This window comes from Tetrao urogallus, assembly GCF_951394365.1.
Source record: "Tetrao urogallus genome assembly, chromosome: Z".
In the NCBI taxonomy this organism is placed as follows: Eukaryota; Metazoa; Chordata; class Aves; order Galliformes; family Phasianidae; genus Tetrao; species Tetrao urogallus.
The window spans coordinates 821,495-891,633 of record NC_136816.1 but is presented as its reverse complement, the minus strand read 5'-3'; the positions used below and the strand labels follow the sequence as shown (position 1 = coordinate 891,633).

Genomic DNA, 70,139 nt, shown 5'->3' with positions numbered 1-70,139 from the left:
TGCAGAGCCCAACTACACTTACATCCTTCTCAGCACTTCCAAGGACTTGCTAAAGGCTTGTCCTGTGGACAGGAACTTGCTGCGCTGTCAGCATGGCTCTAAGTGGGCCTCCAGAACAGCTAGCCAGATCCATCTTCCACCACTGATGTGACGATGTCATCAGCTATAACAGTGATAAGCTGCATGGTGCCCATGAAGATAGATCCAGGTCACCGGGGGAATGCATGAATGTAGTTTTGCACACGACTTGTACAGAGAAGAAAAGGACCCAACATGGTGTTTTCAAGAAAGAGCCTCTTCTTCTCTGTCCTTACCAGCTACTGTCCTCTGACAACTGCTGCAGAGTTCTCAGAAAGCAGCTTACGATTCATAAAAGTGAACAGTTCTTCAGCTGTGCCCAATAGCCATTGCAAAAAAGGTTATGTCATCCATGCTAGTGGTGTCATGCCACTGATCTTTGGAAGAGCAGCCGTGTCACTGCCAAGGTAGAAATTGCTGCTGGAGCTAAATGGATGAATGGAAATCTTGTGAGTTTATGTTCCTCCTGGAGCAGCATTTGAGCCACTTCCAAGCATGGCAAATATGGTGTAGGTAGGCTCTGGGGGGTTGTGGTGGATGTTCAGCAGTAAACTACAGGGTAAATGGGTCTGTCACTGGCAGTGACACTTAGCCCTCAACTGGTCTCTCAACCAATAATGTTTTTTAACAAATCCTGAATCACGTTTTTCAACTATTTTCCAAACTTTCCTTCAAAAGCTTACATCTTTTCACAGTGTTTGCCACTAGTGAGAACTCTCATCTCTCCTTCACGCTCAGCCTTCCCCAGACCTATCTGAACATCTGTCCCTCCCTTTTTCATAGAATCGTAGGATCACAAAATGGCCAGAGTTGGAAGGGACTTCAAGGATCATGAATCTCCAACCCCCCTGCCACACGCAGGGCCACCAACCTCCACATTTCACAGCAGCCCAGGCTGCCCAGGGCCCCATCCAACCTGGCCTTGAACACCTCCAGGGATGGATGGGGCATCACAGCCTCTCTGGGCAGCTGTTCCAGCACCTCACCACTCTCTGTGTAAAGAACTTCTTGTTATCCCACCTGAATTTTCTCTCCTTCAACTTAAAACCATTTCCCCTTAAACCATTTTCCTTGTGACTGAAGAGGACAGAACCTCAGGACATTACACAGAAGTCAGTGTCAGACCTCAGTGCTGTGAGGTAGGAACTGCAAGCACTGTGGGATTACTCAGTGGTTTCCTGGGGGTGGCAGAAACAACAGAGCTGAGGACTGGGTCACTGGGAGTCCTCCCTGGAGGAGTTCAAAGCATGCTGACCCCCAGGCATACAGCGGGTGCCTAAAAGAGACATATCTGGAGTGTTGGAACTAGATGATCTTTGAGGTCCCTTCTAACCCAAGCCATTCTGTGATTCCATGGTTCTTTGATAAGAGAAAAAAGGTCTGTAGAGGCACCTTACAACAAACAGTGAATCCTCTCCCAAGGTTTTTTAATGCCAAGTTCTCCTTCCTTTTTCCTTGGAGCAGGATGCTCACAGTACAGCACTGCTGTGTACCAGGTTGTGTTCTGGCTGCTTATCACATATTTGCTGTTACAAAGAGTTCAGTGAAGAGAACGATTTCCAGTTATTTTTCTGATTCGGGATTTTTGCACCCAAGGCAAAGATTAGGGTAGCAATACACCTCAAAGTACTCAATGCATCCACCTGGCTTGTACTTTTACATGTCATCACAAGCACAAGCTGCCTTTTACCTCTCAGTATTTCCCACCCCATAACAGATATGCCCCAGATAAGACAGTGACAAGCTAAATACACTGCATGCATTCAAGGCCTGCCCACCAGCTCATCGTATGAGCTTTCGGGTTTCTCTCCTTTCAAAGCCCACAGAGCTTTGCCAGCACTCCTTATGTAAATGGAAAATTTATGCGCGCACACACCCATGCATGTGCAGTCATCCCTTCTGCTCGCTCTCTAAAAGGCTGTCAGACATTTCAGTTTTTCCAGCTGAGGCCTCTCTTCCCAGTCACAAACCGCTGGACAAGTGCTGAGGATTTCACGTATCTGCCTGTTACAGGCTTACCAGCGCTGTTTGGCCCTGCGCTGTTTCCAAAAGTGTAAGCCCGTGGATTGCAGGAGCTGCATCCCAGACTGCGCCCCATTGCCGTTCACTCACATAATGCCCTCAGGGTGGGAGCACTGCCACTACACTGTGCACCATGACCAGAACCCGCTTTTAAACTGACCCATGTCTCAACAAGAAGGAAACTGGAAGTTGTTTCCATCCCATTGCCCTGCCACATCACCTGGTGTCTCTGCCAGAGTGAAGTCACTCTATTAACAAAATGTGCTTCACGTTTCTTATGATGCACTGTGTGACATTCTACTACTGTGGACTGCAGCCAAGTGAGGCTGTCCCTGCAGCACGCTCTGCAGGGCGGCACACATTCTCTATGTTTTATGGCACCTGGCACGGCTTGCTTTCCTTTCCCCATCCTTTGAAAAGAAACTGCAGAAGCTGCAGATTTCATACTGCAGCAAAGGTGGCCAGCAGATCAGATGTGACGACCTAACATAACAACCTCAGTGAAGCAACAGCTGCCTCAAGAATGCTGAAACACCTCAACCATATAAAGGATTTTCTGTTGGAGGAAGCAGCTTGAAGCTTTCTCCCCTTTCCGCCTGGCTTGCATTTGAAATCTGCAGAGGCCATGCAGGAAGCTGGGGAAATGTGACTCACACTCACTTACACCCGTGAGTGATCCTGCATTCTCACCAATCCTGCCCAAACTGCAGCTGAAGGCGCTGAGCAAACAGGAGGATGGCAATTATAGCCGTCAAATGGCTTTGCCAGCATCTTCAACTTAATCTCATTTAAGTGACTAATTACTATCCCTTGAAGATCTGCGATGTGCTTGTCACATGGATTACAAGGCAAGCTACTGATAAAAAACTCAGCATAAAGTCCTGTTTCTGATGATTCCTGACACAGATCCAGCAAGCATCTGCTCTCAGTCCAGCACTCCAGAGCAAACCAGCCCAAGGCGTTTAGAAGACACTGCTGCTGGTGAAGCGGAGGCATTGGCAGAGTGGCACAGTGTGTCACACCTCTCACATCTAGGAAGCACAAGTGTCAGCAGTACTTGGGTATGGGGGCTCGTGCATGGGCAGGGGGTCTTGGTGGGTTGTGCCAGCAGCTGCCCGCGCTGGGAGAGTCAATCAGAGAACTGCAGAATCATGAAGGTTGGAAAAGACCATTAAGATCCCAGCTCCCCTGTCCCTCAGCGACACATTACTCGGTTCTTGAACACCTCCAGCGATGGTGACTCTCCCAACCTCCCTGTGCAACCCATTCCGGCACCTCACCACTCTTTCAGAGAAGAAATTCTTCCTCATATCCAACCTGAACCTCACGTGGCACAAATTGAGGCCGTTCCCTCTCATCCTATCACTAGTTACGTGGAAGTTACCAACCCCCAACCCACCACAACCTCCCTTCAGGAAGCTGTGGAGTGCAGTGAGGTCTCCCCTGAGCCTCCTCTTCTCCACACTGAACAATCCCAGCTCCCTCAGCCGCTCCTCACACACCAAACGGGTGCTTTGGTGACAATTTCAGTTGTCCTACAGTGTTACCATCACAGTGTTATCACATCTGCGTGTCACCGGGTGAATGGCTGTTTGGTTGCAAAATGCTACAGCTTTTAGCAGGCCCATCTGCTTCCACTGGAGTAGGTTTTGCAAAAAGAAGCACTCTGAATTTTAATGCTGATTAAATAATTAATAATTAAATAATTAAACTGCTGATGAACCAGTAGCCAAGTCATTTATGCCCTGATTCCACTGACTTGGCTTCTGTCTCAGGAATGCAAGAAATCACTAGGCAGACACCACAGAGCTGTCATCAGATTTGGAGGTGCAGAGCTTTGCATGACATCAGGAATTCCTCTGTTGGTGTGCAAAGGCTGCAAAAAGTCACCTCAGCCAAATCTGAGATGGAATTTACCAGGAAAAAAAAGGAAAAAGCAAGGGTCTCAACAGCACTAGCATGGCTGTCTGGGGCTGCAGCTGCCCCCTCCAGTTTGCCAGGCTGCTGGTATCTGTGATCACACACTGCTGCGTCCTTCCAGGGCACCTGCTGGGGACAATGAGTTTTCAATGGCTGCTGCTGGACTTACGTGCCTAACAAATAAGGTAAGTGGGATGGGAGTGACAGTAAGTAGGGAATGTGGAAATGTGGGAAAGAAAAAAGCTCTGTTTCACTGCTAAGTCCGATTCATTTGATGCATTCAGCTCCCACACATGGCGTGTTGAAAATAATTTGTGAGTGATTATTGGTACATTATTACCTCGGAGGCTCACCTGAGCAGAAACACCCCAATCCAGAGCACCAACACAGACAGAAAGGTGGAACAAGCACAGGGCACAAGGAACTGGGGAAAGGGAAAGCAGCACGACAGCACTGCTCACCTGTTAAGTCTGAGTTGCTGTCTGCAGGTTTTTACATGTATTCCCAAAAGGAAAGCTTTAAAAAGGAATCAGGGGAATGATAGCATGTGAACAAAGCACTGAAGGACAGGAGAGGAGTGTGGAGCCAGTGGAACTGAAAGAGATGTGAGAAATGTCTCCTATGGTAAAGCATGTCTACCAACAGGTAACCCCTACTGCAGCTCAGAGCAGTCAGACATTTTAGAGTCTGCAGAAGAAAGTCTGCAGCAGGGAACATGTCTGCAGGAAGTTCCTGCAGGGTTGGCTGCGTTGCTTTTAAGGGTTAGGGCTTTGCTTTTATACTTGGTGAAAATCATGTTGTTGACTGAAGCCAAAATTCACAGATGGGAGAGGAAAAATGACAGCAGCCTGTTCATGAGGAAGGATTATTCTGTCACACAGCATACAATAGAGCCTTCCTCTTTTACCACTTTAACAAGTTTTATTTCATGCTGGAATTCCTGCTTCAGAAAGGCACTGTCATGGGAAACAGATTCTGCCTGCAGACCAAACATTGCTCAGGATATCACTTCTACCTCTGCGTGCTATTCAGCATTAATGCAGCTGTAAGCAAAATCACAAATCCATTGAAATTTCTTTCTTCATCTCCCCCTTTCTTCTTGGTGAGTGTGTAACAAGGATACAATTGTCCGAAAGCTCAGTGGTGGAGAGAACAGAATGAAGCCTTCAGACGTGCCTCAGTGATTTAGATATCATTTAGATAGCCCTAAGTCTTGGAAAAGAGTTCAGTGGAGGTCTTCCATTGTGTCGAGCTCATCCGCGGGTCTGGAGATAGTGCTGCAAAGGCACTGGAATGCCTCTAGCAGCCAGCCCTTCTGCGGGTGTCCCACCTAGGATTGTCCCAACCTCTCGTTAAACCGATGGATCACAAGCCTTTGTTTTTGAGCGTATGCAGTTTATGTTGGCAGCTGCCCATTTGATCAGCAGGAAATTGCTCCTTCATTAAATGACTGAAGCTTCTGAAAGACAAAGATAAAGGTTCTTGTGATGAATCACCACAGGGCTGCATTTGAGGAATATCGATCCTTGTTACCCAGAAGTTACTCGTCAGCCTGCTGCTGGTGGAGCGTGAGCGGAGTGCGGACGTGAGCCGTTGGTGAGTATATACAATCAGAACCCAGTCCAGCCCCACAGAAGAGGCCTTTTTTGCCTCCAGCTGCTAGGTCACCTTGTGCTTTAGCTGCCTACTAGGCTTTGTCTTTCTTGGTGTGGACATCCAAATCCTCTCAAACCATCAGAGCCCCTCTCTTGGTGGCACTTTGCTCTGCTTCCCAAACACAGAACGCTCTTTTCAAGCCCATCACATTTCTCTCCCAGGGGCAATACTCTCTCCCCGGGCTACACACTGCCACAGGAGCAGGAGGGCATGGGGAGGAGACGTCGGAGCCCCTTATGCCGTGGCTCAGTCATTTAAAGACCACTGGGCCAGAAAGGGGGCCCAGGGGCAGCATCACTTCTGCTCCTGCTCAGAGAAGTGTTTGCACATTTTACATGTCAGCAGTTTCACAGAGCAGCACTCCAGAAGTCTTTGGAGTAGGACAGGCGCAATGAACCCTTCCTGGCAGGAACAGCTGCCTGGTCACCCTCTTGAAGCCCTGTACCATTTCAGCTGGAGCAGAGGATCCCCCAGCCCTGGTGCAGTGCACAGCACAGCTCATGGTGGGACAGCCCAGCTCTTGCTCTTCTGGAGTGCATACCTCCACCATTCAGGAAGATGATGCTGACTGATCCAGGACAAGCACTGTTGTACTGCTGCAGCCTTTTAAGAGACGTGGCATTTGCCACCAGTGCCACTGTGGCCAGAGTGCCCAAAGCAGTGCTAACTGCTGTCCCACCCCTGTTCAATGCTTGGAGGTATGTGAGATGTCGGGCTCATCAGTGAGGCATAGAGGGGTGTGTTCCCCAGTTCTTCTGCCAACCAAGTGACCTCCTCTCTGCTGTGGAAAGAGGACATGTGGACCCCAAATGCTACCCTGAGTACTGGGAGCAGGAGTAAATTGCTGTCCTTCTGCACAAGAGCTGCCCTGCATGGCTTGCCCATGAGCTTTAGGTGCCTCCATCACTGGGCCAAGAAAGGTGGCTGGGCAGCAGACTTTGATTCCACATCCTTTTGCACAGAAAATCTTCTGACTCAGAATAGAACCAGAAAGAAACACGTGTCTTACTGTGTGCTGCCTCCCTTTCCAAGCGACCCCACCACATACAGTGAGCCTGAAAGCCCTCCAGGCTTTAAAACAACGCCCCTCGCCCCCCAGACAATAAAAATAAATAAATCAAAGAAGCGGTAGATGGTGAGAACCATAATGTGGAGAAGGACCTCAGGCACCATTCAGGAAAGGTGCAGTCTCTTGCTCTGGCGGAGTGCCACCCATGCTCCATGCCTAGAAGGCTGGGAAAGGTTCTGGGGAGAAAAGACCGCTGTGCGGGAATGTTTTAAGGGCCTGAGTGGCAATGAGTCAGTGCTGAAGTTTGGATTCAGATGTTTCCTACCTCGCACCTGCCAAATGTGCCAGAACTTGAGATGGAAGGACATGGAATACCTTTATCTCTGGTTCACAGACAGGAAATTGGAGCTTAACAGAGGGAATGCATGCTTGAGACAACACCAGGAGAGGAATGAAAGCATACAGGTGTCAGGCTCCCTGAGACACAAAATGTAGGAGCTGGAAATCCACCGTGCCCATCCTGCAGCCATTGCTGTTCCACTGATGACTCCGCAAAGGAAGGCAAGGGTCACAGAACCATGGGCACAGAATCTTTCCTAGTAGTGAAGGAACGAGGGCAGAGCAAAAGAGCAATGCCCTGTCCCTGGGAGATCAGCCTTGGGTCAGTTCACACTCCCCATCAGCCCCGTGCCCCAGTCATTATGGGCTGTGCTTTCCACATCGGTACCGGGCAGCCCTTGTTTCTCTCTGGTGGGGTTTAGCAGCCTTGGGGACACAGGCTGTGGATGGCAATTCAGTTCCAGCCACCGCGGTCACCCAAGGCCACCTGTGAAGGCAGAGTGTTCCAAATTTGGGCAGCTAGTGTTATCCTGTTATATGGGGAAGGCAGAAGGACCATGCTGCTCTTCTTATCAACTCCTGATGGAAATGGCGATCTCAGGGTGTCTTTTCTTCAGCAATATCAGACCTTCCTTCCTTTCTTTCTTCCTTTGTTCTGAACCTCTCTGAAGCCTCATCTGCCCCTCATCAGCAGTGAGCAAATAGTTGAACACAGTCTCTGCTGAATTACAAGACAGATGGGAAGCTTTTCATCTCACAGGGTCGCAGACTGTTATCTGGGGCTCTGCCTTGCCCACCGAGAGGAGTCAAATTGCTGGCACCCATTTGATCTGGCCCCACCAAGCAGGACAAGCAAGCCCTTATCCTACGGCTCCAATACATCTAGTGCCAGAGCAAGTCCTACACCTCTGCTTGAGCTGGGGGGACAAGCTGTGTGCCAAGCAACCACACGCAAACCGGCTTGCTTCCAGAAATGTGCCCAGTGATCTGCTCACATAGGGAGAGGATCCACCCCACACAGAGCACGGCAGTAGGGCCTGGCAGCCTGAACAGGAGCAAACCCTGCAGCAGCAGCTGCTGTCCCAGAAGATGGTGTGTGATACCTCATGCGCTGCTGCAGAGGTTGGGCAATAATCAGTAGCAGTTTGATCAGGAGCTCGATCCTGGTTACCAAATATGTATTGCATCGGGCTGGCATGTGGGTGCAAACCCTTTATGTTCTGTTTGCACTCGTTCTGGTGCTGACTCCACGATGAGCTCACTGGAAAGCTGCTTTGTGCACAGCAGCCCTGCGAGATAGGCTTTCCTCCACACCCAGTGCTGGCCCCAGTGTGGGGGAGGAGGCCCAAGAGACCACAGCCTGCTGATATGCCAGCAGGGATAGGTGGCAGGGCTGGCTGAAAGCCATGCTGTGCCTGGGATAGGGGCTTTGGGCCAGGGACCAGCTGTGGCCCATCCCATGAGAAAATGCTATGGGGAGGGCTTTGGTGTGCAGATCAGCATGCAAGGTTAGGCTGAGCCCTGTGGAGCAAGAAGTTTTGGACTTTTGGACTTTCTAACTCGAATCAATCAGACTTTCAGTGGCGACGTGAGCTGATTCTGTTTTTCTGATCAGAGCAACAATTCTCTTTCTCCAGGGACTGTGTATGAGAGGGAGGAGAACAGCACGCACATCTTGGCTGCATGCTTATATGAACAAGGTTGACTCCTGTGCTACACCAGTTATATTGAGCAGCTCAATCAGTGTATAAGGGAGGCCTCAATCTCCAAAGTGTTGAAATAAAAACCCATTTTCCAGCTTGCTTTGTAGCAGCATTAGGCCTAAAAGCCATAGACAGTGGCAGAAAATAGTAGGAGATGAATGCAAGTGGGCTGGCAGTGCCCTCATCCGGTGCTGGAGCAGCCAGGAAGCATTCCAGACCTTGAAAGACAGGAAGTGACCATCCCTTCAGCCATCTCTTCCAGGGTCTGAGAATCGTAGAATCACAGACTCACAGAATTTCCTGCGTTGGAAGGAACCTTAAACATCATTTGATCCAGCCCTCCTGCCACGGGCTGGTTGCCCCCTACAGATGAGGCCCGGGGCCCCATCCAGCCTGTGCCACCGTCTCAGCATCCTCATCGTGAAGAATTCCAACACAACACTGGGGACTACGACCCATCCAGTTTTTCAGGCTGCAACACATTGTGGGTTTCATGTTGCACTCGAAGGACATTCCTACGGCACTACACTCCCTGCAGGGCTAATCCACAGGGGAATGTGCCTGCAAGGTGGGGCTGCCCTGGGGCTGGCCGGGATGAAGAAAGCACTCGCAGCCTCCCTGCGTGCACATGCCAGCCTCGCCTGGCCTAAGCCCGGACAGATATCGGAGAAGGGTCCACATCAGATCCCGGGTCATCTTACACCTCCCATATGTCGCTGTCTTTTGCAGCTGCCCTGAGAGCAACACGTGCTCCATGAAGTCTGGGTAGCTGGGGACACCACTGCGCTCTGCATGGGGAGCACGGGGAGCTCAGTGCTTCTCCACATGCCAAGCGTGGGCACCAAAAGGTCTACTAGGTCTCAGCTCTCCTTTACAGACCAACAGTGCTCCTCCCCTGGTGGCCTGCAGAACAGGACTGCCTTTGGCAGAAAGGTCACAGCATTGCTGTTAATGTTCTGGCCGCTTCATCAATAAGCTCCCTTAAACATCATAGTGCTTCGTTCTTCCCAGCATTTCAGCAATACTTTTACCACCTCGAGTGAGGACAACCTTTCTGCAAGTGCTGCATCCCTACTATAAGCACCAGAAAAGCCAGCCTGTGAATTCATGGCACCTCTGCATTTTGCCATTACCACACCAACGTTTTTATCTTACAAATAAAGATGTTTTTCAAAACGGTGGGAAAATGACCCTCTCTAATCCACACACTGGAGTCGGCTTCTCTTGAGCCACTGCTCTGCAACTTGCTGAATACACATGCAAAGATTTCAGGTGAGGAAAGCAAGGTGGAGTAGTTAAACAGCGCAGAGAATGATCTCTATGTCCAGCACTGCTTCAGGAAACTCAGCCTCCCTTCTCCCTGCCCACGTATTTAGGCAGGAACTCTGCTTTCACCTCACCTACCATATTGCCCTTGCTGGAGAAATCTGGCTGCAAATAGCCCTAAGTTCTGTCAAAACTCCAGTGCTGCTCTGTCTGAACTTGGCAGGTGTAACCCCTGTTCAAAAATGCAGAAAATATTTCAAAGTCAAACTTTAAAGGGACAGCCATTGTTTTATTTGTGTTTAATTAAAAATAATAATAATTGTTTTCCAGTCCCATGGTAATTAGCAGTCCGATCTACAGCTCCCATGGGAAAGAGCCTGGAACAAGCGAGCTCACAGACTGCCTTGCTTTAGACACTACCAAGGTGTTGAGTAGAGCAATTTGTTGGGAGGGGGTTTCCAACTTGGACTCTGTAGCAGTCAAACTGTCATGCTCCAAACCACAGAGTTTTACTGCGGCCTTCGTTTCCCTTTGTTTTACCTGAACTTCTCATCCCGCTCTGCAAATCCTGTGCCAGAATGAGTCATTCCTGCAGGACCAGCTCTTATTTTTCAGCTCTTCTGTCAGTGTTGCCCAGACTAGTTCAGAAGAGAAAAAAAAAAATTGACACTCCCAATTCAATAAAGCTATGCAACAAGTGACTGAAAGAAATTACCTCCAGTGCTCAGCTATTTACACTGAACCAGCAAGGAACACCCTGTCTGCACAGCCTCCAGCACAAGCCAGGGGCTCACAGTGCTGCTTCCCACCCCAGGGAAGGAGCAGGGACATGGCAAGCTGCCTGGGGGATGTTTGCCACGTTGCAGCATGGCGCTCAGTTTGTGATTTGTGACCAAGGACCTCAATGGCATAGGCAAAATCACCAGAGCCAGCTGGGAGGAACGGGATCGGAGCACCTGGCACGAGGAAAAGACGTTTTGCTTCTGTCCGTGGGTCATTTTCCTAAATGGCTAACAGGATTTGAACTGACTTGACAGGAGCTCTTGGAAATCACGGTTCAGCCTCACAGTGTCTGTCACTGCAGAAATAATGAGGCTGAGACTGTGATATTCACAGGGCTTCACAAGGCAGAAGCATCGAGATCCTGCTGTCCCCTCGTAAGCCGGTCCTCAGGCACAGCTCGCGTGTGACATACGGACTCATAATTGAACAATTAAGGCCAGGCTATCCAAATGAGGCTGCCAGTGCACGGACGCACAGCAGTGTTACAGCACGTGGCTTTAAATGCAGCACAAAACTTAAAAGCCCTTCCCTCGATCCAGATTAGCATGACACACGCTTCTGGAAATACGTACAGCCTCAGGTAAACGCTGGGATTCTCATCCAGTGTAAATCCCCATGGGCTCTGCAGCAGCACTGCTGCTATTCACAGCCTCTGTAGTTCTGCAGAAGCGAAGTTCTGAACCTAGACACGAGCAGTTTCCTCACCTGGGACTATATGCTGTGCTACAGGCTCAGGAAAAGCTCCAGGAAATTTCTGGAGGTGTTTGTGAGCAGGGCACTATTGCCTCAGTGATCACCTTCACAGTGGTGAAGGGTCAGAGACGGGACAGGTACAAAAAGGCCTAGGGAAAAAAACTGAACACAACAAAACAACTTTTTTCCTAGAGGAGCTCCGTATAACAGCATTCCAATTTCATCCACCAGCACAAGTAAGCTGGGCTGTCCTCTTTCACATTTTATTTTGGAAATAAAGGCTCTTCACAGCTGTCACTCATGGAGTTAGAGCAGCAGTCTGTATTGCTGGCTGCTACCACTCCATCCTCAGCACCTAGCACGTCTGGGCTCACTGATGGCAAACAGCACCCGCAGCTCCCCTCGTAGACAGGAACACCTTGCATTCTCTGCTGCTTTACACAGGAACATGCCTGTACTTCAGCACTGACACAGGGGCCATTTTAAGCAGTTGTCTTTGCCAAGTCTAGCACGGTCCTCCCTGCAGAGGCAGCAGATGCCTTGTAGACTGTAGGAGCAGCACTCAGCGGAGCAGAGGTTTGCAGAGGAAGGCCCAGCAGTTTGCACTCCCTCGTGTAGCTGAAAGTGTAGAGATTCACGTGTGAGCGTGGAAAAGTGCTTTGCCAAAGGGGTCAGCACAAATCTCACAGACAGCGAGTTAGAACAGAGTGTTTATCTTCACTTAACTTTGAAGCTATGAGATGATAAATTAAAAGATGCACCAAGAGCAATGCAGAGCAAGGCACTGCAGCTAACACTGCTACACGAGCACAGCGACTGTGATTAAGATACATAGCCAGTGACCCTCGCACTTGCTGTGAATCTCAATGGTTTTGAGATTCATCTAGAGGTGAACTTTGGTTGAAGGCTTGCTGTTCAGGCCTTAGCACTTCTAATAGGCGGCGTGGCACCCCAGAGAGATTTGGCTGGCGTGCAAGCAGGCTAATACAAGAATGCTACCCGTGCCACAGGTGCACGTGGATGATGTCCAGTCTTCAAACCCAGAAGATCAGGTGCAGAGATTCATTCTTACAGGGTTTCCATAATGAAGCATCTCAGATCAGATTTGGGCGTTAGATAGCAATTTCCTTCCTCAGGACAAACTCTCAGCCCATCCACAAAGCTGGTGCCTGGGCTCTGCAGCCAGGCTGACGGGCCATCACAAACAAGAACATGGGAAAGCTTGTAAGTGCACTCATCTGCACTTGTAGCCCTTCCTCTTCCTACTGTTCCTCTTTCACTACCGAAGATCTGGAGCAAAGGAATCTTTCTTTTGTTGATCAGCTTTGATTTACCCCAATAGTGGGCCTACCTTCTGCTTTGAGCAAGCTAGCAAACAAATGGCTTGGAGCCAAAGAGGGGTCTGCAACAAATAGGACAAACAGAAGATGTGGAGGTTACCCAGTATTTTCTCATGATTAACTTTCTGAGATTAGTAATGTTCAGTAATACAGTATCAATCAATGATCTTCCTTGTCCTTAAAATAAAACAACAACAAAAAAAAAAAGAACATGAAGAAACCTAACAGTCATCTCACAGATCCTTAAATATCAGTCCTAAAAATCTGTAACATTACTTCTCATGTTCGTTTGCTCAAACCAAACAGATGCTTACACAGAAGGTCTTTGACTCCAGGCCAGAACTTGGAGGACAGAACGCTCTGGTGGGCGTCATTTATTTCCGTCCATTCTTCAAGATCTTCTCCATGAAAGAGACACCCCAGCCAGTCCTCCAGCAAAGGCTCTCATCTTCTTCCAGCTCCAGCTCCAACCCTTCCATTCCACTGCCTTTCTCCTTCTCCTCCTGCCTCCCATGCTCTCACTCTTGCTCTACCTCTCCCATCTACTTCCTCCTAAGCCTCCATGGCTGTCCCACTGCCTTGTGACCACGAGGAAACTGATGCTCAGCCCCCTGCAAGGGCTGTTACATAGAACGACATGTCAAGGACGGACTGATTAACCTGTTCACTAAATCACAGGACAACTCGACTGCAATTTGTTAAAGACTTAATGGCCGTGTTTGGGTGGAGCAACGAGAACACTGCCACAAAGAACACAGCCAAGTGTTCTCTCCTACCTGTGCTGGGGAATTAATCTCCTATCAGTTTGTCTAAAAATGACCCAACCCCTCTCCATCCCACTGAAGCACTGTTTAGAAAAAGATGATGTCCAGAGTAATGTCATTCCATCTGCAATGAAGAAAAGTAAAGCAAATGTTTCTTTCTGTATAACTTACTGAAATAAAGCAAGGTGTTTGCAAGAAAACTTTGTTCACGTGAAAGCAAGTAATTAAATAATTATTCTTCCAAGGTAAGCAACAAACTTTTATCTCCAAATTGCTGCATCCGTTGCTGTTACTGTCTGTCAGGGGTCAGAATTCACCACTAGCTGCAAAGAGGGATGAAACAGAGCTCCAGCAAGCAAAACCCAGCTTCACACAACACAAGCTTCAGGGTCTTGCAGACCCTCTGGGCCCCACAACAGAGCAGATGGGTCTGTAGGGCATCCATGAAACACTGGTGCTCATCCTGCAGGATGTGAGCCACAGCTGTGTCCTACATGCCTCTCCCTACCCAACCAAAGTTAGTGGCATGCCCATGACTCTGTGTGCCAAAATCTGCACTTTCTGGCCAGTGTCTCTTGCCACTGTCCCCAAGGGTGGACTTGGAGCGGAAGAAAGAGCATTTTTACAGGGAGTGTGAATGCCACAGATCTAAACCACTGTGAGAGGGGATTGAACCTCTCCAAACTGCTGGATGACCGAAACAGGGCATTTGGTAGGCAAAACAAGGGAACTTATTTCCATGCCATCAGCCCGATGGCTATTCAAAGACACCATCTGGAAGATTTTCATGAGCCACTGAAATGCACAGGCTTTAGAAGAGCGAGAGCCATGCAAACCTCACAGCACCTGCAAAAAAAAGCATCATAGCAAGTGGTTTTCTTCTTACAGTAGTGAGCCTGACTCTATTTTGCATGTTCTCAGAAAAAGTCAGCTCCTCCTCTTACAGAATCTGGCAGATCTGCTCAGTTCCCAGTGATTTCTTGGAGGTACAGAGGCAAGAATGGGCAGCTCATTCTCATGCAAACCGGCTCTAAATATTGCTTCAACTGGAAGACAACATTTGGGAAAATACAACTGATGATGAGCAACCAGGCTACTGATGCAGCATGAAACCTGGCTCCCACTGGAGTGGGCATGTAAACATCTCCTGATGCGAATATGCAAAGATCAGTTCCCATTCATCGCTGCTTTCCAGCCTCTCTCCTGCTGCATGGCCACAACTGGCTGGAAACTGCAGCATAGGAAGTTCCGCACAAACATGCGCAAGAACTTCTGTACAGTGAGGTGACGGAGCACTGGAACAGGCTGCCCAGGGAGGTGGTGGAGTCTCCTGCTCTGGAGATGTTCAAGACCTGCCTGGATGCCGACCTGTGCGACCTGCTGTAGGGAACCTGCTTTGGCAGGGGGGTTGGACTCGATGAGCTCTGGAGCTCCCTTCCAACCCCTACAATTCTGTGATTCTGTGATTCTGTGATTCCTTGAGCCAAGCCCCCAGCACACAGCGTTTCCACATATCCATGCAGCCACCACTCTGCTCTCATCCTCCACCGACTCCAGTCAGATGCACGATGTCTTCAGTTCAGTTTCTGGATTATGAGACTCTTCTGTGTGATGCTCTGGAAGTGAACGGGGTGGTGTGCTCATCACCTCTCTTGGTCCAATAGACTCAGCCTGGTGGTCCTGTCCTGGATATTCACCACAGGCTGCAGGTAGGAGTCCTTTATCACAGAGTGCCATCACGTGCCTGGCTTTGGTGCTCCCATCCCTCCAGCAGAGGAGTCCTTGTGCCAAGCAGAACCAACAGAGAACCAAAGCTGCCATCCCATCGGAGCGGCAGCTGTGCTTCGTGTGCAGGCTGTGCCACAGCATATTGCCCTTGTTCCATTTGTGTTCAGCTGATCCAATCTTGCTCCAGTGAAGGCACGACTTGCAGCATGTTAAATACAGCTCCGCATTCCTGGGACATGGAGGCAGAACAAAACCATTCTTCCTTCTGAGAATGAGAGGCATTCTGATGTTGGAACCAAAGCTATGAGTGTGCAGCACCTGAAGGGGCTGTCGGCATGCTTGGTGCCTGCTTCCCTCTGGTTTGGTGGTGGAGAGGCTCTCCAGGGCACGGGGCTCATAGGGAGCAGGGCTTTCCAGCTTACTCCTGAGGTATTGCAGGGGTGTGGTCTGCAGCACAGGCATCAGGAATGAAGGACGCCTGGAGGACTGGATTTTTTCCATGGTTGGAAACTGCCTTTGGAGATCCAAGCAGATGGGATTTTGGCTGGGATAATTCTCTGGCACCTACTGCTACTAACAAACTCCAGCACTGAGAGTCCGTGGCACAATGCTGTTGTGCAAGGCATATCCTGCAGCACCTGGTCTCAGAACCAGTGAGTGCCTGCTGTGTATGAAGGCAGTAGGATCTGACGTGAGAAATTCAGACAGAAATACACTGACAGTGCTGGTCCTGTCCAAAACTTTGTCCCTGGGACCAAGAGAAAGGACAAACCACAGCTTTCGAATGGCTAACACTCCTGTAGATATCATGCATTTTCTATTGCATGATGAATGTTTAGCCAATGCATAAAATTTTCCATGTTTTTTGGTAAACCAGTAGAGGGGAAAAGACTATACAGAAGTATTTGATTCTTTCACTACAAAAACTTTTGTCCTTGCTCTAGCATGGCTGAATCAGAAGTGAAGATGCTCACGAACAGGAAGAGCACCACGCTACCGCTCCGGTGATGGGCAGGACTTTGATTCATAGGAGATGGAGAGCAGCAGCCTGAGACACATTGGGTGAATCCCACAGTCCCATTTCCCATCAGAAGTGGAAATCAAAAGAGGTACCAGATGTACTCCTGCTCCCAGACTGGAGAGCTGGAAGTGCTTTTAAGTAGGCAGATGACAGTGTCAGATTGAGGATAATCAGCAGGGTACCACGTTGCACAAATGCCACTTCACTCACAGAAGCTGGCTTTGCAGCTTGCCACATATGATGGGGGAAAGAGAAAGAACAGGAGCTATAACAATATGCTATTTTGGTATCCAGTTCACTTTGCTTACAGGTTGGGATGTCCCAGAGAAACTGCTTTCTTTGGAAAACCATTTCCATCACCAGCAGGGAGGGCAGAAGCAGTTCCAGCATGCCATCCCACCGCGCACACACCTGTCCTTCCTATCATCTACCAGCGCAGAGTGAAGCACGATCTGACTTTGCCCTCTGGAGGCATAGAATTGGCATGGCACAGAAAGGCACAGCCCCGGAGGGACTGAGCCACTGAGCTGATTCTTAGACAGTCGGATCAGAGAATTCCTGCCCCGCTGCAGATCTCTGTGGGTTGGAGGGCACTGCAAGGGGCAAGCAGGAGCAAGCAGGACAATCTGCTCCTGGGTTTCTCTGGCACAGCACTGCCTCAGGGCTCTGCATACTTCAACAAGAAGGATATTGGTGCAGGAGGATGACTTTTGGCACAAAGGCTGCAGCATGCAACATCAAATCCTGCGACATGTCTGCGTCCAGCTACTGGGCTGCATCTCAAACAGAAAGAGACGCTGCCTAGTTTTTGTTCTGCTAGAAGCTATAGAAATAGGCAGGTGGCGTGAGACTCAAGGACCTCTTATTTAGGTAAGAACCAGGGTTTGGGCTTGTTTGGGGCACGCAGACGGATCCTCATGCACAGAAATTTGCCTCTAAGTGGAGAAATGGCATTGCTGCGCTGCTTTTCACCGGGAGAATCTCCCACCTCCCCTTATTCACCTCAACACCCTTTATGCAGCGGTCTGAGAGGCTCTGGAAGTGCTTTTCCACAGCTCCAGGACATCACACTGACAACATGAGTTTTGGGAGAAGTGATTGTGGGCACCAAGACATGGGCAGCACCAGCTGCACGGCCATGCAGAACATCTGCATGGATCTTTGAGTCCTGCACACCCACGCTCTGCATGTCAGCCAGCCTGCAAACCCTCCCACAGACATCATGCCCTGTGCCCGAGCACACTGCAGATCTCTGTGCTTGCACACACACACGCATCCCAATGCAGACTCATGCACCCCCCAAGCCCAGATCAGTGCCCCTGCACACTTGTGTGCCTGTGTGTGCTGTGCCTGTGTACACACACACCTGTGAGCACACCCGGACACACCGATTCCTTTCATCCCAGCTTAAGAAGTCCCACATCCCACTACTCACTGGTCCTGAGCTCCGCATGCCAGCAGCGGGCAGCTGTGCTATTCCAGTGCTGGTGCAAGGATACCGAACTAAGTAAGCACTTCTTACCAGCCGGCCGTACTGGTGTCACTCAGCCATGGGTCTAGCCCTGAGATCCCAGCAACAGGCAAGAGGGGGCTGGCAGCTCCCAGCAGCAGCCACGGAGCACCCAGGAGAGCTTCTTTCGGTTTCTAAGGGCAACGTCCCGCGGCACCGGGACCAGCGGGCTGTGTGGGGTCACTGCTGGAGACGGCGCTTGCGGTCCGAGCACGTCTGGCTTAGGCAGGCTGCACGTCGCTATCCAAGCCCGCTCACTCACTGCCCCGCTGGATCCGTCAGCGTTCGTTCTGCGGGAGTTTACTTCGGGGGAGAACGGGGGTGAACTCCAGCACCGCGGGGTCCCGTCGTGTGCCCGCGGGGCTCCGACCCGGCAGCGCGGAGTCGGGGAGGGCGGTGGGGGCTGCGGGGCCGGAGGGGCCCGGAGCGGGGCGATGCTCCTGCCCCTGCCCCTGCCCGAGGCGGCGGCGGCGGCGCGGCACGCCCGGCCCTGCCCGCGCCTCCCGGGATGCGGGGCGTTGCAGGGGGAGTGCCGGCCGCCGGGGTGCGGAGCCGCCGGACACCGCCGCATAAAAGCCGCGGCGGCGGTGCCGCGCTGCGCTCCTCGTCCCGGCCCGCGCCGGGGCCGCCCCGACGGCCTCATGACCGCCGAAAGCCGGCTGCCACCGGGTCCCCCGCCGCCGCCGCCGCCGCTGAAGGCGGACGCGGCGCCGCCCGGGGAGGAGGCGGCGGCGGCGGCGGCGGCGGCGGCGGCGGGGGCGCGGGGCGGGAGGCGGCGGCGCAAGCGTCCGGCGGAGCGGGGCAAGCCGCCTTACAGCTACATCGCGCTCATCGCCATGGCCATCGGGCAGGCGCCAGAGCGGCGGCTCACGCTGGGCGGCATCTACCGCTTCATCACCGAGCGCTTCCCCTTCTACCGCGACAGTCCGCGCAAGTGGCAGAACAGCATCCGCCACAACCTCACCCTCAACGACTGCTTCGTCAAAGTGCCGCGGGAGCCCGGCCGCCCCGGCAAGGGCAATTACTGGACGCTCGACCCGCACGCCCGAGACATGTTCGAGAGCGGCAGCTTCCTTCGCCGCAGGAAGCGCTTCAAGCGCAGCGACCTCTCCACCTACCCGGCCTTCCTCGCCGAGCGTCCCGCCGCGCCGTGCCGCCTGTTCCCGCAGCCCGCCGAGCTGGCCCCGACCCCCGCCGCCCCGTCCTGCGCCTTCGCCGCCGCCTGCCCCGCGCAGGGCTGCTCCGGCTCCGCTTTGCCCCACGGCTACGGCCCGCTGCCCGCCGCCCCCGGGCCCTACGCGCCGCCCGGAGCGGGGCCTCTGTACGCGCCTCCGGGGCGCTTCGTGCTGCCCGCCTCGCCGCCCGCTCCCGCCGGGCTGTACGGCCGCCGCTCGCCCGCGCCCTACGCGCCGCTGCCCCACGCCTACGGTGCCGGCGGGCAGGTGGGCGCCGCCGACCCCGGGCTCCGGCACAGCGCCTTCCCCGGCGGCCCCGACAGGTTCGTCCCCGCGCTCTGACCCGCGGACCTGCCCGACGGCGCGCACCGGGCGGAGGCGAAGGACGCCGCGCCCGAAGCCGCGGGGGCCCGGAGGGACCCGCCGTCGCCGGGCTGGGTGAAGGAGCGCCGGGGTGCCGCCCGCTTTCCGGGGACAGGTGCGCAGAGCTCCCCGCTGCCCTCCCCTCTCCCTCCCGGTGTGATGCCTGGGACTTTCGGAAGATGCCGCTGTGAAAAGAACGTCGCTGTTCGTGACTTCGTTCGCCGGGCTCGGGCAGGAGGGAGGAAGGAGGATGCCCTCCCCGGTCTCGTCGAGCCTGAGCCGTGCAAGTGTGCGTGGTGCTGACGGTGGTGCGTCCCTGATGTCACACTGCTGCCGCATCCGTGCTGTGTCCCACACCGGCGACACAGACAGGACTGGCAAAGGTTCGGGGATGCACCCCGTGGCACGCTGTGTGTTGCAGGAAGCGGGGAGGACTCTGGGACCCAAAGGGAGAAGTTCTGCTGTCAGCCCCTGGAAGTGAGAGACAGCTAGTGAGGCTGTGGGGTCTCTGCCCTCAGAGATCTTCCCGACTTGATTGGACAAAGCCCAGGGATTCTCATCTGGCTTTAGAGTGAGATCCAGCACTGAATTTGGACCATGGTGGTTTGGGCCACAGATCTGCAGGGAGGGTTCTCCCATCCTCAATTACTCAAATCCTAGAGTCAGCCCAACTCTGCCCATAGCCTAGAGAGGACAGCATCTCTTTCAGAAGCGAGAGGTAGGGATGATGTCTTCCGATCTTTGGTTGCACATCTTCTGTTTCAAGCTCTCCAAAGCATGGGGAAAAAAAAAAAGTCAGAAGAAAATATGGAAAGGGGCTTTAAATCTATCCGTGAAAGGGAAAAGCTTTACAATAGATCCATGGAGAAACCCATGCAGATCGGTCCAGATAGATCCCAGTGCCTCTGGAAGGGAACTGGGAAGCCCAGAAATGAGCAGGTCTCACTCAGGGGCTGTGAGCAGGGGGAAGGAGACGTAGCTCTGCTACTGCAAGGATCTCATACTGCTTTGTCCTGTGGAGGTGGGAGGCTGTGCGTGTGGGGAGAAGACGACTGGTGTGTGTGGGTACAAATTGGTGGAGTTCTGAGCAGGGAGAGTTCAGTGGCAAGCGTAGCAGGAGCCTCAGCAGGAGGGCTGGAAGAGGAGGGGGTGCACATCAGTCTCAGCATAGATGCAGACCGCAGTGTGACTCAGGCAGAGACTGGAAGGTGGGAAGTTTCTGTTCCAGCCTCATGCTCAAAGCAGTCAGCCAGGAGTGAGACCAGGTTCTCGGGGCTCTCCTGCGAAGCCCAGACAATGTCTGAGACTGGAGACAGAAGAGTGGGCAACATGACTGTGCTCTGGGGGAGTTTCTTCTATACGTTCGGCACCTCTCTAGTCTCGCTTCATGCCTCTTGTCCTGCTGCTGCACACTGCTGCAAAGAGCTCACAACCCCTGAGGACAGCTGAGCCTTCGCTCTGTGAAGGACTTTTCAGGTGAGGTGTGAAATTTGGGTAGAGTTCTTGCCTTCACTGGGACTGGGTGCCAAAGCCCACGTATCCAGGTGGGACATGAGAGGGAGAAAACAGAGTATGAGGGTGGAAGGGTGTCCACAGAGCTCGGTGCAGGCTCTCTGCAACAAGCAGGAAGGAGAAGCTGTGGGGCAGCCCTCCGTGAAGACAGAAGGTAAGCACTGAACTTGGGGCATGCTTCCCTCACAGCGTGAGTGGATGAGCCACCTGTGGTCTGGCCCAGAGCTGCTGTCATGGCCTGGGCGCTCTGTGAGCCTGCTTATGCCCGCCTGCACCTTTGTTCCTGAGGAGCAGCACTGTCTCTTTCCTTCTCAGTCCCAGGGGCTGCCGCAGCTTCCAGTGCTGCTCCCAGCCAACCCCCTCTCAAGTGCAGGAGGAGCCTGTGGGCCACCAAAGGCCGAGTGCTGCTTGGAGGGACGTGGTGCTTGAGCCTGCAGGCTGTCAGCTGGGTCCCCTCACTCACCAGATTGTGTTTCCTGGGCTTTGTTCAAGCAGGGCAGAGCCTTGCTTCCGAGGCTCTTGCTGTGCCTTGGCCCTTGGTGTGCCTGTTCTGCCTGCAGATGGTGGCTGTGCACGCGTGTGCACACGTGTGAGTGCTGAGGTGCGTTGCAGACATGCCTGCGTGCGCTGCTGAGTGCACAACCCACTGTGACTGCATGTCTGCATGCACATGGCTGCGTCTTCTGTACAAAGTGCCTTTCTAGCATCCGTGCTGAGCAGGGTCAGAAGTTTCTGGGCTTGCCAGTCCTCAGCCACCTCACCCTGGCCTAACTGGAGGCACAGGGACATTTTTGTTAGTGTGGGTTTTTTTTCTTCTGTTTTACTTTTGGTGGGAAACTGCCTCCTCAACCTTCCTCTGGCAGCATCTGCCTGCCGTTGCCTTGACTGGCTGCTGCTTTTCCTCTTGCCAGGGGATGAGGACTGTACCTGAGAGCATTTTGCCTTGTGTAAGCTCCTCCTGACCTCAGATAGCATCTAACACAGGTTCAGGAGCAAAACTCGGTGTCTAGAGGACATGCACAATAGGCATTTGTGACTCACGAGGTACAAATTGGGTAGGTTCAGCCGTGCACTGTTGGCTGATAAGATCTACGTGCTTGTTCTTTTTTCTCTCCAAATCATTTCTGCCCATAAACGAGGGAATCCAGACAGCTGAGAAGCATGCTTCCTGCAGTGAATGCGGTTGACAATGCACACACAACCCGGGCAGGATCTGTGCTCAGCAAGGAGCTGCACGGCCCCTGCATGGAACTCTGCACGGGGGCTATGAGCAAATGGGGATATGCCACATGTGTGGGGAAATGGGGATACGTCACATCGGACCGTGGGATGTCAACGCGTGTTTATCTGATGCTTTGCTTGTAATTCTCAGAATTAGGAAACTTTTGATTTCTGGAAGCTCAGCTGTAAATATTGCAGGGCTTTTCTTGCAGCAGAGTTAGGCTAAGATTCAAAGCAGCCTTTGATTTTTGGGAGATGAGTGCAGTAGGTTGCATGGGCACTTGCAGAAGGACAGAGCAGTGCAGCGCCTGCTCCACGTGGGGTCTGGGGCAGGCACACCTCGCCTGGCCTTCAGGAAAGCTGTTGATAAGCATAGGGGAAAGATTTAAGTATGTATTAGAGATATTTGTTTGTATTTACTCTTCTACTTCACTAGTAATGGAAATAAATCTTTGTGCTTTTGTTTGTAACAAAGTGTTTCTGAGCACTTCAAGCCTCTTTTGCATTTCTGGGTCCAGCAGAACTGTGGCACACAGGAAGATATGTGCTGTGTGCTGCTCCTTGCATTCCACTCTCCTTTTTCCTGCTGAAGGCACTGGGAGGAGGGAGGAGAGGTGTCTCCAATTGTTGGTATAACAGCAGCATCTGCTCATTGTCCAAACGGATGCTGAAAAGCAGCAGTAATGCAGCTGAGATGGCCATACACACAAAAAAGCTCAGTGCCTAATCCTGCTTTTTGGCTAAGTACACCCTTTCTGTGCCCTGAAATTGGTGGCTGTGCACTGTGCATGTGTGTGTGGCATGGGAGGAGGGGTGGGGGCTTATAGCAAGTTGCCACCATCCTGGTACCATCAATAGGCAAATGGTAGTGTGCCTGGTGAGGCTTCCTCCGTGTCATCAGCAGGCTCATGGTGTTGATGGTGATGATTTCTTCCTTCTCTGCTTCAAGATCTATTTCTGCATGTTGTCTTAACATGATCTGCCTATATAATGAGAGTTTCAGTGCTTCCCAATTTGTTTTTGTTTCTTTATGGGTTTTGTCTTTTCCTTTCCCTTCCCTGTCCCATTTTCTTTTCCCTTTTCCCTTTTCCCTGTTCCTTTTTCCCTTTCCCATTTCCCTTTCCATTTCTCTTTTCCCTTTTTCCCCTTTTTCCCCTTCCCCTTTCCCCTTTCCCCTTTCCCCTTTCCCCTTTCACCTTTCACCTGTTCCCATCCCCATCCCCTCCCTTCCTATCCCCTTGTCCTTTCCCCTTCCCCTTTCCCTTCCCTGTTTCCATGACCAGCTCAGAGCCTTGCTGCTACCCTGGAGTCACAGATAGCTCAAGCTGCACAGAGTAGGTACTCATTATCAGTATAAATAGAAACAAATGTAGAAATGTAGAAGTTATCTGACCACGGATGGGTGCTGCAGCCCATCTGCATCTAAGACCAGGACCCCTCTGCCACCACAACCAAGAGGCCCCAGTGGACTGAGTGAGGACTGTCTGTCGGGATGTGCATTGAGAGTTTGTTCCTGCTGTGCCTCTGGGTTCTACCTCTCGTTTCTTTCTCTAAGTGGACTTCAGTCAGTGCGCTGACAATGCACTGACAATTGAGTCAGTGGTGCAGGAGGAATTGAATTAAGCACTCGAGCAGAGCTGCATTTTAGCAAGCGTAGCACCCGAGATCGATTGAGATGATTATCCTAACATCAAAAAGTAACTGAAAGAGCTCCAAGCCCTGGCCGTTTGCGCCCAGTAGCTGAGGATGCTCTGCAGCGGATGCAGCTTAGCCGAGAAAAACAAAAGCGGGCTGGGTGGTCCCACGAGAACTCGCCATCTCTTCCAGACGTCCATCGCGTGGCTCGGTGTGAGCACCGCCCCGGACCGCGGCATGGGAAGAAACTGCTGTGCTGGCGGCAGCGGCAGCGTCCGTGCCGACCCGGTGCCGAACCGCTCCTCCGAGCGCCGCGCCGCCGCTAGGGGGCGCCACAGCCCGCGGAGAACGGGAGGCGAAGCGGGACTGCAGCCCGAAGGTGCTGACGGAGGGGGGGTCGGGGGCTTCTCGGAGCTGTGCCGCGATGGGACAAGATGTGACGGGGAAATTTCCTTACCGAGCATAAGGAGAAGGCCTCCCATGAGGCTGCTGCAGCCCTGCGGCTGGGACTGAAGAGTTGGGACAGTCTCCAGTCTTGGAGACTCGCCGAGCAGGTTGGCCAGAGTTAGCCGAGCTCGCAGCATCGGACTCACCATCTCCAGTGGTCTCTCCCCACTTCAGTCTCCTATGATTATGTGGTTTCCTGGTGACACGGGAGAGCTAGTACGGCCAGTAGTCAGTGCTGGGCCCGCAGAGCACAGAACTGCAGTCCTTGGCAGCCCCAGCATTATTAGAGGTGTATTTGTTTAAATGGAGGGATCAGAGCTAACATTTTCTCAGTAAGAAGTGGTGACCAAGGAGGGAGTGAGTGTTTGCAGTTACCAGTACTTATTACTTAAAGTCAATATTGGTAAATCAACAAGAAAATATTTCTTACTCAGCAAGATCCAGGAAGGTGCAATGGCTTTTCGATGCCTCTGCTGGCCGCCTGCTTTCTGCTTTGACTTTATTTCTGCTAACCAGCAAAAAGCCCTCCTGGCTCAAAGCATCACCCATGAGCAGCAGCCTGCTGCAGAACTCCCCCAGCTGTCTGCAAATGCAGGGTGCCTCATTTCTGAAGAGCAATTCGACAAGCACAAGCAAAGTGGTGAGCCATGGTGGAACAAACCAAACATCTCCCATGCTGCTGGAAGCTCTGTCTGCTCTGAGTGTAGTTTTGGCTCCGTGGGGCCAAAGCGGGGATTTGGAAGGTTGGGGGGCCACCTGTGGCTCGTGATCCTGCAGGGAACTCGTGCCAATGTCACAGTCCCCTGCATGGCTGTGGGCCACTGGGGGGGATCAGTGTGGCTGTGCTTTCTGCAGTGACAGACGAGGATCTGCTCAGAGGTATTCTCTGCAATCCTGGAGTATTTTCCAGCTGTTTGATTGCTTGCACCTTTAAGAGACCATGAGAAAGAGACTAAGGAGCGATGTGCCAGACAGCAAACTGTTTTCATTACACTGCGGCCTGTGCTGTGATCATGTGAAGTCCAGACTACAGCTGTGCCTTCAGTGCCATCATTCACTGTAGCCATCAGCTATGGAAATAACTATACGGCAGGCAGAGGAGTTTTATGGAGCTTGACCGACCCGATCTCCCTCAGTGCCCAGGTGACCAACCTGATGAGTGAAGGACATGATGTGGTCTCATCAGCAAAGCCTTGGATGCTGTCTTCCCCAGCACTCTGCTGGGGAAGCTGTCAGCCTGTGCCTAGGACAGGAGCACTGTTTGCTGGGTAGAGTGGCTGCAGGGCTGGACCCAGAGAGGGTGGTGAGTGGAGTTACATCCAGCGTCCTGTCAGCAGTGGTGTTCCCCAGGGCACGGAGCTGGGGCCTGCCCTGCTCAATGTCTGTAGCGATAACCTTGACGGGGACATTGAGTGCACTCTCAGTAAGTTTGCAGACATCAAGGAAATATTGATCTGTCTGGGGCAGCAAGGCCCTGCAGAGGGATGTGGATAGGCTGATTGCTGGGCTCAACCAGAGATAACCAGAGATAAACACCATTAGGTTTATGGTCATGACTTATGACCAAAATCTGTAGCAAAACTTTCTTCCTCCATAGTAGGTAGCAAAGTCTTCCTTTTCCATCCCGTACATCCAGGCCATAGCTAACTGTAAACTGTAAAAAAAGATCTTGCATCGTCAGTGCCAGGCAGACCCCACCAGATGAGATACTGCTTGGGAGCAGCCCTCAAGAAATGTTTGTCTCCACCCCAGAGCAAACTTTGCTCCTGCGAAACCAGCTCAGGAGTTTGCTGTCAGGATTCACTGTTTTCTGTTGCTTGCAACAGTCAGTGGAAGGAGGGCGTCTCCTCCTCTGAGTACATCTGGTACAGGTCCTTCTCCAATGCCACAAAGGATTTGTGAGGGAGGAAACTATAAATAAGAACGCAGGAACACAAACAAATGATAAAAGTGGCAGAAAGACCAAACTGGGCTTTGCAGCTGGTGAGATTTTGAACCAGGGTAGAGAAAATCAGTGGGACCCTGCAGACCCATGGGGATGGGCAGGGGAAGCGCAGCAGGAGGAAAAAGCTCGGGGTGCTGGCAGAGGACCCATCTGGGAGGTGCCCATGGACCACAGTGGCCAGCTTTGCTCCTGAGCCCATGGGAATTCTGCACAAGCAGGGAGCTCCATTACCTGTCCTCATGTGAGAGGAAAAAAAGGTGTGTTGTGCAAGTGAAAGTGCTGATAAAGAGTGCTCTATTGCTCTATCTTTGGGTTGTTATGCAATAAAATTTACTACCTGCAGAAAAGCCTTTCTCACAGGCTGCCAAAGGAGCCCAGCTGGAATGAGAGCTCTGGTGTGGGTGCACAGTCACTGAGGTGACTCCAGCACCCCGAGGCAACCAAGGTCAAATGACTAGAGGATGGGGCTACTTTCTATGGGCTATCTTGCTTCCTGCAAGCCCCCTCCTACCATGCTCTGCAGGCATAGCCACGCAGTGTGGCACCTCTGCCCACCCCATGCTTCAGCAAGGATCGCTCCCCTGTGCTCATAGAAGCCCTGCCAAGCTTTCACCACTTCCCATGGCTCAGCTTCAACAGCACAGGGACAGGACACACATGGTTGCTTTGTGTGCTCTTGTCAGAGGGGTGCAGTGATTTGAATGTGAAACTTCCTAGAAGCTGCTTCTCCCCAGCAACTAAAAAGTGGTGGGAAGTGGGTGAGCATAAGCCTCTGGGGATGTGGAGGTGGATGTCAGGGTAGATTTACTTCCCTGGGAGTTCTGAGAAGGGTTGGGGAGATGGAGACAGCTGCCAGCCATTGCTTGCCACGGTATGGGGCTCTGCAGACAGGAGTGTCTCCAGGCCCTACAGCGCAGCTTCCTTGCAACGTAGTGTGGATGCAATGCTTGCAAGAGTACTCTGGCACAGCTCCTGTGATAGTACTCATCTGTGAGTTTCTCATTTGGCACCCAGGGGATGTTTTGTTGCTGCTGGTGCTGTAACTGCAGAGGGTCTCAGAGGGCGGAGAGAAGGCTGCAGGCTGTGCTCATGAGCACTAATTGTCTCTCATGCAAAGCTCAGGGACCAAAGGGGGGATGGGTGTCAGTGATGTAAATGCTGGTGAGATGTCACATCCACTGAGATGCACAGCACAGCATCACGGATGTCTCTGGATGTCTCTGGAGTGATCTCACTGGTTATTCTGCTACTGGAAGCCCAAAATGAAGAGTAACCTCAGTAGTGGGCCAGCCCTGTGCTCTTGGGAGACAGCTCTCTGATAGTGGTCAGATGGTGGCCATGAAGACATTGCAAACCCCAAAATGTGCGAAGAAAGAGAGGAAACCCTTATTCTTCCCAAATTTCACCCACACAAAAATGTGAATGTGCTGCATAGGCTCCTGCTTCTTTAAAGTCTTGGCCTGAAAGCTGGCTGTGGAGAGGGGAGAACCGCACCTGTCCAGAGTGGCCTCATGTTTTTGCTCCAGATTGAATTTTCCTGACTAAAGCGTGCAGTTCAGCTGTCTTTCAGCCTGCTACGTTCAACTGTTTTCAGCCAGCCTCCATCTGCCCAACGCAGCTCAGCAAGGTCAGAGTGAAGTTGCTGGCAAGACAAAAACAACAGACTTCCCAGACTTGAGGAGAGCAAGCTGATAACCGGAGAAGGAAGGCAGATTATGAGAAAGGCCTTCAGGCTGCAGATAACAGCATGAGGGACTGTAGGCTTCATGTTGTGCTGAAAAAAGCCCAATCCGCTGCACGCCTGCCCGCTGAAAGATGGGGTTCAGCTTTGTGAAGGGGCTGATGTTCTGCTGAACACACTGGGGGAACGTTTTGGGAGTGAGGATGGGCATGGGGCTCACGGGCTCACAGCTCCCGTGGGGCTGAAGGAGCAGCATCCTTCCCCCTCCCCCCACAAGCGGCCTGGAAGCAACACAGGAAGCACGGTGGAGAGAGAGTCAGATTTTTATTGTTCCTGAGGAAGGAGCAACTTTAAGTCTCTCCGCAAGGGTTTTCAGTATTTCTTAGTCATAAAAACTGGAAGAATATATATATATATTTAAATAAAACTTCAAAATAGGCTTGATGAATACATGTCATTATCTGACTCGTTCCTTTCCAGCGAAGTATTCAGCACCTCTTGTATTTCATCTGCCAGCTTCAGCATATCCTCTTCACCTACAAAGGACACCAGAGAGGTCATTGCTGCCGGGGGCTCTGTTAGCTGGGCCATGGGGTGCATGTGATGAGAAGCACCTCCTGCTGGCCCGCATGACTTCCAGAGGACATGCTGATCCCCTAGGTTGTGGGGCTTAATGGGTTTAATGGCAGAAGGCAAATAAGTCCAGCCCTTGTTCTTGCCGTTTCAGAGTCTCAGGACTGGGGGCTGGACCTGGTGTAGGACGGTGGTGGCACAAGAGCATCAGAAGCCCCGTGCTGTGCTGGAAGGACTCTTGTTGCCACCAGCCCCAGCAGGGCAGGTCTCCTGCACGCACTGTGCCTGCGGCTGTCCGTCCCCTCCCCATCACCCTGGGACCAGTGTGATGGTCCCTGACCTGCTCTGGAGTTTGCCCCCTCTTTTCAGAGCACCCGTGCCCTGGACTGGCTCTTGGCAGGGGGGCAGGGAGCACGGTGACCCACCCTTGTGGGCAAATAACCCATGTCCCGCTGCCCAGCTGTGGCCCTCTGGTCACTTTCTTTAGTTTCAGACAGAAGAGGACCCGAGGCAGACACTTGTCTGTGAACCAACTTTTGCTGTTCTATGCAGTGTTTCTCATGCTGATCTGTTCTCCCCGGGGAAGTGCATCAGGACACAGCTACCTCTTCCCCGTGCAGAAAAGGCTGCAAAGAAATCTTTAGGACAAGGAGCTCTAAAAAGGACCAGCGGCCACAGACCAGCATGCCAATGACTCTACTCACAGCAGCTGGCTTTCTACTCCTCCCCATGATTCAGAGAGAGGGATCTGTCCCTGCAGCCCCAACCTGCAGCCCCCAGGATCCCATGGGGATGGCAGCTTTCCAAGACTCACCCAGGGGACTCTGGCTCTCCGAGGCCAGTATCCCTTCCAGATCTGCCAGCTGCACACCAGCAAACAGGTCCTGCATGTCCATCTGGGAAGACTCAGCCTGCTGCATCGCCGTGGAGGACACCATCTCAGCTTCCTCCTTCTTCGGGGGCTGAGGGTTTGGCTGTGGTGTTGGCTGTGGTGCAGGCTCCATGACATGCGCACGGCCCTTTCCTCGCCTGGCACCGTGGCTTCTCCTCTGCCGTTTGCTTCTCTCGTGCTCCCTGCAGGGGGATTTCATGTAGCAAAGGGTTAGGTGTCAAGAGCAGCGTGGTCCCTCCTTGCCTGGCACGTGCCCTCTTGCCGAGAGAGCTGTGCCAGCACTCAGGCTGCAAGTGGCACCCAGTTCACCCCTGCAGAAACTGGAATTCTCTGCATGGGTGGCCAGGCAAGGACGCGGGAGTCTGGCTGCCAATTTTCCCCTACCGCCAACCCATCCCTTACGAAAGCCCCACACGCTCTCTCCTCAAGCACCAGAGCAGCCCTTTAGCAGATAGAGGCTGAGGGCCGCCCGTGCCAGCGAGGACCTCTCCTCACAGGGGGCACGGGGCACCCTGCCGTCATGCGGTGCCTGTGCCTGGTCTCCGGCCACGTGCACAGAGAAAGGATCACACGGCGTAAGAAAGTTTTACCCCAGAGCCCACTGAATCGAATCCTTCTCCTCGGCTTCTGCCTTTCTCTTCCGGAGCAGCTCCCGGTCTCTCAAGCGGCGCAACATGGTGGAACCTAAAGGACAAACCAAGTGCTAACACCACCTCTCGACCACGCGACTGTAGCCCTCCCTCCTCGTCTGCTGATAGGGCGCTGATGAAAGCGGTCTGAGCCTTTTTATCATGAAGCAGGTCTTTATGCAATAGTAAGGCACTGTACTTACTAAGCAGCATCAGCAGGGAGGATCTGATGACGTGCCACACAAATCAGTGCTGTAAATTCTTAGGAATTCCGAGCTGCAGTTTTCCTCCTGCCACTGCAGCCTTTGGGTGACTCGTGTCCAAATGACACACCACAGGGGCCAGCTGAAAGCGCAGGACGTGGGCTGTCCTCTGGGGACACCCTGCAATCACTCAGGTCACGCATCATTCATTAGTGGCTGCAAAATACTTCCGTGAGTTTGCTCCATTAATGCACTTTTCCCCAGGTAGCTGCACTTGCCTAGTGCTGTTCATCCAGACGGGCAGAAAGATGGATCAACAGTGCCTTTCCTGTGCCTACTCAGCTGGTCCCACCTCGAGGGGCTGAGAAAGCTGCGTGCATTTCCTCACCGTTTGCTGGTATTCACATGAATAATGCCCGCAGTTCTCAACCCTCCATTTTTTTTCTTTGGGCTGCAGCTTGTGGAGTCTTTATTAGGACCTGTCTTAGATCAAATAGCATGAGACCATTCCCTTTGGGGAACGCAGGGGCATATTTCTGTGCCCCTATGCTGGTAGAAGTACCAGTGGGAATAGCACTTGCCTGGAGCACGGAGGGAGCTTCCCACACATGCACTGAGGAATTCACACGAGCACTAGTTTTCACAGTTTCAACAACTGCCAAATGGGTAAAAGGCAGCCAAACAGACCTGCTCCCTGTGGATGCAATCAGATCCAGCTTCTCCTATGAAAAGACTCAGCTCATGTTGAAGTGTTAAGTCCAATGAGTGAAGAGTGGTCATTTTGGCATTCTCTTGTCCAGCTGGGAGAGCTGGCAAGGTGAGAAGGACTTTTGAGGCTAACCGGGCACTGCAGCTCCTGCACCCCAGGTGTCTGAGTTAAACATGGGAAAAGCCACAGTCCGGGACAGATTTAAAGACAAAACAAAGCAAAACAAAACAAAACAAAAAAAACCCTAAGAGTAGTGGCCAACCCCTACTCAAATTAGATCTGTTCTTCTGATAATAATAATCATGAGAAGTTTTGCTTGGAATGAATCCCTGTAGGTCTCTGTCCCAGTGTTCTCCTGGCGGCAGAGCCAGTATTACCTCAAGTTAATCAGGACCTTGTCCAGAAAAGTGGGGAAAGATCTCACAGCACACCTCTGATCTCTGTGCTCTTTTCACTACGGTCGTTTTTTCCTTTCTATCCAGCTGGCGTCTCCTGTCCCTCCCTGTGCCACTGTCCTTTCCATGCCCCCTGCTAGGCAGGTGCCTACCCTCTCGGCTCTGTTTCCTCAGCTTTGGTTGCTCTGTGTGGCACTTTGTTTAAATCTGGGCACGGTGATCCCATTACTATCTAACAATGACAACAGCCACGCCACCAAACGACCACGAAACCAAGAGCAGCCCTACTTTCTGGTGTCGTCTGTTGTTTCTCCTGCTCTTTTACTTATGCTTTTTGCATACTAGTTCCAGGAGCCCCCAGTGGAGACATGCAGGAGAAGGCAGATCCCCTCCCTGAAACCTTTCATCCTACCTGGACCCCAGAGAAGAGAAGCACGGATGCAAAAAGCACTGCACAGGCAGTGTGAGGATTTCTCAGCAGTGGCACGGCCAGAGATGGAATTAGTGACAGGCAGGCTCTGAGACAGAACCGCACACGGTCCGTACAGCATGCAGCTGTGCTGGGCAGTGTGTGAAGCAGCATCAGGGCAGGAGGGCTCTGCCAGCAGCAGAGACCACCAGAGGCAGCCTGGGGAAATGGAGCTCCAAGCAGCAGCCGTGGGATCTGCATGCATGCCGCTGCAGGCTGACTGCCGAAGTGCACATCCCTCACGTGTCCCTCTGTGGCAGCCGAGCTAACTTTCTTTCACTTTCAAAATACCTCCTGAGCCATAAAAGCACTTCTTGCTGCATGCAATCTGTCCCAATCCATCCTAAGCAAATTGCTCTGTGCAGCCAGAAAGCATCCCTCATTCATTTCTATCCGGACCAACAGAGCGCTCCGGGACTGCTCCAAAGCTGTGCTGCCTGTTGCAGTCAGCAGGAGGAATCTCTCTGAGACACCTGCATCCAGTGAGAGATTACATAGCAGAGAACACAAGCATACAGAAATGAAATGAAAAATCCCTCCAACTAAAAGTACACTGAGAACCTTTTGTCAGTCTGCAAAGCGACAGTGCATTGGAACTGCCCGAGAAACTGAGAGGAAAGATCTTTATAGGTGCCTCTGTGATCTGAAACACGGCTTGGAAAAAGCCGCATGCATTTACTATCAAACATGCATCCCCCATCCCCTCACCACACGCTGGTAACCCCTTGCTAGAAAGCATTAGTGGCAAAAAAGACCGTTCTTCTTCCTTCCAATAAAAGTTAGAAGCGCAGCGTTACCTGGCTCAGCGTTCTTCTCGTGGGCTGTGGAGGAAGGCAGAGAAGTGTTGGAATAATCGTGGTCTCTCCCTAAGCTGTCCATCGCTCTTTGCAGTTTCAAATAAGAAGCGGCTGATTTCCTTGGGAATGTAATCTGTTACTGGTGCAGCAGAATGAGAGCTTGAAAGAAACGCAGACTGTCCTCCACAAACAGCTTATCTGACTAGGCCACCAGCGGAGTAATAATATGCTCCTTATCACAGTTTAAAGGTGTATGAGTGTCTGCCCTCCAGTCCACCTACTGTGTGGACTGCAAAACATGCTGATGTTTCTGTACAACAGTTCCGCTTCAGATAGGAAACCCGTGCTCACTGCTGCCAAACTGTGGCTCAGATGCCCTTCTTTAGAGCGGAGAGGAGCTGCGTGACCCAGCCGGACGCTGCATGGCCTCGCCATCGTTTCCAGAATGAGATGCATGGAGGAGTCATTAGGCACCCAAGACATGTTCTGGGATCTGGAATGGGATGTAAGCTGTCAGAAAGGTGTTTGCACAGGTCTGTCGCAGTGCTCGTGGGAAGGGACCTCCACCCCTCACAGCAGGCTGCTTGCAGCTCAAGATCATGGCACATTTAGGAGACCCCCAGGGACAGAAGTAGCCAAATCCAGTCAATTCCAAGTGGCTGAAGAAATGGTAGAAGAACTCTACAATGTGGCTACTCCCAAGCTCTCTGGGAATTGCTCACCTGCCAAGGCATGGGTGAACTCAACTGACTTGCCCTGTAGCAGAACAGCTCCTGGGGGTGCCCATAGCCTTTGCTCTCAGCAGTCTTTCTGTAGGTCCCTGACAACTCCAGGCCAAGTTACAAATTTCATGCCTGGGGGGTCTCCTGGGGGGACGTGGTGATCTCTGCTGCCTTCCTGCTTGTCCCCCCAGTTACCACTTCCCCTTGGGGCTTCTCCCCTCTGTCCTTTGCAGATTATGTGGTACCTCTGGAGAGGTGGGGCAAGTTTAAAAGGCCCAAAAGAACCAGCAGGGTGTTGGCAGCACAGCAGATATGGGAAGGCTCTGATATGCGAGGGCTGGCGAGGAGTGTGAGTGGCATCCTGAGATGGGGTGCTTCTGAGTCACTTGTGTGAGTTTCTTGTATCTCAGTCAAAAGTGAAGACCAGGTGTGCTCTGCTGGTGAGGCTTGTGATGCTGCCCAACCCCAAGTCACCCTGCCTTGTGCATCCTGAAATTAACGTGTGTGGGGGAGAGGAAAACACACGCCTGGTCACTGTGGACATCACGTCTGGAACTGCTTGGAGAGAACTGCTCTGGGATCTCTGGGCTGTTGGCAGCTGATATGAAATGTGGGAGAAAGGATGGGCACATCTGGGTGTTGCAGGGTGCTGAGAGCTCCAGCTGCATGCAGAACAACCAGAGCAAGCTGCCCAGGGCACGCTATGGGTTGACACCCACACAGGGATGCTCTTGGCTGCAGAGGCACAGGGGTCTGCCAGCCTTAATGCTGCAGCTCTGACTGCCTGGGCTGTGCAAAACTCAGCTTTTCACCCACATGTCTCCTGGGGAGGAGAAGCAGAAGCACTCAGACACCCCAGAGCCTGCTGAGGTCTGATAAATCTCTCTTGACTCAGCAAAAAATTGCCCTTTTTTGGACACACTGTTCCACCCGTTTTCCAGTTAAGAATGCAATGAATTTATAAATATTGTTCATAAGTGAAAGAGCTGCTGTGCTCTCAGGGTCTGTAAGAGATACTAAATAGGATAAATGGGGTTTAACATCTTACTGAGCCTGCGCTTGCATCTCTCAGGACCTAGATCCCTGTGAAGGTTTTGTTCTTGTGCATGAATTGCTGCAAATCCCAAGCAAGTGAACTTGTGATCCTGTGGAAAGGTTTGGCGGTGGAGAACAGTGTGGAAATTACAGACCCAGTCTTGAGCTATCTCTGCTTGGGAGTGAGAGTGGCACAGCAGAGGCCATTTCAGAGCCTGTAGTGCCCTCCTGTCCCCTGCCAGTGCAGCAGCACGGAAGAACTCTGCAGCAGATGTAGCCCAAGGTTTGTCCTTTCTGCTGCAGGTTGAATTTTCTGGTCAGTTTCAGATGAGTGAACCAGTGCAGCTGGACGCATCAAGCATGCCAGGCACTGCTTCCCCACATTCCTATCTTGTGGGCTGCCTTCACCCACACACAACATCCTTAATGGGATCTGAAGGAGACTTACTAGAGTGCATTGTGAGCCTCACCTCTGTTTTCCCCCCATCTGGCATTGCTACTGCGAGGCAGCAGCCGGAGAATGCCTCTCCCTCCTACAGCCACAGACACAGCCCAGACCCAAAGTTATCCAGAAGATCAGCATGGGCAGCCATGCAGCTGTCACTCTAGCAGCAGTCAGGGAACAGCTTCCAGTTTTGTCCTGCAGAATGGTGATCTGATTTGGGGCAGGTTGGAGCTGAAAGCTTGGTCAAGCCTATTCCCAAGGTGCAGTGCACTCCACCTGCATCTCCCCATGCTCTCTGGCAGTGCAGACCAGACCCTAACGTCTCCTACTCCTTTTAAGGGCTGAAAGGGGAAAATATGCTGCTGGTTGTTCAGGAGGGCCCTAGGGGATAGGTAGGGACCAGCAGAGCTGCAGAAGTAGGCAGTGGGTGAGTGGTGCAGCAATGGAATTGCTGACCAAGCTGCATGCAGTTGTGGCCCTCACCCCTGCAGAAGTGGAGAGGGCACAGAGCAGGGCAGCAGAGGTGTTAAGCCCTCTGGACAGCTGTGAGCAACTAACCAGGCTGGGTGCAAAGCCCATGAAAAGGCAGTGTCAGGGAAACAATGGCAGTCTGCCTCTCCAGAACTCACAACCAGGCACTGAAGGTTGGCAGTAAGGAGATGAATCCGGGCAGAGACAGTTCCTGCTTTCATAGCCACTGTTCTGTCCTTGTAATAGTCACTGATAGCTGGTAGGTTTCAGACAGTAACAAGGCTGAGGACAGGAAAACTTCTTATGACAACAGCTGCCTCCAGACGAAACAATGATTGCAATGCCAAGGCTCTGTCCCTGCCCAATTACGCCTTGTTGCATCCTCCTACAGGTGTTTGCTCTTGCTCACTGACCTCTGTCTTGGTTCTGGAGACCCCAAGTCAAAAGGATCTCCATGACTGACCAAGTATGATTGTTTTATACTTCTCATTATTATTTTCAGTGGTAGCATTAAATCTATCACCAACAGCTGTGGATCTGGGTGTGGGGGAAGAACCATGTAACCAACCAGGCAGGTACAGTGGCCACGACACCGGCACAGGTCCCAGACTGACAGTGTGGTGACCGACTTCAGGGAGCTCACTTGACTTTATGATGCAATGGGACCCTTCCCCCAGGTACTACAAATGAGTCACGTGAGTGCAGCAGCAGGACAGAGCAGCTTGATGCCTTGTGGGTGAGCACAGGTTTCACTTAACAGCGGAGCACTTCTCCAAGCAACATGAAGCTTTGCTGAAGTTGATCAGAAATCATAATCAGTCATTCTCTAGGGACATGACAGAGCAGAACTGAATGGACTTTGGGTGGAAAACCTTGCATTAGCCAGATCTCTGCCACTGTGAGCGAAGAGACCCCTTGCATACTCAAGCTGTACAATTTGGGTGCACATATTCCATCAGCAGAGAGATGGCCAGCAGGGACAGAGAAGTGATTGTCCCCCTCTACTCTGCTCTTGTGAGGCCCCATCTACAGTCCTGGTACAGGAGCTTCCAGTACAAGAAAGGCAGAGCTGTTGGAGAGGGTCAGAGGAGCCACAAAGATGATCAGGGGCTGCAGCACCTCCCCTACAGAGACAGGCTGAGGGAGCTGGGCTTGTTCAGCCTGGAGAAAAGGTGGCTGCGGGGTGACCTCAGTGCAGCCTGCAGTACCTAAAGGGAGCCTACAGACAGGAGGGGAGTCAGCTCTTGGAAAGGGGAGATAACAGCAGGACAAGGGGAAATGGTTTGAAGTGGAGGGAGGGGAGATGGAGGTTGGATGTGAGGGGGAAGTTGTGTGCTGTGAGAGTGGTGAGGTGCTGGAACAGCTGCCCAGAGAGGCTGTGATGCCGCGTCCATCCCTGGAGGTGTTCAAGGCCAGGTTGGATGGGGCCCTGGGCAGCCTGGGCTGCTGTGAAATGGGGAGGTTGGTGGCCCTGCCTGTGGTGGGTGGGTTGGAGCTTCGTGATCCTTGAGGTGCTTCCAGCCCTGGCCATTCTGTGATTCTGTGATATTTAGTAAAAGGTGATTCACGTCCCAGCTGCTATGGGAAAAAAGACCAAAAAAAAGATCAGAGGGAGCCCGCAGACAGCTGATGCATGCTGACCATTAGCCAGCTTGGACCAAACCCCACTGTAGCACCAAGAGTTGCCCAAGCACAGGAAGCAATCTAGGCATGATGCTGAGCAACTTGGAGGCAAATTCTGTTCCCCAAGAGCACCTAGGGAGATCAGGTCTGTTTTGAGAAGACTCCCCCAGAGATTCAGGCTCTCTGGAATTCAGGATCTCCACTCTGCACTTCTAGTGCTCCTGTGGCTTATCTGGGCTGATTTCTTTATGGGGCAGTCTCACATGAAAAGCTGAATGATACAAGAATCGTGATGTAGCTGTTTTCCACTAGCACCAGCTCTGGATGTGAAGGTGGTTTCTAGGGAGCTGAAGAGAAGGCCATCAGCTCCCTCATTGGAGAAACTGTACCTTTGCTAAATTGCCTCCTTCAGAAAAGCTGTGTTTGTACAGCACCTCCTTCACCAGGATCTCTGTTATGTGTGTTTCTTACTGCTCCCACATTGCTCCCAGGAACGCGAGAGAAATGTACAGCGCACAGTGTGCAGGGCCTAGTTTGTGATATAGATTGGAAATGAATGTTTTGACTGCACTTTTTTAGTAGTTCTTCATGGAAACAGGCTTGTGCTGTTTTCCCTCAGCCCGGCACAAAATAATGCTGTTGAAATAAGATTGTGTATGCAATTTTATTATTTACTGTCACTGATTGAAATGTCTGATGCACGCAGAGCGTACAGCATCAATTAATCACCTATTTGCGGGCTCAGGAAAGCCACCAGGAGGCTCAGATATCTTGACACTCCCCGTCATTCAAAATCCGGATATCTTGCCTGGTTTTCCTAGGATAATGTAGAAAAACAGAGTAAAGAACTAGGAAAAAAAAAAAAAAAAAGTGTTCCCTGACTCACCCTTGGCCTCATCTGGCCCATGGAACGGAGCTGACCTTTCTGAAACTGCTTGCTCACTGTCCCATTGAAAAGAGATGCAGCTGCCTGCAGAGGTCTCTTCCCTGCGTATGGTGCAGGTCCCACCATTGCTAGAGACGATTTCATCCCAGCTGGTTTGCAGTGTGAGCACTGAAGCTTTGCCCGAGCCCCCTCCACCCCCGAGGATGAAGACCCCTCCTTCCCTGTTCACCACCCTTCTGGAAAAGGAAGGGCTGTCCCCTGTGTCTCATCTGAACCCTTCTGGGACTTTGTGACCATTGCCCTGTGTTGTATCAGCAGCTGCAACATGACTCCATCCGTTCCTTTTGTGGCCATAGGCTGCCACTGGATCCCCTTGGCCTCCCACTCGAAGAGCCACCAGAATTTGGACGTAGCTCCTCCACAGCTCCTCACAGGTCCAGGCCTGTGGCTGTTTGCAGACCCTCTGCAGTTTCCCCAAGTCCCAGGAGACAGACATCCCAATGGCACGCAGCACCCAGTGCCCAGCACCCTGCAGCGGTGGCAGCATCTTCCTGTGCAATCTGGTTATCCCTCCCTACAGCCTGTGTTCTTGGAAATGCAAGCACCTGTTGATCTGCATTCAGCCTGATCTTTGCTCAGCCCATCACTTCCCAGCCTGCACAGGGTGGTCCTGTCCCAAAGCAACCCTCTGCTTTTCCCTTCTGAACATCGTGATGCCCCTGTTGCCCTATTCCTCAGACTTATGGTGGTTCCTTTGTGGACCAAAGGAACCATGATGCGCATAACTGGGCATCTGCACTGACAGAGCTCTCTTGGGAGGATTTACTGGTGCTATTTGCCTGTCCAGGCTATCCACCTAGTGCACCTTTCTAAACATCTGCATCCAAATCTTCCTTCTCCGGCTTGAGAAAAACATGGGCACGTTAGACTGGGTCCAGAGGAGGGCTACAACTAGGATCAGAGGGCTGGAGTTCTTATCCCATCTTATGAAGATACTTGGAGAACTGGGCTTGTTCGGCCTGCAGTAGGCTCTGGAAGACTTTACAGTGGTCTTCCAGTACATAAAGGAGGCCTGTAGAGACTTCATCGGGTCACACTATTGTGACCAAGACAAGGGGTGAAGGTTTAAACTATAAGAGGGGAGATTTAGGTTAGATGTTAGGAATTAATTTTTCACTCAGAGGGAGGTGAGACACTGGAGCAGCTGTGCAGAGTAGCTGTGGATGCCCCATTCCCCGAGGTATTTAAGACCAGGGGCTTTGAGCAACCTTGTCTAGATGCAGACATTCCTGACCTAGGCAGGTGGTTAGAACTGGATGATCTTTAAGGTCCCTACCAACCCAAACCCCTCTATGGTTCTGTGATTATTCATTCACAGGCAGTACAGACTGGGGACCTTCTCTCACCCTCTGCAGAGCACCTGGTTTGTTGCCAGTTTTTTCTTATGTTGGAAGGTCGTCTGGCTGTGACTCTTGACCCCACATTTTGGGGGGTGTGCCACCCTATAGTGCATGATCCAGCAAGCTGCTCCGATGGATAAATATTGCTCTCTCCTGTGGGATCAGTACTCTGCCAACACAGTGAGTGAATACTAAGTTTGCAGCTGCACTGTCCCTAAACACAGTGCCAAGGAAGGGGCTGGCACCTGCAAAGGCTAGGGGCATTCCCATGCCTGTTCTTGGGCATATCACGGGGAGGTGAAGCTGAGGGCTGCAGAGCCAGGTTCAGAGGATGCCAAAAGCCTTCCTCCACCTCGCAGTTAGGATCTTGTGTCCTTCCCGTGGGCTGTGGTTTTCCCACGGTGTTTGACAAGCACCTGCGTTTAGACAGCTAAAATTAGACCCCTGGAGGCCAGTGCCCAGGTGTGAGCTTACATTTTCTGCACACAGAGCAAGCACTCATTGGCATAGGTGTTCCCATCGCTCCCACAGATGGGCATGTGCAGCAGGGGGCAGGCCTGCAGCTCAGCCATCTCTCCACACGTCGGCTGGAAAGGAGAAACGGCAGTGAGTGCTTCAGTGCAGGCAGCTCCCACCCTCCTCCCACGGCGCTAGGGCAGCAGCGAGCGTGGCTGGAGCTGGCTGCACAGCAGCTCTGGGGATCCCAGTGCCCCTTAGGGCAGGCTCACAGAGCAGGGAGAGGCAGCGTGCCTCAAGGTGGGACTCGCTGCCCGGGGTCGGTACTGGGCTGAGACTGCTGAGACCCACAAAGCTGGGGCAGTTTCTGGGAACAGCCTTTCCCCCAGTCATGCCAGGCATTGAGGCAGCCCAATAGGATCTGAAGTGACTAACAAGAGCAAATGGAAATCTCTTACCCTTCTCAGGCCGTTCCCCTCTTCCAGCTCTGCCCCTGAAACAGAGAAGAGATCCAAGAGTTCAGCAGGGGGGAAATTAAGTGACAAGTGCCTTTCCAGAGAGAGCTGGTGGCAGGAACGTGAGGTAGTGACAGAGGGACAGAGGTGGGAATGCCTGTACCTGTCTCTGAGCCCCTTCCCATAGCCCTGTCTCCTGGACTCTGAACCAGGAGCTCCACTGAGCATCAAATGCATCACTGGCACATCCCAAGAAGTGTGGGATGTGTGTGCTCCTGTCCTTCTCTGCACCCCACCGTTCTGCTGCTGTGCTGCCTTGCCTCCCTCACCTCTTCTCCACATAACAGAGATCCTGTGTCTTTCTGCCCCCCTTTGCACACTCAGTCCCTCCACACCTCCCAGCCCACCACCGCAGAGCAGACTTACCACTGGCAGAAACGAAAGCTACCAGCATCAGCGCCAGCACCAGCAGCTCCTTTGTGGGCATGGCTGGCGTGGGTGCATGCATTCGTGCACCTCACTCCGCTCACAGCAGCCTTTATAGCAGAAGGCAGCAGCTAATCTTGGCGCTGGGAAAAGCAGCATTTTGAGCACTTCGACCTGTGCTGGGAACAGACAAACTGTGCACCCAGAGGTGAATGACAGCCTGCCAACTCCAGGTGCAGGCAATAGAGGCTGCTATAAAATCCCTTTGGCCCACAGTGCAGGCTGAATAATGCTGCTCTCCTCTCCAAACCAGCCAGCCTCCCACTGTGCACATTACCCCCAAGACGACCCTCCAGCTTCATAGCTGCCATTCCTCATTTCGTGGTGACAGTGACAGAACACAAGGGAACAGCACAGAGCTGCATCAGAAGAGGTCAGGTGGGGGTGAGATAAAGGCTGTGCCCCAGAGGGCAGCGCTGCTGGGGCTCAAGGAGAGTTTGGGCAATGCTCCCAGACACAGGGTTTGGGCTTTGGGTGGTCCTGCGTGAAGCCAGGAGTTGGACTCCATGATCCTTGCAGGTCTCTTACAAGCTTGGGATATTCTATGGTTCTGTGATTCCTACACCACGTGGATCTCCATTTTAGATTGGGATACTTCATGTGCAAAATGCAAAAGTTGGGGCTGATCTGGGAGGCTGTGCCACTGGGGGACTTTTCAGCAAGGACCTCCATTCCAGAAGACCTTGCTTTTTCACCTTTGAGAAAAATGTCCAACATCAGTCTTTCCATGTGAGCATCCTTGCTGCCCCTGAGAAAACAATTTACCACATCCACCAACACTTTCCTTGATGGAATCAAGATCAAAGGCTGAAGGGTGAAGGATGGAAAAGAGAATCGCTGGACAGAAAGTCAGCATCATAGCTGAAAAGTAGTTTTGACTAGAACTCCTTTGGGACAGATATGGCAAGATTAAGTCTGGGCCAGAAGGGAGAGGGCGTCTCCTTCACCCTGGTAGTGGGTAGGAGGTACTCTTTGTGCAAAGGGCCAACACAAACCTACAGAAAACTGCCTGGAAGATCTGCAGACACGTGCACTTGCTGAAGAGACAGACACATCATATTCAGGACCTTTCTTCCCCACAGTTTTACCTGAGTCTTAGCGTGGTTCTTGCCAGCCCTGGACAGCAGAGACGAGCAGGAGTATCTCAGCAAGCCCTCGTGGTCAGACAGGCATGGCTGAGCATGGACTGGCAGGAGCTTTGGGATTCCCCTTTCAGAACACACCTCTGCTCTGCTTAGATGGCTGTGCACACGGATTACATTCCCTATTGACACAGTTCAGTAACATTTGACGCTTATTATTATTCTGCTTTGAAAATCCTACAGGTAAAGTAAATATTTAACTGCACTAGCAGTTGTTCCCAAGGAACAGGAGTGCTGGTGGGGTGGCTTAGTCTGGTAAAGGGAGATCTGCCAGCAGCCTGCAACTAAGGGAAGGAGACTTAACTAAATTGGTGGAACCAAGGTCCTCTTGGTTGCTGGAGATGGCACAGTGAAAGCCACAGGCACAAAGTCCTGAGCAGAGAAGTTCACACTGGGTGTCAGGAACCAGCCTTCCGCAGGAGGGTGAGCAACCTGACCAGCAGGAAGACGGGGAATCTCCATCCTCGATGGGTCATGCACAAAGCGATGGGCATTGTGACAAGCAGTGGAGACAGCCCTGACGTGTGCGAGGCTGCGCAGCAAGGCCCCAGGGCATCCTTCTGCCAGCGCACATGGTCTCATGAAGCCAGCAGCTCTCACATTCTGGCACGTGATGATTAATCTCCTCACACCCCGGCTGGGCAACCTGTTCCCAACCAGCACTCAACTAGAGGACGACTCAGTGTCCTACGAGCTGCTCCCACCCGGCAAAGCCCTGCAGAAGAGCTGTCAGGGGCCTTCATGGTCTTCTCCAAGGTGTTCAGTGGCAAAAAAATGGCTAGACTTTGACCCCAAGGCCTCTGTCAGCCTCCCTGATGCTGCGTTGCCTGTCCCGAGCTTGGCCTGGTTCCTGGAGTTGCACCATGAGCAGTGCAGAAACCGTGCAGCTCAGATGTGCTGCTGTCTCTGCCTCACCCTCCTCATGGCATAGGCGTCCACATCCCTTCTGTGCCAGCAGCAGCAGGTTCTGCAGCGCTGTTGGCCAACATGAGGCTTGATCTTTCTGCACCCAGTTTCTCAGCAGTGTTCAGATGCTGTGATCTTCACAGAGTGAGCTAAATGACACCTAGCGGTGTGACAAAGGGAAAACCACCATCACAGGCTCTCAGAGAAAACCACCTCTCAGAGGCCTCTCACTTCTCTTTCAATTTTGCTTTCAAGTGCAGGCTTGAAGCCTCTGACAAAAGTCCCAGCAACCATCCCCTCGAGTTAGAGAGGGGAAATCCTTCCTTAGGTGGCCAGGAGGTTCCCGTTGGTTGCACAGCCCAGCACTGGCTGCACAGCTCCATCTACAGAGACAATCATGCATTTAAGCCTCCTCCTCCACGTTGCAGATATTTCGGTGCAATCCCCTCCTGCTGTCCCCAGCTTTGTCGCAGGCATCAGTCGTGGTCCTGTGACTCATATCACACTTGCACTTCCTGGGGGACCACAGTGCAGCTTGCAGACCTTCCATCTTGTGGGGAATGGGTGGCTGAGCCATACTGCATCATGTCAGTCTTGCTCTACTTCTGCACAGCGGCCTTATCGGCAGCGTGGCCTTGATGCTGTCACCAATGTTGTCACCGCTCTGCCCAGCACCTGCAGTTCCTTTGTTATCTGTTGCCTTCATACCTGCTCTCACGTTCTGCTCTGCCTCACTCGCAGGATTTTAAATCCTGTCCTGCTGCTCCCCCTGGTGCTCTTGCAAATTTACCCTCAGCAAATGCTGGGGACACACCAGGACAGAGGGCTGCCCTGTTCCTGCAACCCATGAGGGGGTACAGAGCACATGCCCCCATCACACCAGAAAGAAAGTTAGAAAGGAAAAAAAGAGCACTTCATCTTCACCTTCACAGTCACCTTCATCTTTAGCATTCCCACAGGAGCTGGCTATGCACTGGACCTCAGAGGCACAGGAGCCGGGAAGAGGCAGGCTGGGGACAGCATCCATTGCTGAACCTTTTCCTCTGCTTTGACTGCTCACCAGAATCACCACAGCTGGCCAGAAGTGGCTGTGGCTCACACCCAAGCTGCTCTTGGTCCCGCTTCCCTGGGATACCTCTGTGGCAAGGAACAACTGGCCAAGGAGGTCAGATTTGCCCAGGGGATTTGCAGCTTTCCTGCGGTTCCTCAGCAGCTCAGAGGTGATGCTGGCCTTCTTTTTCCCATGGTCCCACAAGAGTGATGTATGTCCAAATCCTTGGGTATGTACTCACAAACACCCAGGGGCAGCCACCTCACATGGCATCAGACAGAAGAGCATTGTCATCACAGTGAAAGCCGTTCTGTTTCTCCAGTCTTTCCTGCAGCTTTTGGTTTCTGTTCCTCTTAAAAGGTGAAGAGTGAACTTTGTTGTTTGCATTCAGTTGTGCCGAGACAGCAACATTCTCAGTTGATTCCTGTCTTTTTTTTTATTACTGTCTTTGCACTACAGACATCTACATCCATACTGATGGATCAGAGCAGTACTGTAAGCACTGCAAACAGCTTATTTTTGAGGATCCGGATGCTAATGCAACATTTCTCCTTTGTGAAAAATGCGTGGCAAAATGAAGTCAACAGTAGCACCAAACCACATTCCATTTTATGCTCCAGAAAATAAGCCACTCAATGGCGTGGTCAGGCCCTGGCACCTCTGGACAATGCTCTCTGCTCTCAGCCACAGGAGCTAATGTAGTGGATAAACAAGAAATACACTAGTGAAAATGACAAGTATTCTTGTAATGAATTTATATTCGGACTGCTGTAACATGCAATTGGAGCTGTATGCTATACGAAGTACTGCAGCAGCAGCCATCCAAAACAGAAGATAAGCTTGACAAGGAGCTGTGCAAGTGCAACACCTACTCAACCTGGGCTGGATTTGCAGCCAGGCTTTCACGAGCCCTGTTAAATGTATTTTGGTTGCACCAGACTCAGTCATGGTGCCTGATTCTGCAAACATCCCGGATAAAGGAACTATCCAGGTTAATAATGCAGGAGACTGCTATTAATGAACGATGAGTGACAAGACAGGTCTTGGTTTGACTCTTTTGGGCTTCCCGCAAAGGACAGCTGGATGTTGCTTTTCACACCTCTGCATCTTGTCCCTTTGCTGTCTGCCTGCCTCGCCTGATGCCTGTCCCACAGCTCAGCTCAACTCTTCCCAGCCTCCTCCCAGCCCTGCAGCAGAGCAGCTCTGCAGCCCACACAGCTGCAGCAGTGAGGAGTGGGGTCGCAGCACCAGGAGCTCCATGCTGCTGTCCTGCAGGTGCACCCGGACATGCTCTGCTCTGCCCTGCCCTGGGGAAACATGGAAGCACACAGGAACGTGCCTGTGTTTTAAATCCAACCGTCAACCTGACCTACTGAATGCCATCACTGAACTGCCTGCAATTGCCCTCTCTGGCGCCTGTCCTCCTCCTCCTCCTCATAATTTGCTGCCTGACTGCAAACCTCCTTCAATCAACTTTTACTCAGTGCCATCGTAGTGGCTTGCTTCAGCACTCAGTTTGGATGTTTATGATGCCATCCAACTGCCAATTTTGATTAAAATCAAACTTAGAAGTCATTAGGCATGGTGGAATTGCAGATGTGCTCATGTGCAGCACGACACTGTAGCTACACAGCAGTTATTTGTAAAGGGAAATAAGGCTAAAAATTACCTTGAGCACCATCACTCCAGTGAAGCTGGGGAGCCGGAAGCTGATTTGGTGATGTGGCAAAGCGAGAGCTCTGAGGACTTTTATTACACTGTGCTGGGGTAGAGACAGCCACAGTCAGCAGCTGGAGAGGGCAGAAGTGTAGGAGCACCTAAGGGTGTGTATGCATGCACACATTTTTCCCATAAATAATGCATTTCTGTTTCCTTATTCTCTGTTTTCTAGAACATCTTATCTCTGTGCTAAAAAAGAAGGTGTGCCATTACGTACTTACCTGTATATACTCATATTTACTCATGTGCTCACGAGGACACACCTGAATTATGCATAATAGAATTGATTCAGGCTGTTACAGAGTACTTTTACATCTTTGACCCTTGCCTTGCTTCCAAAGCCATGTTCAGCAAGAGCAAGACAGTTGTCTTGAGGAAAAGATAGCAGTGATATAGGCTACTGCAGCACAAATATGTGGAATTACATATTAGACACTTCCCAACTTTGTGACATCAGTTCCCAGCAGCATGCTGTGACTTCTTTTCCTTTGCTTGCTAAACTTAAGGCATGACGTATTTAAAGCATTATGGGAAATCAAACCAACTCTGCCTTGAATCACAGTTGAGGTCATTGCACCTCAGGAAGATTGCCTGCAAATACCCATGTCAAATAGGAAAGAAACAAAAGACACATTTTACTAGCAGGCATCTGGTATCTCCTGATAGCAGTGGAGTATGGAAACTCTAGACTGACCTGCAAGTGCTGAAAAATGGTTTCTCTGCTCATTTATGTTGCCAGAGCTGCCTTCTGCTGATCAATCCATGAGAGATGTCCAGAGGGTCTGCAGGCTTTGAAAGTGCTTAGTTGAATGATGGCTGAGAACACCAGCAGTGACAGCACTAGTGTCTTAGGCAGCTGCCTCATCATCTTGGTGCTGACAACACCAGGTTCAACCAAACCATATGGTAATTATCGGGCTGGCTTCCAGAAGGTATCAGAAAGAAATGTGTAAGAAAAGAGAAAATAGAGGAGGCAGGAGCCTGTGGTCATGCACCTCAACTGTTTCTCCTTGAGCCTCTTGCAGCACAAGTGCAGAGGCACTTTCAAGCAGTGACTGGGAGCCACTCAGGAAGATCAAGGAGATAGAATCACAGAATCACAGAATGGCCAGAGCTGGAAGGACCTCAAGGATCACAAATCTCCAACCCCCCGCCACAGGCAGGGCCACCAACCTCCCCATTTCACAGCAGCCCAGGCTGCCCAGGGCCCCATCCAACCTGGCCTTGAACACCTCCAGGGATGGACGCGGCATCACAGCCTCTCTGGGCAGCTGTTCCAGCACCTCACCACTCTCACAGCACACAACTTCCCCCTCACATCCAACCTCCATCTGCCCTCCCTCCACTTCAAACCATTTCCCCTTGTCCTGCTGTCATCTCCCCTTTCCAAGAGCTGACTCCCCTCCTGTCTGCAGGCTCCCTTTAGGTACTGCAGGCTGCACTGAGGTCACCCCACAGCCTCCTTTTCTCCATGCTGAACAAGCCCAGCTCCCTCAGCCTGTCTTCGTTGTGGAGGTGCTGCAGCCCCTGATCATCTTTATGGCTCCTCTGGACCCTCTCCAACAGCTCCCTGTCTTTCTTGTACTGGGGGCTCCAGCCCTGGACACAGTGCTGCAGATGGGGCCTCACAAGAGCAGGATGATCACCTCCCTGTCCCTGCTGGCCGCTCCTCTTCTGATGGAGCCCAGGATATCATTTGCCTTCCAAGCCACAAGGGCACACTGCTGGCTCACATTCTGTGTTTCATCCATCAAGACCCCCAGGTCCTTCTCTGCAGGGCTGCTCTCAAGCACCGCTCCTTCCAGTCTGTACGGATGCCTGGGATTCCTCCGGTGCAAAACTCTGCCCTTTGCTGTGTTGAACCTCATCAGGTTCACCTGTTCCCACTTTTCCAGGCTCTCGAGGTCCCTCTGAATGGCCTCCCTTCCTTCAGCCGTGTCGACCACACCACTCAGCTTGGTGTCGTCAGCAAATTGCTGAGGGTGCACTCGATTCCGCCATTGCTGTCATTGATAAAGATGTTACAGAGCACTGGTCCCAAGACAGAGCCCTGGGGGATGCCACTCATTACTGGCCTCCACCTGGACACAGAACCATGGATCACCACCCCTCTGTCTGCGGCCTTTCAACCAGTTTCTTATCCATCGAGTGATCCAGCCATCCAATCCACATCCCTCCAATTTGGAGATAAGGATGTGGAGGGGGACCGTGTCAAAGGCCTGATGCCGAGATCTGATCTCCTTGTTGTGCCAGATAAACGTAACTCCTCTGTCCCAAGCAAGTTGGACTGTACTGATTCCAGACTGCTCCTGGAGATGGCACACCACTTCATGTTTTACAGACTGGTGCAGCCTCCACAATGACTCACTGAGGCAGCAGGCATTCTCTTCCTATTTTGCCTCTGTCAGCACAGCATCACTGAGATCATGTCCTGCTGCTTTTCATAGAATCACTGAATCACAGAGGTTGGAAAAGACCGCTACGATCAGCCAGTCCAACTCCAGCTCACCTCATCTCGCCCACTGTTTATGTCCCTCAGTGCCGCATCTCCGAGGGGCTTGAGAGCAGCGTGGTGACCGCACCACATCCGCGGTCAGCCCGCGCCAACGCTTCGCCGTTCCCGACATCCAACCTGAACGCCCCCGGTGCAACCTGAGCCCTCTCCCCCTAGACCCACCGCTGTTACCCGGGAGAAGACACGCGGGGCCGGGGGCAGCGGGACCACGGAGCGGATCGGCTCCCGCCGGCCAACACCGCCCCCCGCGGGTCGCGGGGATGCGCGGAGGCAGAGACTGCGGGCGGGGCGCGGGGCCCGGGGCCGCCCCCAGCGGGCGGAGCCACCGCCGCACCCGCCCCGACTCCATCCCGTCCCCGGCGGCGGCGCGGGGCGCGCGGCGGTCCCCGTCAGCGCGGCGGCATGAAGGAGCCGGCGCTGCCCGGCACCTCGCTGCAGCGGGCCTGCCGCCTCCTCGTTGCCTTCTGCGCGCTGCACCTCTCGGCCACGCTGCTCTACTACCTGGCGGGCAGCTCCCTGGCGCCGCCGCGCAGTCCCGAGCCGCCGCCGCGCCGCCCGCCGCCCGCCAACCTCTCGCTGCCGCCCTCCCGTCCGCCGCAGCTCGCCGCCCGGCCCCGGCCCGTCTCGGCGCAGTCCGACACCCGCCCGGACTCTGCGGCGCCGGGGCCGTGCCCCGACCCGTCCCCGCTGCTCGGTGAGTGCCGCCCCCCGCCCCTCCGCGGGCCGTGACAGCGTAGCCCCGGAGCCTCTCGACGACGGGGCCCCGACGGCTCGGGAGCGCGCCGGGCGGGCGGACGGGTGGGGGCTGCCCGGGGCGCGGCGCGGCTTCCTGCGCCCGACCCCCTCCGGCTACTGCGCCGCGGCTGCGTCGAGCATCCTCCGCTTTCCCCGAGGCTCCGCCGCGAGCTGCGCTCGCTTCTCGGAGGGAGCGGAGGGGCTGCGCGCGGGGCGGGGTCCGAGCGGCGCTCCCCGCACGGTGGGACCCGCGGTGCGGCTTTCCGATACGTGGCGTCCCGCCGGTTGCGCCTCTGCACATGGAGGGTGGGCAGCACCGCGCCCCGCCGCGCGCTTATGGGATCGCAGCGGGTAGAAGAGACTTTCGAGAAGTTCCCTGTGGTTTTCTGTTAGCGAAACCGTCGCCGAAATTCGGAGTTTCACTCGGTGCTCGCTGGTCAGCTGCATCGAAGCATCTGAATAGCAAATGACGGGGTTGTTTCGAGAAGGCGGTTTTGAGGTCGTTAAAAGGGACTGTGTTGTTGTTGGTTTTTGTTTCTTTTTTTCCTGCTGATTTTGATTCGTGTCTTTCACTTTTCCCCTTCAATTGCTTTGTGCAGTCGGGCCGCACACGGGGGTGTGCTGCCCCTTTGAAGTGATTTGCTCTGAGCGATCTTCGCTCGCCAGGGTCCTCCCGGCCACTCTGAAGTGCTGGAAGCTGGGAGAGTTGCCGTCCCCAGGACTCAGAGCATTGTCGGATCAGCGTCCGGACGGTCAGCTGAATGCACAGGGTCACTGTTCCCAGACCTGTTCCAGAAATGTGGAGGCGTGGCTGTGAGGGACCTAATTAGTGGGCACACTTGATGGTCTTCTTTCCCAACCTCAGCGATAGAATGATTCCTTGATTCTACACCACCTCTGTGTTCCTTTCAGTGCAACACATGCACCATACAAGAGGCCCGGTAAGGCTGTGGGCGGTGGTTGCAGTTGTTCAGAGCTGTAGGGTCCTTGTGGTGCAGGATCCAATGGTTTCCAGCAGCCCCAGTTCCAGAGGTGTGCTCAGGTGTAGGTGTGACACCCATGTGGCTCTCAGGTCTGCAGCCAGCGTGTTATTGAGGAACCCGACTGCTCTGCAGTGCTGCATGTATGATTGCTTTGTTCAGGTTCTGATTCTGGCAGCAAATCACATTTGTAAAACGGCCTGCTGTGCCTCATATCGGTCAGAGTTCTGTGTTCTGATGATCTGCTCATGTCTCTGTGATCAGCATGGCACTGTAATGGTGTCCTGTCCACAGGCATTTCTCATCTTCTTGGCATCCCCACCTTCCCAGAGCCGTAGGGCGCTGCTCTGACGTGAGCTGGGGCTCTGTGGCCTTGTTCTTCCAGCACCTCCTTCTTGGATTTCCTCTTCTTTCTCTTCCCTCCCTCACTGGATGACATGTGATGAATCATGCAGGGTAAGTGTGACCGAGCTGCTCGGCCTTCCTGAGCAGCCAGAGACACACTGCTGCCAGCAGCCTGGCTGCTTCTCTCTGGTGATGCTCAGGGTGAGAACCCAGCGTCCCTGCTGTCTGGCTACTGGGCAAATGCATGACCTGAATGAAGTGTAATCTCTGAGAGATCCTGTGAATTTGATATGCCTTTATGGTTCACTTCCCATTACTTGAAACTTGAAAGCATAGACCAGGGCTGGGAAAGTAATGCGGTAAGTTTTGGATTAGACGTTCCCAAAGTGTTCTGGATTTATGCTGCAGCTGAGAGCTGCCTGTGAGAAGCCTGAAAGGCGAAAGGAAGCCCATCTTTGTTCTGGAGGTGATTGTTCCCCAAACTGGTGTGTTCTTTATCAGTGTTCTTTATCCAGAATAACATTATTTCCAGAAGAATATAAATGCTGTTCAGTAGGACTAGTCTGTGCGGGCTGACATGCCTTCAAAGAAGTTAAATGATTTCTTGCTTTGCCTCCAGGCCTTTGTTTCGGTGCTGGTGCTGTTGTCATGTAGGATGGAGGGAGGAAGGGGCCAGATGCTTTGGCAGCAGCATCACCTCGCAGAAGAGCTCATCCAAAAGCAGCGCTTGCTTATCTTTTGGTGCCAGATGCCTGCAGAGCAGACTCTCACAGACGGGCCTCTTGGTGTCTCAGGGATGTCATTTTCAAGTCCTGCTTGGCCCAGAGCACGTGTTGTTTATGGAGCTGTTTTTGCCCACAGCTGTCACCTGGGCCCTTTCTGACCGCAGTTAGATACCAGGTGTGGTTGGCGGAGGGGTGGCAGGCAAAGAGGTCTCACTTGCAGCCCTGGGAGCAAAGACAACCCAGGAGCCCCGAGCGTGCTGTGCCACAGAGCTACATCTTGCTGTATGGCTTTCTGCCCCAGATACAAGTTTAGAAGACATGGCAGCACCACACTGAAGTAATTATGCAATATTGACAACAGAGAGACAAAAATTCAGCTGTTTCTCCCAGCAGTCACCATTCTGAGCAAAAAGGGTGCTTCCCACCGTCAGCAGGGCACCTCTGTGAGCAGCGTGGCCAGGGGGAAGGAGCATGGGAGCAGCTGCTGGCCCTGGGAGCAGCCGGATTGCAGCACAGCCTGCTGTGTCTGTGTCTGTGGGTGATGCAGATAGAGGACGCCAGCAGATCCTCTTCCACAGCTGAGTGTGGAAGCCTGTGGGTGGATATTCTGCGTCTCCAGGTGGTGGCAGTGCCAGTTGGCACGCAGCAGGCCTGGCTGGGCTCCATCCGGCGTGCACTGAGGCCTGGCTCCCACCAGCTGGGGCATCAGAGGCAGCCAGGGGAGCTCCGTGTGGAGCAGGGCTGTGCCTCTCTGCCGGCACGGAGCAGTTGGGTGTCCCTAGCCTGGCGTCACTTTGGGGAATGGTTTGGATTGTTTCTTAGGCTGGAAAGGTCTTGGAAGGGTGGTTGTCCTCATTCTGGGGACGTGGCACAGCAACTGGGGTGCGCAGGCGAGATGAGGAGGCTTTCCATTTTGTGCATCCCGTGTTTTGTAACGTGCTCATTTCCCTGCCAGCACAGATCTGGGGCAAGAGTAAGTTTTCTTGGAAACTGGGCCAAGTTATGCTTGGAAAGATGCAAAGACTTGCAGCTTCCCAAGCTGCGTTAGGATGCAAGCTTGCCTGAGCCCTCAGTTCCTGGCCCAGCCTGGAGCTCCGAGGCCTGGCTTTGTGAGGTGGAGGGGCTTTATGGCCCTCCCGGCAGCCACCTCCTCCTCAGTGCAGTGAGACGTGGCCAATGGAGCTGCAGCAACTTTTCCAGCTGCCTCCCAGCAGTGCTTGTTCTCCAGAGCTCGGGGCAGCCCAAGGCCCTGCAGCTTTCTGCTCCTCTCGTCTCACCTTGCCCTGCCAGCCAGCCTGCCTCCCTCCTTGGAGCTCCAGCTGCAGCCAGGCTGGAGGGCACAGGACAGGGCTACAGGGTCGGGGCAGGAGCTGCTGCTGGCTCCGTCTGTCGGGGAGGTCTCGGTCCGTCTGTCTGCTCATGCGTCTTGCATCAGGGTGGGGTTTTCCTGGCAGAGGCAGATCGGCTTTTTTTTCTGATTGAAGCAGCCAGGGAAGTCTCTCTGCTTGTTTGTTTAGAGTTTTCAGTTGAAGGGCCTGGAACTTAATTTTGCAGTGGCAGCCTGCAGCGAGTGCCAGTGCGAGTGAGGCCGATCGCGTGCAGGCTGCCCTGCTCAGGGGGAGGGGTGCACAGCCACTGCGCAGAGCGTGTGCTGGGCTGTGGCCATCTCCCAGGGCTTTGCTTCTCTCCCCTGAGTACTTACTGGTGGAAAAGACAATATTTTCTGTTATTCAAAGACTTTGTATGTCAGTGCGAGACCTTGTATCGGAGTAGGTGTCATTTGTTGCGGGGTTTGTAACTTTTGCTCTGAATAACTGTTGCAGGGTTGATCCTATAAACTCGCTGCTGCGCACACCAGCTGCTGCCAACGTGTGTGGCAATCCCTTGTATTTTTCAGCCCATTTCCTCCTGGGGCCCATGGGGCGGATGGGTGAGGGCATGTGCTGAGCTTCCAGGCTCAGGCCTTACACCGGCAGAGCTGACTTCTGCGAGGGGATGCTCTGCGAGAAGAGGCTGGCCGAAGGAAGCAAATCCTGCGGGATGGGAAGCTGTTCTCATTTTTTCCCCCCAGCATACCTGCAGACAGATTTGATGCTGCCCTTGGCAGAAGGAGCGAGCTTGCACCCATCGGTGGCCTGCTCCCCTGTGCTGTGGGACACAGCCAACGCCTGCCCTGTGGGTCTGGGGTCTGCAGTGTCTTCTGCTCCCCCGCCTGTAGCTAAGGCTTGGCCCAGCTTTCTGGGGTGGGGCTCATTTTGTTTTTCCCAGCAACAAATGGGTTGGCGCGGTCAGCAGCTCTTCCCTTTTCTGTTCAGGCCCTGCAAAGAGGCTTTTTTGTTTCTCTGTGCGAGTGCTGCTTCCTTTTTCCAGCTTTCCTCCTGCACAGGCTCGCCTGCCCTGGCAGCACATGCGTGCACGTGTCTCGGCAGCAGCAGAGCGCGTTGCTTTCTGCCGGGGTGACAGAATCCTTCTCGCCCACCCACTGTGTGCAGCACATTTCAAGCCTCCCCACTAGGAACTTTTGTTTCCACTCCCTCTGAACTAAGCATCTGAGATCTGTGCCCACCCTGAGCCACGTGGGTGAGCTTTGCTGGTTTATCCAGAGGAGCCGTTCAGCACTATCTCCAGGCTGCAGGGCCGCTGACACCGTGCCCACTCTGCTGCATCCTGAGCCCTTTGGGGTTCCCACCTCCTGCAGGCACCAGGGCAGCTCTGCAGGGTGGTGCCGCTCCAGTTTCCCCCACGTTTCTGGCATTTGTGTCCCAGGGAGAGAGGTCAGGACAGCTGTTAGACTGATGACAGCATTAAGTTGAGCAGGTCGTGGTCTTTTGCAAGGGTCCTGTGCAAGGGTCCTGTGGCAGCCCGTGGGTTAGCAGGGCGAGCACTGCTGAGGAGTTGTACGGGCAGCCTCTACAGCTGCAGTTTTGATTGTTGTGGCAAACGTGGCCATGTAGTGGTGGGGAATATGGAGGATACATTGCGTTGCTGAGGTGCACTTGACTGCTTTGTTCCCTGCAGCTTTTTGCAAGCCTCACCTTTTGCTTCATTTGAAAACCTGTTTCCTGTTTGTACGAACCACACTGGCTCCTCTGCTGTCTGTGCCTGTGCAGGGCTTTTCCTGTGCACCTTTTGTCTGAAGCCGAGCAGAAATGTTTCGGTCAGAGACATTGAGGCGGAGGGAAGTGGGGGAGGGACGGGATGATGGCATAGCTGATTTCTTGTTTTGTTGCTTTTTTTTTTATCTCCCTCTCTTGCCCAACCATGGCTTCTTAAATCCTCCTTTAGCAATTGCTGAGCTGTTTGGATGGTAGGTAGGTGGTGCTTTTGGATCTTCTGCCAACTTCTGGCACTTGCTTATTCAAGTTTTCTAGGTGTTCTTTAGCTAAAAATGTGCAGCAAGGCTGGGTGGAAATGAAGGTGCTGTGATGGAGCAGTGCAACTGTGAATCCCGGAGATGCCCACCTACAAGCCCTGGGCTACACGTGTTGCTGGGATTGCATGTCCACACTGCTCTGTCACACGTGTGCCTTTGACTGAGACTCAGCTCACAGCAGCGACTCCATTGTCAGGCAGGCATCTGGAAGTGAAGCAGAAGAGTCTGAAGGAAGAGAAGCAGGCTGGAAAGTCGACATGGTGAGCACACACAGGTGCAGCATTAGCTGATGGGACAGCAGCCACAACAAACGTTGTGTGTTTTCCTGGCATGGTTCTTGCCCTGGGTCAGAGTCGTTGGGCAACGCTGGCCTCAGGGACACTCACTGCCCAGGTGGCCAAAGTGCAGCCAAAATGGTTTGAAACAAGACTGGAGCAGGGCTCTGCTCACTGCTGGAGGTGCAGGGTATGTGCACCTTTAGTTTAATGCTTGTCCCAATAGATAAGGAGTGGACAGCATCAGTTTGTGTGGGTGGCATTTTGCTGCTGCTCTTTGTCAGTGTGTGGCTTTGTGAGTTGCAGGCCTGTTTGTTACAGCCATTCCGTATTTGAAGATAACTCACGCAGACTTTCATATTTTGCTGTTCCTGCTGACACCAGTGAAGTGTATTGGCCGGGTGCTTTGCATCCCACTGACTTTAGAAGCAGCTGCCTCACTGCTAGAGCAGCAAAAAGTGTAGTTGAGGGGTGCTCGCTGCCTTGGTTGTTGGGGCAGTGCTGACTGGAACATATATTTAAAGCTGATTTCGTTGAGATGAGGAAGGGAGCGCTACAGGTAATTTCTCATCAGCCTCTTTTCCAGCCTCCAAGCCCGCTAATTCTATCTTCTGCATCTAGTGCTCGTCATGACTGCGTTTTGTTGCCCATCCTTTCCTTTCTGCAGCCAGTTGGATGAGGTGAGGAAAGGCTCTCCTGCTCCAGGTGAGCCAGGGGGAGATCCGGTACCACTCAGCCAAGCCGTGCAGCATTTGTCCCCCTGCTGCACCCGCCCCGGGCACAGCTGCTGTGTGCTTGGCTGGGGAGCATGCTGCTGCTGCTGGGGCCATCGCTGTTCTGCAGGAGGCACGGAGGGCTGTGATGCCTTGTAACCCGCGTCCCTCCTGCCCAGATTCCTCCCAATGCTGTGTCTCCCACTGCCACAGGGTCACTGTTGGGGGTCACCAGTGATAAATGACCTTTTTGTGGAGAGTGGTGTGTTGTGGGGCTACTGGAGTTGCGTGTTGGACCTGGAGTTTCTTCACCGCTGTGGGAGATCGGGCATCCCAGGAGCTGCTGTGTGTGTGCTGCAAGTGGTTCTCAGTTGTACACGCTGGCTTTGGCACAGATTGATCTGGCAGTTTCAAAACCGCCACTGTTGAAACTGAGTGTGGGAACTGCCAACCTGCATGCAAATTTGGGTACATTTTAAATTTTATTTTTAACAAGGCATAAGTAATGGGCACAGTGGCAGAACACTGAAAGTATCTGTAAGGAAAAAAACAACAAAAGGGGGTTTTGTTTGCTGTGCACGTGGCCAACTTCGGCGTGATCTGCTCTGTCGGCAGGAGAGCAGTGCTGTATCCCAAGTGCCTGGTTCTTGCACTGCATGATGTGAGGGCAGCACTCCCCCTTCTGCCCCCCAGGATACTGCTGGAGAGAGCATGGCTGTGTGGCTGCAGTGCAGACAGGAGGGTTTTTGGGAACCACCAAGCTTCCGTGGGTCCATTGGGGTCTGGCACCACAGGACTGAGCATTTGCAGGCTTGCCCTGAGTGCTGAGGTGTGGTTGCTTTGGATGCAGTGGGCCCCAGGTTCACACCTCCACGCATCAGTGGGATTTCCTTTGGATCCGAACGCGTGTTTAAAAGTAATAACGAATGCCTGCGCGCTAAGAATGCGTGCCCAGAGAAATAACTGGTGCGTGGCCATCAGGATGTGCTAACTGGCTTTGTGCTGTGCCTTCCTTCCAGTTGGACCGCTGCGCGTGGAGTTCTCCCAGCCTGTGAACCTGGAGGAGGTGGCGAGCACAAACCCTGAGGTCAGGGAAGGAGGTCGTTTTGCTCCAAAGCACTGCAGGGCTCTGCAGAAAGTAGCAATCATCATCCCGTTCCGAAACCGAGAGGAGCATCTGAAGTACTGGCTCTACTACATGCACCCGATTCTTCAAAGGCAGCAGCTAGACTATGGAGTGTATGTCATCAACCAGGTAAGATGCTGAGCACGTGAGGCTTTTAACACTTATGGCAGTGCCCCCGGAACAGAGGAGTGGCTGCTGTATCCTGAGTGTCAGTGGGCTGGTGGGCAGGGATAGAGATGCTGTAAAAACGAAGCTGAAGCACAACAAATGGAATGGGAGCAATGTTTCTTTGATGGTTTTGATGGAAAACGTGGGGTGTTTTGCTCCCATGCAGCCTGGCTTACCCTGAAGAGGTTCTAATTGTTCAGGAGGAAAAGAATTCCTAGTTGCACAACCCAAATGAAGTGTTCCTCTCTCACATCTGCCTCAGGAATTGCATGCAGAGATCTTTAAGGTGACCAGGCAGCATTAATACCTAATCCTGGGAATGGTGTAAAGGTGTAGGATTTCGCTCAGTCCTTTGAGCAGCTTTTGCTCACGTTAGTAATAGCACACAGAGTGTCAGGATGGACAAAACAAGGGTGCTGCGGTGCAGCAGGTAAGTGGTCGTCTGGGGGGAAACAGCAGAAAAGGAACAATCGCTGGAGTTCTGGGTTTCGGCTTTTTGTTCTCTTTTTTTTTCTTTTCCTTTTAATATCTGGGAGTCGCAGACCTTTCTTAAAGAGAAAAAAGGGTACGTTTCACTCCAGAGCACTTCGGTCCTAGTTAATACCACAGTGGTGGTTAGATAACTGGGTGTTGGAAAGCCGAGGACATGCGGGCAGTTGTGTGGGCTGTGGTGTGGCAGGGCAGCACGGCTCTGTTGATCTGCAGAGCCCGTGGGACGGGCAGCTGCTCTCTCCAGCAGGTTCTTCTGCCCTATTTGAGCCCATTTCACAGCACCGAGAAGTAACATGTCTCCTTTACACGTACCTCCTGCAGTTTTTGGATCAGCCAACGTGTCTGGGTGCATTGGCCGTCCCAATCTCCCTGATCTGGCAGGTCTGCCCGGGGCACGGTGCTGCTCGGCCGTGAGGATGTGCTGGGATGGCAGTCCCTGCAGTGGCCATCTCAGTGAACCAGAGCCTGCCAGCAGCTTCCCTGGAACACCAGGAGGAGATGCTGGCAGCCTGGGGCCAGCTGCTCAAAGGGAGCTGGTGGCATCTCTGGGGCTTGGAGAGCTCAGAAAGCAACCGGATCCCGCGGCGCCGCGCTGGTGTCACGGGGCTTGCACTGCCCTGCCCTATGGCTCATCTGATGCTGCGCCTGCGGGGCCATCGGCGCTCTCTGAAGCAAACCTTTGCAGAGTGGGTTTAAGCAAATGTTCTTTTCAAATGCATCCCTTGGGCAAAGCTGGAGTGGGAGCAACTTTTAGCACACTGGATGTGTCAGTTCTGGACGCATCTGTGGTCAGATGCAGGTTAGCAAGCAAGGCTGCTGGATTTGCAAAGTAAACACACTCCTTCTGCGTGCCTCTGAAAAGTCATTCATGTCTGGGAGAGGCAGCAGAATCAGAAGTAGTAAAAGTGCTGGATATGTGTCTCAAGGGTGAGCGGGAGCATGGAATGGAGAGATTTGCAGAAAATGAGTTAATTCTGCCAGAATTACGGTAGGAAAAGAGTCTTATTTCTCTGCTGTCTTGACAATTGCTTTTCTCTTTTTCTTGTCTGTCCTTCCCTTTGCATCTGCCCTCCTTTGTGTTTTTTTTTTTTTTTTTTTTTTCCTTCTAGTGGGGAAATATTACCTTTACTTGTTAATCCTGTCTATAGCAAAGCAATCACTGAAGCGAGGAGAATTACTGTGTGATCTGATTCTTACACGCTGCCTACGTGCTCTTCTGTCCTCTGCATCTCATAAAAAGAAAGAGGAGCGCTTGAGCCCTGCTACTGCTGCACTGGTAATGTCAAACTTCTTCCTTTCGGAGCAACGCGTTTCTGTCCTGAGCCCGTTGTGTCTCTGCCACAGTGGCCCCGTGTGCCTGAATGTCTCAGAGTAGGGTTTGGCTGAAGCCAGAGCAATGTTTCTGAGATGCCCAGTGTGTAACAGGAGCCAGTGGAAAATGTGTTATTGTGCAACTGCTGCATAACCCAAACCTGACACAAGCTCCAGTTATCCAACCACTTTGCACTGGCTTTACCTGTAGTGTCCTTAGCAGTTTTCCAGAGAGGATGTGTGTGTGAAGGTGTGTGTGTGTCTGTGTGGGGGGGCTTTGTGCTCATCCATGTTATTTTGCAGGGTGCACCAGAGCTCCCCAGGTGTGGAGCACAGAGGGAGCAGTGCTCGGCTCCTGCCCAGCCCTGGTCAGGTTTTCCTGCAGCTGTTCTCTTCTTGTGCCTGGTATAGGGGTGCAGGAGTCTGCCTTTCCTGCGCAGGGCAGAGGTGGATCATGCTGCCGTGGGAAGAGTGCACAGCACTTCAGGAAACCCCAACAGAGAAGCAGCAAGGGTTTTCTCGGCACCTTCCTGTGGCCCTGGAAATCTATTTCCACCTGCTCAAACAAGACTGGTGCGTGGATGCCCATGTGCGCATCGCATGTGTGTGGATCAGATGGGCTTGGAGGATCCCTGACTTGGCTGACAGCCTCCTGAGGGGGGTGATGGCTCCCTCATAACCTACCAAAAACACATCCTTGCCATCACCTGCCTTAGACTCATCAGGTTCATCAGAATTACGATGAAGGAGGTGCATCCCCAGGTCCTCCACCCTGCTTTGTAACTGCAGCAGGTATCACAGAGCTGTCTCCTACCTCAGAGCACAAACCAGGATGAAACTGGGGTGAATCTACCATTCAGATGGCACCTTGCTGGTTTGGAAGCCTGTTAGCACAAGTGGCAGTTCTGTACACTGATGTGACTGATACTGAAACAAGGCAGCAGTGTCCTTAGGTGAGTTTGGCTGAGCAGAGCGGGTCCAGCAAAGGTGAGCGATGGGAGTAAGTAAGCTGGCTGCTGTTCTCCCAGGGCTGATCCTCTGCGTGTGTGAGCAGCAGCCAGTGCTGGTCTGTGGGGTTGAGGCAGCTGGCCTCAAGGATCTCATGGATCAGTGACTGAGGACAAGTTTGTACGTACTGGCAGAGACACAGGGAGTAAAGCCACTGGTGCTGGGCACAAGCAATGGCTTCTGATGTGGGTTGAGTTCTGAGGAGGGAAATCACAAGGAGAAATTTGTCCAGGAAAAACTAGTCAGCAGAAACACGCTTGCACTGCATCTTTTCTTGTTGAAAGCCCAGGAAATAAGTAATAAATAGCGGGGGCTATGCTTGGAGCTGTCTGCAGTGTTGGAGCAGCAGTCCTCCGTCTGCTGCACGATTCTTCAGGGCAATGCTTCTTGGCCAAAGGGTGTCCAAACAGGTCCCCTCCCATGTGGCAGAGAGCAGGAGCACCTATGGTACATGGAGCTGCCAAGTGAGGCCAGGGATGGATGTTGCTTCTGTTCTGCTTCACCTGCTCTTCTGTCACCAGTGGTGCCATGTCCTGCACCACCTGCATGGGGCAGCTGCCTAGAAAGGTCTCCTGTCACAAAGCTGGGAGTCAGTCGGAGTCGGAAACCTGCAAAACCGCTCGGAGTTTGGAGAGATTTGAGTCCCACAGACTGCAGAGATGCTGATGCTTCTGAATTGTCTTGGTTACGAAACGGTTTTCTCCGAAAAGCAAAACCCCTTGTGTGGTGTCAAGAGATGTGAAAGTGCAGCTTCTGGTAGAATTATTAATCCCTGTGTATCCCCTGGGTGAGTTAGAGGCCACCTGGAGGCAGGGTTAAATAAGGCTGAGCCTCTGCTGATCATAAAACCAACGTGGAGCACTCTCTTTGCCTTGAAGTGGTGTGATGAGAAGAGCAGACAAAGACGAAATGAGCAAGCTCAGCTTCTGGTGCAGGAGAGCCCCTGAGCATTGCTTCTGAGGCCCAGCTTCTGGCGTGGCCCAAAGTGTTCCCTGTCACTGGGTCAGTGCTCCTGGCTACCCTGGCTGTGCCAGCTGTGAGCCCCAGCTGCAGGGCAGGCTGTGCGTGGGCTCTGCAGCCCCTTTGCCCGCAGACCAAACCTCTGTTCCCACAGCTGTAGCCGCTCCCTCTCCCCATCCCCTTTGTTCAGCTTTCCTTTGCCTCCTGTGCTCAAGTTTTCACAGATGTTGCTTATGCATGATGGTGATCAGCTTCCCACCGCCTTGGTAAAGGCACGAGCCCTTTTATTTCAGGTGAGGGTGCTGAGAACTGGCTCAGATCCTCCCCCGCTGAAGTTCACTCCTCCCTGTGAAGTCATTTAGGCCCCAGGCGGACAATGAAAGCTTTTGAAAGCTGTGGTTTGACACTCGCATGGTAAATCCTTCATGTGAAAGATACTTGTAACTGTTTTATGGTTAAATTTTTGGCTTTCAGGCTGCAGAGCCATTAACCAGTTTGGATTAATCAGTTTCCAAACAGATTATTTATTAACCAAGCAGAGCCATTCAAGAGAGGAGGTAAATGTGATGCTTGAGGCTGCTGTCTTATTTTTATCTGTCCTTGATTTGTGTCCCACACCAGACCTGTAGAAGGGCGGGGAGCTGATTTGCACACTCTCATGCATGCATGCACATGCTGCTGGAGCCAGGCATGGCAGGCAGTCCTTTGCTTGACATTGCTTGAAGCTGTGGAGAGGGGGAGGTTGGATGTGGTAGAGCAGGGAGGGCTGGCAGTTTGGGTTTTGGCAAAAAGCTCCCGTCTCTTTCAGCATGCCTCGTGCTGCTCCCTGCACAGGGCTTGGGCTCGGTGCTGCTGTCAGGGCTTGTGCTGGGTGACAAACCATCCTGGCCCTCCACTGTCCCTGTGCACGTGGGCACGGCCCCACTGCTGGACCTGAGAGCACCCCAGCGACTTGCTGGCCGCGTCTGTGTGGCACTGCAAGCGCTGCAAAATGCCTCTGTGCAGAGTGCTGGGCCCACTTCTCTGACCCTGTGGCTGCTCTACAGCTGCAACCAGATCAGTGCCACCTCCCAGCAATGCCAAGGGCCTGTGAACCCCACGACAGGTAGGAGACTGGTGTTTTCCACTACTTAATTCAGTGTTTATTTGTTTTAAACCAGGATGGAGATGAAGAATTTAACCGTGCTAAACTGCTGAATATAGGATTCATGGAGGCTTTGAAGGAGTATGACTATGAGTGCTTTGTGTTTAGCGATGTAGACCTGATCCCAATGGATGACAGGAACACCTACAAGTGCTACAGCCAGCCAAGGCACCTTTCTGTCTCCATGGATAAATTCGGATTTAGGTGAGATGCCTTTTGGGGGGGCATTTCCTTCCTAACGCTGCCATGATCATTGTAGGCCGGGTGCAGCAATGCACATCCCTGCCTACCAGTGAAAGCCTGGGAAAACATCTCTGGAAAATTCTGCTGTGGCACACGTGTCGCTGCAGGGAGTGGGTGGCTTGGAGCAGGGAGTGAAGCAGAGCCACCTGCTGCCACGCACAGTGGCTGAGCAGCCAGACACAGGGCTGGGAGGAACGGGGAGACCGGCGTCCTGCAGCTGCCCACGTCCCTTCTTGTGTTTCAGAGTGTCAGATGGCTCTTGTTTCTGCCCAGCCTGGAAAGCGAGGCATTCTCATACAGTGAGGGCCATGCATGATGCTAGAAAAGGCTGTCAGGTGTTATTTTGAGAGCAAAATGAAGTATTTTTGGCTGTTCCATTTCAGACCACAGAGGGACCTGCCTTGGTGTCTGGGGGCAGAACCAAACTTGAGTGCCTGCCAGCACATGTGTTCCTCAGGCTGCTGTCAACACAGCTGTGGCTTTTCTTTTCTTTCTTTTTTTCCATGCCAGATCTCCACGTGGGAGTGTAAAAACTCATCTATTAAGTGAGCACTGGGTTTGGCCCCAGATGGCCAGCCTATCTCTGCCCAGACCCACACCCCGCCCAGTGCAAGACTGTCAGCAGTCCTGTGCTTTCTCCTTGCAGCCAGGTGCAGCTTGGAGCAGAAGGGCCCCAGGACATCTGCTTGCTGAAGCAGACGAGATCTGGGTCCCAGCGGGTCTCACTGGTGGGTTGGTGGCTGGACCATGGGCTGGGGCAGAGGTCACTGCAACCCCTAATGGTGTGTTCTCCTTAATTCCAGGTTACCCTACAATCAGTATTTTGGAGGCGTGTCTGCCTTGAGCAAAGAACAGTTCACAAAGATCAATGGGTTCCCAAACAATTACTGGGGCTGGGGCGGCGAAGACGATGACATTTACAACAGGTAAAGGTGCCCACCTTGCAGCTGGAGCACCTCCACCCCTCAGCACCTGCCTTCAGGGAGGCTTGGGGTGCATGGTGGGAGTGGGAGGAGAAGATCATCAGCCACAGAACCCATCCCAAGGCTCTGCAGGTGGCAGCCTGACAGTGCCAGCGCGGCTCTTTGTGCCCTGGAGGGATTCATCTGTCAGGTTTTAAGGAGCTCTAACCAATGCTGGAAGCCTTTGCTTCCCATCGGGAGGAAGGCTGAGCAATGCCCGGGATGGCAGATGAAGTGGGATGTCTTAGTACAGGGCAGGCTGGGCCCGGTTCCGCCTGAAGGTGGAGGTAGGGGATGTCTGTGGGGTTGCTATCTTTGTTCCCAGGAAGATGGGGCAATTACTTTGAGATATAATCATGGGAACTCAGATTTGAGAAGCTTTGGACTATGAGATACACCCTGCGTGGTCCTTTCTGTGGGCTTTCCAAACCCTCCTGACCTTGAGGGAGAGCTTCCTTAAACAGAAGTGCTGGGGACCTGCAGCTGTCTAGTAAACCAAGGAAGGTGGTATCTTGTCTTTTGAGGCACTTGGCTTTCTAGGGGTGGGAAGACCTATACAGAAACACACAGAGGGAGATACAGAAAGGAAGAAGTCAAGCACGTTCCCAGCACTGGCATCCATGATGTGCACGTGCCCTGTAGAGAGCACACCATTTTGATGGGCTGCCCCCTCCCCATGTGGTTTCACCACCACTCGGTTTGCTTTCTACCAGCGCAGCACTTCAGCTTCCATGTCTTGAAAGATGCATGCTCAGCTGGCTGCCGTCCAGACAGTTAAAAACTGGATGCCTCCCATTCAGATTCCAGTCTAAAGCATGGGGCAAGGTCGGCACCGATGCTGGCGGAGCTGCCTGGGGTGGGGTGCCTTAGCAGGTGCCTGGTGCTGGCAGGTCTGCATTCCCGATGCAAAGCTGCAAACACACAGCCCTCGGCAGCAGAGAAAAGCAGGCAGTGGCGGTGCTGGAACAGCCCTTCTCTGCCCCCTGTCACTTAACAGACTTGCTTTTGGCAGGCTGGTGTTCAAAGGCATGGGCATATCTCGGCCGGATGCCGTCATTGGGAAATGCAGAATGATTCGCCACTCTCGCGATCGGAAGAACGAGCCCAACCCGGAGAGGTGCGTGTCTGCTTCCCGAGCCCCGTCCCCGCGCCGTGCAAAGCTCCCAGGCGTGCCGTGAGCCGCCGCGACCGGTTGCTGGCAGCACGGCTGGGGGAGCAGCCCTCGCTTTCCTGCGCGGGGAGCACGGCGACTCTGCCCGCGGGCTGACGGAATGCGCTCTGACGCCCGCTGCTGCTCCCCGGAGCGGGGACCGCCCGAGGGCAAAAAGAACGGGAGCTGGCGGCCGCTGAAAGGCTTTTGTTTGCTTTTCCCCTCCGCAGGTTTGACCGAATTGCTCACACCAGGGAGACGATGAGCTCCGATGGCTTGAACTCGCTCTCCTACGAGGTGCTGAGGACTGACAGGTTCCCTCTGTACACGAGGATCACAGTGGCCATCGGCGCGCCCAGCAGCTGACACTGCCGGCACGGCAGAGACCTCGGCACGGCGCCCGGGACGCTGGGCTCGCGGATTCTTTGTGTCACCGGGTTTTGTAAGGGTTGTGATGAACAACGCGGAGGCCTCTCTGCATGCCAGAGCCTCTCCAGACGGGCTGGACGACGGCTTTTCCCGTTGGTTGTTTTTATAACTTCACCTCCATTGTTTTATAAGTTCGGAAGCTGTACAAAACAGTTGTAAATACTTCTTTTCGCCAGAAAATGTTGAATCTGATCTGCCGGAGTGCTCCCTGTGTGCAGTCATTGCTGGTGCCGCATCAGTTCACCAGCTGCAGCTGTGGTGCAGCAGCAGTGACTGCCCACGATAGGCTTTTTAAATTGGGTGGATGGAAACATTCCTTTTAATTCATTCCTTGGTTTTATTTTATGAAGGACTCTAAAACGCTGCTAAAATTGTACAAGTTTACTCATTTCATTAGATTGCTTTTTAAGAGAGACAAAATTACGTGGGTTTTTAAATTTTTTTTCCTTCTTTTCCTAATAGTGACCAAAGCAAAAGGTCTTCTCCGCATTACGAATAACCAAGTGCGGATTCCGTGGATGTCACTATTTCTTTTGGTCTCAGAAGAGACTTCTGAGTGAGTTGAGGCAGAATGTGCCCTCAGAGAGCTCCGTGCACGGGCTGGGGGCTGCACAGATGCGTGGCAGCTCTTGGTGACCCGCAGCACCTGCTGGCTCCCCATAACCTGCCTGCTGCGTGTGATTTTCTTTGCCTGAGCAGAGCAAGATCTCGTTGGTTGGTTGGTTGGTTGGTCATTTTAGTTTGCTTGTTTGTTTGTTTTTCCCAGAAAGAGAAGATGGGTTTAATTGCACAAGGAATCGATAGCCTTAACATTTACAGACACTTTTACCAGTGGTAGGAAGTTGCCACGCTATTTAAACATGGTCTCAAGGTTCTTAAGAACAACATTCTGCTTGCAAGGTCATGTGTAAAACTTGAATTCACTTATTACTTTTATTGTCGTTGTAACTTTTTGGTAACTTTTTAAAGTAATTTGTATATCGCAAGTGGTATATTTAATGCCAGATTAAAGCAGGGTGCAGCATAATGGCATACGCTTCAAGGCCTCCTTTATCTTCAGGCTGGTAGGCTCTGTGTCACCGCGTACGAGAACGTGCTCTGCTGCTGGCCCACGGGCTGCGGAGGTGCCGGCAGGGCCCGCGCTGCGTTTGCTCAGAAGCCTGCTGAGAGGTTTGCTGTGCCGGGGTTCCGCGCGGAGGCACGGAGCAGCGCTGCAGGCACTGCCTTCTGCTGGGCGTCTCTGCTCCCATCCGCGGCCTGGGAAAGCTTTGGGCACCAACGCCTCGGAGCTGCTTCAAGCGGCGTAAAGCTCTCTCTGCCGAAGCAGAAATCCTAATTCCTTCTGGTGAGTTCTGCCCGCCAGCTCTGATCACAGCAATTTGCACTTGGTTGGCCTGTGCTGAAGGCTGTTGAAATCAGGGACGCATGTATTGGGGATCATCTTCAGCACTGCCTTTTTTTTTTTGTTGTTGTTTGTTTCCTTTTGTTTCTTTTTTCTTTCCCTTTGACTTTTTTCCCTCTTCCTTTTTGGGGATTTAGGACCGTGTAGGACCTGAAGGTTTTGCTGAATCCTTGCGCTACAGGGGTGGGATCCTGCAGGGCCAGGGGACAGTGCCTTGCTCTATTGTCTTGATGTCTCTTCCTAGCCAGCAGTGGCTCCAAGGATGCGCAGAGCACGCTCACAGCAAGGTACCCAGCTGCCCTTCCAGAGTCGCTTTGGACACGTGCTCACCCCCTGCACTCACACATGGTTGCTGGCCGCACCTGCTGCACTGGCCGCGCTTGGCGTGGCATGAGAGCAGGCTTGCAGAGTGCATTGAAAGTGTGTTGACTTTCGGCCAGTCAAGACTCTGGTGCGTGCAGATACAAGGGGGTGCAAGAGTAGGATGTGTTGCAGAAGTCAGGCCGGATACCCATCTGCAGAACCCTGCAGACCGCACCAGTAACTGAAATGCAGGCAAGGCTGGTGGTTTTGTTCTGATTTTCTGAGCAGGCTGGGCCCTGCGCCCACAGGGCAGCTTGGCACCAAACCCCACTGAGCACCTACTGGCAATCCAGGGACTCTGAGAGAGCACCTTGGTTCAGCCCCGAGCCTTTGTGCTCCAGAAGGCTGGAAGCTGTGAGTGTGGAGTACCTGCCTGCACACTGCAAAGTGCCCGCCTTCTGCATCGGAGAGTTGTGCTGGTTTTCACTTCTTTGTCTTTCCTCTGATTATTTGGAGATTAGGAGAAGTTAGTGCAATGAGTTGTTTTGCTGTATGCCGGAATCACACAATGTCGTGCAGGTGGTCTGAGCGCTTGCTTCTGGTGTTGCAATTGAAGCTGTCTACAGATGTGCCTTGAAAGAGGGGACAAATGGGAACTGGGAAACCAGGAAACCTGGAAATGGTTTTCAGCACACATGCAGTGGTGGAGCAGGAAACTGCCGCCTTGTTTCTTTTCTGACACAAATGCTATGTCAAAGCTGGGGCTGCTGCTTGTTTGTTTCACCATTGGGGACCAGCCTGTGGTATCCAACTCTTGTCCCCGCATAAGCTGTGCTCCTTCTTTTGGTGAAATGCTTTTGGTTCAGCCAGGCCCTGAAATTGTCCCTGTGGGCCTTTTCTACAAGCACTCATGTTTACACAGAACTCAGTTTCCACCTGTTCTGGGTGGTTCATCCCTTCCTGCAGCAACACTCAAAGCAGTGCTGTGCATAGCAGTGGACACCTGCAAGAAATAGCTGCAGAGGAAGCACCAATGCTGGGTTTCCTTGGTGTTGCTGTTTGCTTGCAGGGATGAGGGAGGGTCCCAGCATGCAGCTTTTCCCCTGGGTGTTACTTATGTACCAGACTGTTCACAGGTCTCTCGCAAATGGTTTTGCTTTTGCATTTTTATCATTTAAATGCCAATGGATGTATAGTCCAATGTTCCTATTTTACTGCTGATGTCAAATAAAGTGTTTTCAGTTATAATGTCTGGCAGTATTACTGTGATGAAAGGGGCTTCTCCCGGTGCTCTCGCTGTCTGGGTGGGCTCAGGAGTGATGCAGGATTGGGGAAGCTGCTGTGAGGCCTCACCTTTGCATCAGTGGCAAAGGCAACAAGTGGAGGCCAAACAAGTCCAACAAAACGGCTGTGTTTAACCCATTTCAAGCATAAAACATAGACTTTCCCCTTGCATCCACACAACTCAGGTGCTGGAAATACACACTGTGCATTCTTCCTCAGGTCTGGGCTGTTTTACAGAGTTTGGTCAGAGCACAAAGCTGAGGGGGTAAGCTGGATGAAACAGGAGGCAAGAGGTTTGTCCTCACCTGGACAAAGCCCCGAGGGGAATGGCGTGGCTCCCAGTGCTTAAAGGAAGCTAGTGAACAGGAGGGAGAATATTTACATAGTCTGATAGTGGTAGGACAAAGGGGAACAGTTTTAGACTGAGGGAGGGGAAAATTAGGTTAGATGTTAAGAAGAAATTCTTCTCTCCGAGGATGGTGAGGCACCAGCGCAGACTGCCCAGAGAAACGTGGGTGCCCCATCCCTGGAGGTGTTCAAGGCCGGGTTGGTTGGGCCCTGAGCAGCCTGGTCTGGGGGGACAACCAGCCCGCAGGAGGGTTTGGAACTGGGCGGGCTTTAAGATCCCTTCCCACCCAAGACGTTCTGTAACTTCAGATCCCCTCCAGCTTCCAGCACTGTCCCTTTCCACATAAATGCTGCAAAACACCCGGCACGCTCCTGCCAAAGCCTCTGGTGAAGAAGCCCCTGTTCTTGGGGTAGTCCAGAGGGCAGCAGGGACCCTGCTTTCAGTTCCTCATAGAAGGGAAGCTGGCAGTGTGTTTCCAGCACCAAGGTAAAGGAAGCATGATCCTGGGAGCAGCTGTCCACTAATCCAAGCACCAGACCAGCATCCACGTCAGCAAGGAGGCTGAAATGCTGCTCCAATCAGAGGTGAGGCACGGTATTGTTAGACTTGTTTTCCCTCCTTTTAGAGCAAAACAAGATGGGATTACTGCCTTAATCAAATAAAGGGAACGGTGTTCCTGTTACATAATCAGCTTCCCTCTGCATATTTTTGATTTAATATCACTTGATGGCTTGGTAAGACCAAGAAACAAGGAACTGCGCTGATAAAGTGGTTTGCTGACCTTTTGGAAAGCAGCTGTTGTGGAACCTGCGTGGAGGTTGCAGATGGCAGAGAGCTGATGGCACACTAAATAATAGCTCCCTGTTACAGGAGGCTCCAGACCTGAATAAATCACTGCAGCCTGATGAAATTAACTTTAATAAACAAATGATAGAAGTGCAGCCGGGAGCCAGTAACGCCAGATGTGAGCTCAGCCCTAGAGAGCAGAGACTGAAGTGCATCTGTGGGCAGCACCAAGAGCCCTTTGTGCTGCAGCTGATGGGGATAAGGCAAGCCCAGATGCCATCAAAAGCGGAACCCACTGCAGACAGAGGGATCTTGCTTCTGCACACACCCAGCTGCCATAAAACAAGGGAAGGAGCAGCCAAACTGGGTGCAGGCATCTGGTTTTTTGCAAACCAGTTCTTCCTGAACTCCCTGCCCCGAGCTGCTCCACTCCTTCCCTCAGGCTGGGAGGAGGGGAGCCGACCTCAGGCCAGGGTGCATTCCACGGGAACACCGACATCACAGCAGTGCCACCTGGTTGGAGGGATGCCGAGCAGAACTGGTCCTGGGAAGAGGGACCCTCAGCAGCCCGGGGCAAACGTAGACAGCAGAGCAGCCCCTCTGTGCTGCCGCTTCCCCAGCTGGACCCTCAGCTCTGGCTCCGGGCGATCCTTGTCCCAGACCAGCCTGAGCCAGAGCCTGTTCAGCTGTCAGGTCCTTATCTCTGTTGTGATTATTTCTTCCCCACCCCCCAGCCCCCGCATTCTTCAAATAGCAACATTTGTTTTGGAAATTCCTCTTCTGAGCAGTTTCAGGCCTGAAATCTGGAAGGATGCCGGCGTGAGCCAGGGGCAGATGTTGCACCCTCCCTGCACTCGTGAATTGCAGCACAGGAACATCCCATGGCAGAGGAACCGAAGCTGGGACAGCTCTTGGGCCACCTCCGCATCAGTCTCGCTTCTCTGCAAACTGAGAACATTACTGCTGGACAGGGAATGAGCAGGGTGCAGTGCCACAAGGAACAACGCGGAGTGCGTGCGCGGTCCCTGGGGCTGCTCCAGCCATACATCTGGAGGAAGAACCAGACCTCAGAAGAGCTTCATGCCTCAAGCGCAGCTTGCTCCCAGCACACTGTATTTACACAGCACTTACAGAAGCACTTGGGGATTTCCCCACGGCCAGTAGTGTCATCTCTCACCTACAGTGACTGACAAGGTGAGGCAAGGACATGGGGGATTAGGTGCAGTTCTGACAGCCTTTAGGTGCGGATCAAAACGTGTGAATCTGCTCTGTCTCAGAAGAAAATATATTCTGTTGCACACGTATCTTGTCTGTGGAACTGCAGACTGCCTTGAATGCAGAGAGGCAGACGGAGCTCACATGGCTGTGGCGTGTCCAGGAGGTCTCCCTGCCCTATGAACCTGGGCATAGTGCATTGCACAGCCCCAGCCGTTCTGTAGCAAAAATGTCAGCAGATGGTGCAGAAATGCGTGGAGGATGCTAAGAGGAGCTCTGCCCAGAGGTGGGATTTACCCAGGCAGCCTCCATTCTGCAAAGAGGGATCCCCATGCTGGGCTGATTTAATTCCCTCTGCTACTGGCTGTCTGCTCTCAGACACTCAGTGCTGCCCTCCCGTGTGCCATGCTCAGAGCAAAGCTGCTGGGTGGGGGTCTGCACACCCCCAGGCATCGCAGCCATGCTGACTCACGCCTGCAGGTTGCTGTGGAACCGCTGACATTACGCTGCCACATGTTCACTTCTGCAAACTGTGCTATGCCACACCTGGAAATATCATCTTTGAACTGAGCCCCTTGGTGGGAGACATTGCTTGTTCCCACAGAACGACTGTGTTCTGCTGTCTGTGTGAGGTGGTGAGGAAGCCCCATTCTCACTGCTCCCTGTTGGTCCTACAAACCTATATCGGATGAGCCTCAGAGCAACCAGGTCTTACGTGGGAGTCAGATGTGTTGAGCAGGGGATGCACTGGGGCTTCTGAGCTCCTTTGATATATGCATTTCTACAGTTTGCTGGCAGTGTGCCCTCAGTGATTGCCTAGGTCTCACAGAGAACAAAAAAGGGCTTGCTGTGTGGAAAGTCCCCATCCTCA

At 52.8% G+C, this 70,139-nt stretch overlaps 3 protein-coding genes across 3 annotated transcripts; 2 read left to right on the top strand and 1 right to left on the bottom strand.

Annotated features, from left to right (window-relative positions):
- Positions 1-18,473: 18,473 nt before the first annotated feature.
- Positions 18,474-19,349, top strand: FOXE1 (forkhead box E1; the record flags this gene model as incomplete). The annotated part of the gene is made up of 1 exon (XM_079548760.1): positions 18,474-19,349. The coding sequence occupies one exon, from the start codon at positions 18,474-18,476 to the stop codon at positions 19,347-19,349; it is 876 nt and encodes a 291-aa protein (XP_079404886.1).
- Positions 19,350-37,536: 18,187 nt separating this feature from the next.
- On the bottom strand, positions 37,537-40,479 carry SPINK4 (serine peptidase inhibitor Kazal type 4; the record flags this gene model as incomplete). The annotated part of the gene is made up of 4 exons (XM_079548585.1): positions 37,537-37,591; positions 39,535-39,647; positions 39,975-40,009; positions 40,398-40,479. 4 exons carry the CDS (start codon positions 40,477-40,479, stop codon positions 37,537-37,539), a joined length of 285 nt encoding a protein of 94 aa, XP_079404711.1.
- A 7,713-nt stretch (positions 40,480-48,192) lies between these two features.
- Positions 48,193-63,866, top strand: B4GALT1 (beta-1,4-galactosyltransferase 1; the record flags this gene model as incomplete). The annotated part of the gene is made up of 6 exons (XM_079548969.1): positions 48,193-48,484; positions 55,956-56,191; positions 61,162-61,349; positions 62,192-62,314; positions 63,363-63,467; positions 63,731-63,866. The coding sequence occupies 6 exons, from the start codon at positions 48,193-48,195 to the stop codon at positions 63,864-63,866; spliced, it is 1,080 nt and encodes a 359-aa protein (XP_079405095.1).
- Positions 63,867-70,139: the final 6,273 nt, after the last annotated feature.